Below are 72089 nucleotides of genomic sequence, written 5' to 3' on the forward strand. Positions count from 1 at the left end.
GTTTTGTCACATAATCAAAGAGTTCAATAAGGTTTGTGAGGCATGATCTGCCCGTCAAAAAGTCATGCTGACTATCTCTAATCAAACTATGCTTTTGCAAATAATCATAAATCCTGTCTCTCAGCATCCTCTCCAATAATTTTCCTACCACAAACATAAGCTGGTTCTGTAGTATACTTTATCATAAGATAGATCAGATTTAAAACAACCCTTTCAAACCCATTACTGCATTTTCACACCCTATCAGCCTTCGCCATCAGCAGAATTTAGGCCTAGATACCTCTGAACAGGTATCAATGTTGTAAACTATACAATCCCCATCAAGTCTCCATGAAACATTATAACATTAATCAGCCTTTGTCAACTGTATCTCGGACCTGAAACACTAGTTTCCCCAATTAGTATGTACTTGTTGAATACCTTTTTAACAGGGCCACTATCCCCTTAAGTGACAAAACACCACTTCCATGGAATTGCATGAAACTCACACTGGCAAATAGTAAACAAATCTCACAACCCAGCTGCTGTAATCAGTTTAAACTTTTATTAAATACAGTACAATTTCTAACTTATTTACAGCACACAGACAGTAAAAAAAAAAGTACTCTAACAAGCATTTACTAACTTTAAAGACAAAAGGATTAACATCTCTTAAGTATGCACGCAGACCTGACACTCTTAATCCTATCAGGAGTAGCAGCCAGGACTTAACAATGTTTTAACCCCTCTCCTGTCTCCTCAAATCCTTGCATACTCTAGAGAAAAAAAAAGTAACAGCCATAGTAATGGAATTTTTATGTACATAAGAACTGTATTTTGGGATTCTATTGTCATCTCAAACTTGTGCTACTTGCAGTTTCTGAATAAAGGAGGCTATTTTTACCACTCACTGATTTTTGGTCATTATTTGAACACGATTCCACAGTCATAAGTTATATCATCAGGATTTAAATGAATCTTATTATACCACTGGTTACAATTAAGTCAAACATCACTGATTAGAAAATTTATATCCCAGTATCACCTTAGTGAGCACAAAATGAATCAGAATATATTTGAAGTGCAATTAAGGAGTCAGAACAATGCGATTATGTAAAGCATTCATGATTTGGAGATGTCGGTATTGGGCTGGGGTGTACAAAGTTTAAAAATCACACAACACTAGCTTTCGGAGCACTGCTGCTTTATCAGGTGGTTGTGGACCTGATGAAGGAGCAGTGCTCCAAAAGCTAGTGCTTCCAATTAAACCTGTTGGACTATAACCTGGTGTTGTGTGATTTTTAACTATGTAAAGCAGAGTTTAGTTGGGTGATATATCCATTACTACCTGTCAGTTTCAATCTTGCATTGGTGTTGATATCATTGTGTACTTCACAAGTCAGAAGTTAAAACATAAACGTAATATTTATAATATTAAAATATTTTGGTTAATCTTTGGAATTTCCGGTCTACGACGTGCTTGGTCCATACATCTTTGGGCTCTAAAGTAATCAAAGAATATGGGAATAGAATGTGAAGGTGGAGTAGAAAACCTGCCATGATGTTATTGAATGGCAGAACAGACTAAATGGGCTGAATGCCCTTTTCCTGCTTCTTACGAACTTACAAACAGAGGGGAGGTGATGGACGAGCGGTATTATCGCCAGACTTTTAACCCAGAGACCCAAATAATAATCCATAGTCCTTGCCATGGCAGATAGTGAAGTTTGAATTCACTATAAATCAGGTATTAAGAGTCAAATGATGATTAGGAAACAATTGTCGATTGTTGGGGAAAAAAACCATCTGGTTCGCTAATGCCCTTTAGAGAAGGAAACTGCCAATTTCACCTGGTCTGGCCTACATGTGACTCTAATCCCAGAGCAATATGGTTGACTCGTAACCACCCTCTGAGTCATTGGGGATAGGCAATAAATGCTGGCCCATCTTCATTCTGTGAATGAATGAAAACAAAAATGACCTTTTTTTGTAAAGATGAGATAAGACTGATAAACTGCATTTAAACAGTGCAAGAGGCCTGACAGGAAAGTCAAATGAATTTAGGGCATGATGACTGATGAAGGTCAGTGTGCCAAAAGCCTTCTTCACTGCCTTGTCTACCTATGACTCCACTTTCCGAGAGCTGTGAACCTGAACTCCAAGCTCCCTCTGGTCTATTACACTTCTTAATCATTCACCATCAAACGCTTGATTTGACTTTCCAAAATGCAAGACCTCAGACTTATCTGTATGAAACTCTATCTGCCATTTCTCAGCCTGCTTTCCGAGCTGATCAAAATCCTGCTGCAATTTCTGATAACCTTCCTCCCTGCACACGATACCGTCTATTTTGGTTTCATCAGCACACTTACTAGTTATGCCTTGTACATTCTCATCCAAATCATTGATATAGGTAACAAACTGTAATGGGCCCAGTATTGACCCCTGAGGTGCTCCACTGGTCACATGCCTCCAACAAGCGTCCTTCCATGAAGCATATCCCTCTGCTTCCGACCTTCAAGCCAATTTTGTATCTAATTTGCCAACTTGTCCTGGATGCCATGCGATCGAATCTTCCAGAGCAGCCTACCATGTGAAACCTTATCAAAGGTCTTACTCAAATCCATAGAGACTACATCTACTACCCTGCCCTCTTCAATCTTCTTGGCCCCTTCATCAAAGAACTGTAACAAATTTGTGATGCATGATCTCCCACTCACAAAGCCATTCTGACTACTCCGAATCAAATCCAGTTTTTCCAAATACATGTATATCTTATCCCTCATAATGTTCTCAAGTAACTTCCCCACCACAGATGTTAAGCTTACTGGTCTGCAATTCCCAGTCCTTTCTTTGCAGACCTTCTTGAATATTGGCGCAACATTCGCTACCTTCCATTCTTCCAGGACCTCACCCATGGCAACAATGACGGTGCAAAACTATCATTCAAGCTCTAAGCAATTTTTTCTCTGACCTTTCGCAGTGTTACAAAGAACAAAGAAAATTGACAGCCCAGGAACAGGCCCTTCGGCCCTCCAATCCTGAGCTGATCCAAATCTATTGTCTAAACCTTTTGCCCAATTCCTAAGCATCTGTATCCCTCTGCTCTCCACCTACTTATGCATCTGTCCAGATGCATCTTAAATGAATCTACCGTGCCTGCCTCTTCCGGCAACACATTCCAGACACCCACCAATCTCTGTGTGAAGTACTTGCTGCGTGTATCCTCCTTAAACGTTTCACCTCTCACCTTGAAAATGTGACCTCTCGTTATTGAATCCTTCACCCTGGGAAAAACCTTATCTCTATCCACCCTGTCTATACCCTTCATGATTTTATAAACCTCAATCAGGTCCCCCCTCAATCTCCTTTTTCCTAATGAAAACAAACCTAACCTATGCAACGTCTCTTCATAGCTAGCACCTTCCATACCAGGCAACATCCTCGTAAACCTTCTCTGCACCCTCTCCAAAGCGTCCACATCCTTTTGGTAATGTGGCGACCAGAACTGTACACAGTATTCTAAATGCAGCCGAACCAATGTCTTGTACAATGTTAACATGACTTGCCAGCTCTTATACTCAATACCCCATCCAATGAAGGCAAGCATACCATATGCCTTCTTGATCACCCTATCCACCTGTGCAGCAACCTTCAGGGCACAATGGACTGAACTCCCAGATCTCTCTGCCCATCAACTTTTCCCAAGGCTCTTCCATTCATTGCATAATATGCTCTAGAATTAGACTTGCCTAAATGCATCACCTCACATTTGTCTGGATTGAACTCCATCTACCACTTTTCCGCCCAACTCTCCAGTCTATCTATATCCTCCTGTATTCTTTGACAGTCCCTTATGCTTTCTGTTTCTCCACCAATCTTTGTGTCATATGCAAACCTGCTGATCATTCCAACAGTGCCCTCTTCTAAATCATTTATGTATATCACAAACAACAGTGGCCCCAACACTGACCCCTGTGGAACACCACTGGTCACTTTTCTCCATTTTGATAAACTCCCTCCAACTACTAATCTGTCTCCTGTTGCTCAACCAGTTCTTTTTCCACCCAGCTAGAACACCCTGCACACCATGTGACTTCACTTTCTTAGAGTTGAGTTGAGTCATACTCTATTAGTTTACCATGGGGAACCTTATCAAATACCTTACTAAAGTCTATTTTATGACATCAATACCCCTTCCTTCATCTGTCAACTTGGTCACTTCCTCAAAGAACTCTATTAACTTGGTAAGGCACGATCTTCCCTGCACAAAACCATGTTGCCTATCACTGATAAGCCCATTCTTTTCTAAATATAAATAGATCCTATCCCTCAGTACCTTCTCCAGCAACTTTCCCACCACTGACATCAGGCTCACTGGTCTATAGTTACCCGGAATATCCCTACTACCCTTCTTGTACAGGAGGACGACATGAGCAACCTTCCTGTCCTCCTGCACCTCACCTGTGTTTAAGGATGCCACAAAGATATCTGTCAGGACCCCAGCAATTTCCTCTCTCGCCTCCCTCAGCAACCTGGGATAGATCCCATCCGGTCCTGGGGATTTGTCCACCTGAATAACCTCTAGCCTACCCAATACATCTACCCTACTGATGTCAACGTGATCCAGACTAATCAAACTTCTATCTCTAATATCAACATTCATCATGTTCCTCTCCTCAGTGAACACTGATACAAAGTAATCATTCAGAATTTCACCCATTCTCTCAGATTCAACACACAGCCTTCCTTCATTATCCTTTAGTGGACCAATCCTTTCTCTAGTTACCCACTTGCTACTTATATAAGAATAAAATGTTTTGGGATTCTCCTTAATTCTGCTCGCTAAAGCAATTTCATGACCCCTTTTAGCCCGCCTGATTCTTCATTTAAGACTGGTACTACTCTTCCGATATTCCTCCAGGACCCATTTTTATCTTAGCTGCCTCGACCTTACGTACGCTTCCCTTTTCCTCTTGGCTAGCCACACAATTTCTCCTGCCATCCACGGTTAACGAATCTTGCCTTTCCTATCCTTTGCCTGCAATGGGACATGCCTATCCTACACTACGTTTAACCGATCTATGAGAGCGCAAAGCCGGTCAGGAAGGTAAGTGATTGTTATTTAAGAACTTGCCTCGACGCCAGCGGTCTTTTTGCATCAGAGAGCGGCGGGAGCTGAGCGGAAGTGAAGGCAGAGCGCAAAGCCGGTCGGGAAGGTAAGTGATTGTAATTTGAGTGGGTGTGTTCTAGACCCCAGGTCCTACAAAGTAGGGCCCCCCTCCCTCCCTCCTCCTCTAACCTAAATTAAAAGTCCAAAGACTTGCCCCAAAAAGAGGGTCCAAGGAAGTTCCTTTGGATTGAAGAGTGAGGCTTTAGCTCAGGAGTCTTTGACAAGGAGGTTGAGTAAAGTGATTATGCCACAGTTGAAGAGGGTGAAGACATGACTGCCAAGCTGGTTCAGTGTGCTATGTGCTTGATGTGGGAGGTCAACGACTCTGGTGTGTCTGGCTCCTATAAGTGTGGAAAATGTGTCCACGTTCAGCTACTGACAGAGCATATTGCAGCACTGATGAAAGAACTCGAGGACCTTAGGCTCATCCGAGAGAAAGAGATCTTTCTGGACAAGACCTTCAACGAGGTTATTACACCAATCGTACCAGAAGAGAGCAGACGATGAGGAAGGCAGAGAGGAGACAGGTGCAAGAGACCCTGGGGGAAGTACCTGTCAGGAACAAGTTGAATCTTTTGGAAACAGTAGAGACGGATGACACTGCCAGCCCGCGAGGCGGCCAGGTCTGTCAATCAAAAGTTGGCGTGGAGACAGAGCGGAAGAGTCGGACATCGCACAGAGCCGTGGTAATAGGGGACTTCATAGTGAGACGAACTGACTGGGGTTTTTGTGGCAACAGACGGGACTTAAGGATGGTGTGTTGCCTTCCTGGTGCCAGGGTTAAAGACATCACAGACAGAGTGCAGGAAATCCTCAAGGACGAAGGTGAAGAGCCAGAGGTGGTGGTACATGTCGGCACAAATGATGTCGGGAAGAAGAGGAACATACTACAGTGGGACTTCGGAGAACTAGGGAGAAGGCTGAAAAGCAGGACGTCCAAGGTGGTTATCTCCGGTTTGCTTCCAGTTCCTCGGGCTGGTGAGGCCAGAAACAAGGAGATAATGGACTTGAACGTGTGGCTGGGGAACTGGTGCAGGAAGCAAGGATTTAAATTCTTGGATCACTGGGGTATGTTTTGTGGTAAGCATAAATTCTACAAGAGAGACAGTTTGCACCTTAATAGGTTAGGGACCGGCATTCTGGCAGGCAGGTTTGCTACTGCAACGCAGCTACGTTTAAACTAAGTAGCGGGGGGAGGAGGGGACAAACTGGATGTTTAAGAAGGAAATTGGAGGGAAAGTTAGAACAAGGGAAGTCAAGAGAGACAACTGTATCAATGAGGCAGAAAACTCAGAAAGGGGTCATGCTGTAAGGTTGAGTGAAATAGGAGTTGATGGGAAGGATGAGGGCAGTAACAAATTAAAAATACTATACATGAATGCACGAAGCATTAGAAATAAGATGGGTGAGCTTGAGGCTCTTTTGGAAATTGGCAAATACGATATTGTGGGGATAACTGAGACGTGGCTTCAAGTGGACAGGGCCTGGGAAATGAATATTCAAGGCTGCATGTGCTATAGTAAGGACAGACTGACTGGCAGAAGGGGTGGGGTGGCCATGTTGGTAAGGGATGATATTCAGTCCCTTGCGCGGGGGGACCTAGAATCAGGGGATGGAGAGTCAGTGTGGATAGAGCTGAGAAAGACCCTCTTGGGAGTTATCTGCAGGCCCCCAAACAGTAGTCTGGATGTCGGATGTAAGTTAAATCAGGAGCTGAAATTGGCCTGTCGCAAAGATGTTACTACAGTTGTTATGGGGGATTTCAACATGCAGATGGACTGGGAGAATCAGGATGGTATTGGACCTCAAGAAAGAGACTTTGTGGAGTGCCTCAGAGATGGATTCTTAGAACAGCTGGTGCTGGAGCTGACCAGGGAGAAGGCAATTCTGGATCTGGTATTGTGCAACGAACCAGAATTGGTCAGGGACCTCGAAGTGAAGAAGCCATTGGGAAGTAGTGACCATAATACAATAAGCTTCAATCTGCAATTTGAGAGGGAGAGGTTCCAATAGGAAGTGACAATTTTTCAGTTGAATAAAGGGAACTATGGAGCTATGAGGGAGGAGCTGGCCAAAGTTCAATGGCGCAGTACCTTAGCAGGGATGACAGTGGAGGAACAATGGCGGATATTTCTGTGTATAATGCAGAAGTTGCAGTTCATTCCAAAAAGGAAGAAAGATCCTAGGAGGAGGCATGGGTGGCCGTGGCTGACGAGAGAAGTTAAGAAACATATAAAGTTAAAAGAGAAAAAGTATAACATAGCAAAGATAAGAGGGCAAACGATGGACTGGAAAGCTTTTTAAGAACAACAGAGGATTACTAAGAAGGAAATACGCAGAGAAAAAATGAGATACGAAAGTAAACTGGCCAATAATATAAAGGAGGATAGTACAAGTTTTTTTAGGTATGTGAAAGGCAAAAAAATGGTTAAGACTAAAATTGGGCCCTTGAAGACAGAAACAGGGGAATATATTATGGGGAACAAAGAAATGGCAGAAGAATTGAATTGATACTTCAGATCTGTGTTCACCGGGGAAGACACAAGCATTCTCCCTGAGGTAACAGTGGCTGAAGGACCTGAACTGAAGGGAATTTATATTTGCCAGGAATTGGAGAGACTGTTAGGTCTGAAGGTTGATAAGTCCCCGGGTCCTGATGGTCTACATCCCAGGATACTGAAGGAGGTGGCTCGAGAAATCGCGGATGCGTTGGTGATTATTTTCCAGAGTTCGATAGATTTGGGATCAGTTCCTGCAGTTTGGAGGGTGGCTAATGTTATACCACTTTTTAAGAAAGGTGGGAGAGAGAAAGCAGGAAATTATAGACCAGTTAGTCTGACCTCAGTGGTGGAAAAGATGCTGGAGTCTATTAAAAAGGATGAAATTACGACACATCTGGATAGTAGTAACAGGATAGGTCAGAGTCAGCATGGATTTATGAAGGGGAAATCATGCTTGACTAATCTTCTGGAATTTTTTGAGGATGTAACTCTGAAGATGGACGAGGGAGATCCAGTAGATGTAGTGTACCTGGACTTTCCGAAAGCTTTTGATAAAGTCGCACATAGGAGGTTAGTGAGCAAAATTAGGGTGCATGGTATTGGGGGCAAAGTACTAACTTGGATTGAAAGTTGGTTGGCTGATAGGAAACAAAGAGTAGTGATAAACGGCTCCAGTTCGGAATGGCAGGCAGTGACCAGTGGGGTACCGCAGGGATCAGTACTGGGACCGCAGCTTTTTACAATATATGTTAATGATATAGAAGATGGTATTAGCAATAACATTAGCAAATTTGCTGATGATACTAAGCTGGGTGGCAGGGTGAAATGTGATGAGGATGTTAGGAGATTACAGGGTGACCTGGACAAGTTAGGTGAGTGGTCAGATGCATGGCAGATGCAGTTTAATGTGGATAAATGTATGGTTATCCACTTTGGTGGCAAGAGCAGGAAGGCAGATTACTACCTAAATGGAATCAATTCAGGTAAAGGGGCAGTACAGAGAGATCTGGGTGTTCTTGTACACCAGTCAATGAAGGTAAGCATGCAGGTCCAGCAGGTAGTGAAGAAGGCTAATAGCATACTGGCCTTCAAAACAAGAGGGATTGAGTATAGAAGCTAAGAGGTTCTTCTGCAGCTGTTCAGGGCCCTGGTGAGACCACACCTGGAGTACTGTGTGTCGTTCTGGTCTCCAAATTTGAGGAAAGACATTCTGGCTATTGAGGGAGTGCAGCGGAGGTTCACGAGGTCAATTCCTGGAATGGCAGGATTACCTTACACTGAAAGACTGGAGCGACTGGGCTTGTATACCCTTGAGTTTAGAAGACTGAGAGTGGCTATGATTGAGACATCTAAGATTATTAAAGGATTGGACACTCTGGAGGCAGGAAACATGTTTCCACTGATGGGTGAGTTCCGAACCAGAGGACACAGCTTAAAAATACGGGGTAGACCATTTCGGACTGAGATGAGGAGAAACTTCTTCACCCAGAGAGTGGTGGCTGTGTGGAATGCTCTGCCCCAGAGGGCAGTGGAGGCCCAGTCTCTGGATTCATTTCAGAAAGAGTTGGATAGAGCTCTCAAGGATAGTGGAATCAAGGGTTATGGAGATAAGGCAGGAACAGGATACTGATTAAGGATGTTCAGCCATGATCATATTGAATGGTGGTGCAGGCTCGAAGGGCAGAATGGCCTACTCCTGCACCTATTGTCTATTGAAAGCATCCCACATATCAAATGTGGACTTCCCTTCAAATACCTGTGTCCATTCCACATTTCCCAGATCCGGCCTAATTTTGATATAATTGGCCTGGGCGCAGTTTAGTACTCTTCCCTTAGGGCCACTCTCATCTTTGTCTATGAGTATTCTAAAACTTACAGAATTGTGGTCACTGTTCCCAAAGAAATCCCCCCCCACCACAACTTCTACCACCTGTCCTGGCTCAATCCCCAATACCAGGTCCAATATGGCCCCTTCCCTCATCGGACTATTGACATACTGCTCTATAAAACTTTCCTGGACGCTTCTTATAAATTCTACCCCATCCCGACCTCTGACGCTAAGTGTATCCCAGTCAGTGTTGAGAAAATTAAAATCTCCCATCATCACTACCCTATTGCCTCTACGTCTTTACATAATCTGTTTACCTATTTATTTTTCTCCCTCACACTCAGTGTGGGAGGCCTGTAATACATCCCCAACTATGTTACTGCATCCTTCTTATTTCTCAGCTCCACCCATAATGCCTCAATACCCAAGCCCTCCATAGTGTCCTTCTTTAGTAAAGGGATGTTTGGGAAGTGGGAGACATTTAAGAATGTAATAAGGAAAGTTCAGAGACAGTATGTTCCTGATAGTGTGAAGGGCAAGACTGCCAGGTGTAGGGAATACTGGATGACAAGAGAAACTAAGGGTCTTGTCAAGACAAAGAAGGGGGAATATATCAGTTATAGACAGCTGGAATTGAGAGAATCCCTAGAAAAGTATAAGGACAGCAGGAGTTTACTTAAGAGGGAAATCAGGAGGGCAAAAATGGGATATGACGTAGCTTTGGCAAATAGAGTTGAGAAGAATCCAAAGAGGTTCTGTCAATACATTCAGGGCAGAAGAGTAACTCGGGGGAGAATGGGGTCCTTAAAGATAAATGTGGCTGTCCATGTGTGGAACCACGGGAGATGAGTGACATACGAAACAAATGTTTTATATCTTTATTCATTGAGGGGATGGATATGGAAGCTAGGGAGCTTCTGTTAATAAAGCATGATTCTTGAAAAGAGCTCTTATTACAAAAGTGGAGGTGCTGGAGGTTTTATAATATATAAACGTAGATTAATCCTGATCAGGTGTTTCCCAGAACTTTGTGGGACACTAGGGAAGAGATTGCTGGGCCCCTTGCTGAGAGAGTTGCCTCATCAATAGCCATGGGTGAGGTGCCAGAAGACTGGAGGCTGACTAACGTTGGGGGCGGGGGGGAATGGGTCTTTTTCCCTTGGAATATGGGAGGCTGAGGTTTATAAAATCATTAGTGGCATGGATAGGGTGAATTTTGTTTTTCCTAGGATGGGGGGAGTCCAAAACTTGAGGACCTAAGTTTAAGGTGAGAGAGCAGCGATTTGGGAAAGACTTGAGGGTTAACGTTTTTATCCAGAGGGTGGTGCACGTATGGTATAAGCTGCCAGAGGACATGATGGAAGTGGGCACAATTACAACATTTAAAAGGAATCTGGATGGCTATATGAATAGGAAGGGTTCAGAGGGATATGGACCAAATGTTGGCAAATAAGGACTAGGTTGGATTAAGATGTCTGGTCAAGGCAGATGAGTTGAACCAAAATGTTTGTTTATATGCTGTATGACTCCATGATCTTATAAATAGGTTTGTAAGCAGGCAATTCATAATCAAAAATATAAATTGTTAGCTAAAGTCAGCACATCTGGCAGCATGTGTGGGGTGAAAGCAGACTTAAAGTTTCAAGTCCAGTGACATTTTGTCAAAACTCTTCATCATGAACACCAATTTGATTAACACAGTGGTACTTCGCACTGACTGGAAATTAAACTGGACAAGGTTTATAATTCCTGATGAAGGGTTTACACTCAAAACTACTCCTTGGATGCTGCCTGACCTGCTGTGCTTTTCCAGTGCCACACTTGTCGACTCTGACCTCCAGCATCTGCAGTCCTTACTTTCTCCTCGGTACATAAATAACGTGGCTACAACAGCAGATCAGGAAGCTGGGAATTCTGCATCGACTAACTCAATCCCCAAAGCCTGACCACCAGCTACAAGGCATAGGACAGGAGTGTGATGGAATACTCCCCATTTGTCTGGATGAGTGTAGCTCTAAGAACACTCAAGAAATTCAATAACAGCTCGGGCAAGGCTTGGTTGACCTCTCATCCACCATCTTCAATATTCACTCTTTCTTCACCAGCTATATATATCATGTACAAGAGGCACTGAAGTCTATCACAAATGCTCCTTCAACATCGCCTTCGAAACCCACAACCACTACTGTCTGGAATGATAAGGACATCAGATGCGTGGGATAAGTTCTCCTTCAATGCACAAATCATCCTGACTTGGAAATCTGTCGCCATAACTTCACTGTCACTGGGTCAAAAACTTGGAACTCCGTTCTGAGAGGGAGGATATTAAGGGCAATTAGGAATGGACAATAAAAGCTGGTTTAGCCGGAAAAGCTCATATCCCATAAATTAATTTGAAAAAGTCTTGCAATAGTGCAGAGAAGATTTACCAGGATGTTGTCTGGACTGAGAATTTTAGTGCTGGGGTAAGATTGGACGTGCAAGGGCTGTTTTCCTTGGAACAGAGGAGGCTGAGGAGTGGAGTCCGAGTTTGGACTTTAAAAATATATGATGGGCCTACTTAAAATGGATAGAAAGGACTTGATCCCCATGGTTGAAGGGTTAATAGAGAGGGGGCATGTTTTAAGGTAAGTGGTCAGTGAGTCAGTAATTTCAGAGGGAAATGTTTTGTTGTGGGGTTTGGAATTCACTGCTTAAAAGGGTGGTAGAGGCAGAAATGTTCATAACATTTAACAAGTATAAGAATTGACACATGAAGTCTCCTAATCTGCATGGTTACAGTCCAAGAGCTGGCTTGTGGGATTCGGCTGAATGACTACTTATTGGATGGTCAGTATACCGTGGGCCGAATGGCTTCTTTCCCTGTTGTAAGTTCCTTTGATTCTATGATGCACAGTTCAGGATTCAATAAAAGTCCTAACCCCTAGTTCAGCCATTGTCAGCAGTTGCAATTTTCCTGAATTAAAATGAGAGCGGCATTCTTCCTCATTCGTCATACCATTTAATGGGGTGCACAGATGGCAGTTGCCTGAGAGTGGCTAAGTTGAACGTCTTCAGAAGGTGAAAGACCAGCTCAAAGTGCTGAAGGTCACTGTTCCGCATCCACATCTTGTCCAGCAGCCAGTTGAGCTCTGCGTCCCAGAGACGAAAAATGGGATTGTCTTCTTCTGGGGTCTGCTTCAGCTATAACCAACAAGAAATTTAATATGGAGCATCAGGAAGCGCTTGTATCATGGAATTACAGAGGAGGGAAAGGTGGCGGGTTTTAAGGTGGGAATTCCAGCACTTGGAATCCAAGCAGAATGGCCTTAAATGGGTAAGAAATATTGGAAATGCAGCTGAGGCCAGAGTTGGAGAAAGGCAGAGATCTTGAAGGCTTCTCAGGCTGGGTGAGGTTACAGTGAGAGGGAGACTTGAGGCTATTGGAAAAAAGAATGAGAACGTTAGAATTGGTGTTTCACCAGATTGGTCAGCAGGCGTTTTGAAATAGGTAAACCGAACTTGGTGTGAGAAAGCTGTGAAAATATATCACACTGACCCTCAAGGACCACTGTCACTGAGTGCCTTGGGGATAACAACTGTGTATAACCTGCACTGGTGAACCTTGGGCACAAGGATACACCTTTGACCTTCACCCCTTTTACCCCTCACTCACCTGTACAGGTACATTATCCTTTTCTATTTATTCATTTGTGGGATGTGGGCATCACTGCCTGGCCAGCACTCATTGCCCATCCATTGTTGCACTTGAGAAGGCCATGGTGAGCTGCATTTTTAAAATGCTGTTGTCCACCTGCTGTAGGTTGACCCACAATGACATTAGGGCCGAATTTCAGAATTTTGGCCCAGTGCCAGTGAAGAAACAGTGATATATTTCCAAGTCAAGGATGGTGAGTGGCTTGGAGGGGAACTTGTAGATTTTGGTGTTCCCATGTATCCGCTGCCCTTGTCCTTCTAGATGGACGTGAGTGGGTTTGAAAGGTGCTGACTGAGGATCTTTGCAGTGTATCTCAGAGGTGGTACACATTGCTGCTCCTGCGCATCGGTAATGGAAGGAGTGGATGCTTGGATGCTTGTGGATGCAGTACCAATAAAGTGGACTTTGTCTTGGATGGTGTTGAGCTTTTTGATGTTGGGGTTCCACTCATCCAGGCAAAGTTTTCCACCCAATCCTGACTTGTACCTTGTCGATGGTGGAATGGCTTTGGGCAATCAGGAGGGGAGTTACATGCTGCAGTATTATTAACCTCTGACCTGCTGTTGTAGCCACTGTGTTTATGTGGTGAGTCCAGTTGAGTTTCTGGTCAATGATAACCCCCAGGATGTTGATAGTGCAGGACTCAGTGTTGGTAACACCATCGAATGTCAAGGGGAAGTGGTTAGATAATCTCTTATTGGTGATGGTCATTGCCTGGCATTTGTGTGGCGCAAATGTTACTTGCCACTTGTCAGCCCAAACCTGGATATTGTCCAGATCTTATCACTTTCGAACAAGGAATGCTTCAGTGTCTGAATGGAGGCCTGAATGGTACTGAACAATGTGCAATCATTGGTGAATATCCCTATTTCTGACCTAATGATGGAGGAAAGGTCATTGATGAAGCAGCTGAAGGTGGTTGGGCCAATGACACTTCTCTGAGGAACTCATGCAGAGATGTCCTGGAGTTGAGATAACTATGTGTCAGGTATGACTCCGACCTCTGAAGAGTTTGCTCCATGAAACATTCCCCCATTGATTTCAGTTTTGCTGGCGCTCGTTGATATCACACTTGGTCGAATGTGACCTTGATGCCAAGGGCTGTGACTCTCACCTCACCTCTGGAATTCAGCTTCTTTATTCATGTCTGAACAAAGGCTTAATGAGGTCAGGAGCTAAGTGGTCCTGGCAGAACCCAAACTGGGTGCCACTGAGTAGATTATTGTAAGCAGGTACTGCTTGATCACACTGTTGATCACACCTTCCGTCACTTTACTAATGATCCCTCACTCACTTGTACTTCCCCTCACTTGCCTGTATAGGTGCATTATCCTATACTCCTCACTCACCTGTACAGGTACATTATCCTGTTCTTCCCTTCACACACCTGTACTGGTACATTATCTTGTTCTTCCCTTCACTCACCTGTACAGGTACATTATCTTCCACTCTCCCTCACTCACCTAAACCGATACATTTTCCTGTACTCCCTCTCACTCACCTGTAGATGTACATTATCCTGTTCTTCCCTTCACTCACCTGTACAAGTACATTATCCTACACTCTCCATCACGCACCTGAACACCCTGTACTCCCTCTCACTCACCTGTAGATGTACATTATCCTGTTCTTCCCTTCACTCACCTGTACAGGTACATTATCCTACACTCTCCATCACGCACCTGAACCGGTACATTATCCTGTTCTTCCCGTCACTCACTTGTACACTTACATTACCTTGATCTTCCCTTCACTCACCTGTACAGGTACATTATCCGTTCTTCTCTTCACTCACCTCTATTGTTACATTATCCGACAACCCACTTCGCTCACCTCAACCGGTACATTATCCTGACTCCCCTTCACTCACCTGTACATGTATGTTAACCTGTATTTTCCCTCACTCACATGTATGGGTACATTATCTTGTACTCCAACTGATTTGAATGTCAAGTTTCAAGGGGCAATTAATGAAGAGGAAAATCCTTTGAGGAACTGATATAACTTTAGAAGCAGTTGGTTGATGCATTGGAGTGTCTTCTCTCTGGGGTTTCTGAGGGGCATTGAATTTTTAAAAAATGTCAATTTTCCTTTCTTGAAACTGTCTTGAGGTTAAAGTGATACAATGTCACCCCCTGCTGGTCACCAGTTGCAACTGCATAAGGCAACTGCATTCCAGCGTCTGCAGATTTTTTTGTTACCGCCAAGGGGTTCAGTAAGAGACTGAATTAATTCAATATTAAAGGAGGCATCAGCAGAGCCACAGGGTCAGTATGGGCATGGAGGGGTGAGTAGTCTTTAACAGAGCTCTTTGGAAATCTTGGATCTTCAATAAAGATTGAAACTATTTCCAAAGAAAACTCTGAACATGTTTATCTAAATGTTCCACACTCAAGCAATTCTATGAATTGTGAAAATATGACAAAATGTAAAAAGCTGAGAAAAGGAAAACATATTCTTTTAAAAACATAACATTGATGAGAATAGAGGGAGATCTACACTGTTTCTAACACCGTGCTGTCCCTGTTCTGGGAGTGTGTGGTCTTGATGAGGGACAGCGTAGAGTCGAAAATGTGTTGCTGGAAAAGCACAGCAGGTCAGGCAGCATCCAGGGAACAGGAGAATCGACGTTTCGGGCATAAGCCCTTCTTCAGGAATGAGGAAAGTTTGTCCAGCAGGCTAAGATAAAAGGTAGGGAGGAGGGACTTGGGGGAGGGGCGTCGGAAATGCGATAGGTGGAAAGAGGTCAAGGTGAGGGTGATAGGTCAGACTGGGGTGGGGGCGGAGAGGTCAGGAAGAAGATTGCAGGTTAGGAAGGCGGTGCTGAGTTCGATGGATTTGGCTGAGACAAGGTGGGGGGAGGGGAAATGAGGAAACTGGTGAAATCCGAGTTCATCCCTTGTGGTTGGAGGGTTCCTAGGCGGAAGATGAGGCGCTCTTCCTCCAACCGTCGTGTTGTTGTGGTCTGGCGATGGAGGAGTTCAAAGACCTGCATATCCTTGGTGGAGTGGGAGGGGGAGTTGAAGTGTTGAGCCACAGGGTGGTTGGGTTGGTCAAGTCATAGAGCACAAAAACAGACTCTTCAGTCCAACCAGTCCGGTCAGCCCATGATCCCAAACTAAACTACTCTCACCTGCCTGCTCCTGCCCCATAGCCTTCCAAACATTTCTTATTCATATACTAATCCAAATGTCTTTTAAATGTGGTAATTGTACAGAGAGAGCTTTACTCTGTATCTAACCCTGTGCTGTCCCTGTCCTGAGAGTGTTTGATGGGGACAGTGTAGAGATAGTTTTATTCTGTATCTAACCCTGTGCTGATGTTGTCCTATGACTGTTTGATAGGGACAGTGTAGAAGGATACTTACTCTGTATCTAACTTCATGCTATCACTGTCCTGAGAGTGTTTGCTGGGGACAGTGTAGATGAAGCTTTACTCTGTGTCTGTTCACGTGCTGTCCCTGTCCTGGGAATGTTTGATGGGGGAAGGTATAGAGCAAGCTTTACTTTATATCTAACCCTGTGCTGTCCCTGTCCTGGGGATAGTGTAGCCGGAACATTACTCTATATCTAACCCTATGCTCCTTCTTAACCTCTTCCCTTGCCTGATATTTGGTGACCCTCAGGTTAAACTCACCAATATTCACACCTGAATTCATACTCTAAATAATCAAAGTCTGCATGTTGTCACAACCACAGAGCAAACAGCATCAATGTTCTTAAAGGGAGGTAGGAAAAGGAATTGGGATTTATGCTGCTGGGTTCAGATGAAGACTGAATGTAAGGAGGGTTTGACAGACATAAGCAACAGGACTCAGGCCTGGAGGCCTCTTCCCGTGCTGTAAATGCTAAGTAAGATTCTGTCTGGAACCTCCTAGAGATGTGTAGGATGTTGAGACAAAGAGGATCACATTGTCCTGAAGCTTTGGGACACACCAAGCCACTAATTGCAATGTGATAGTCCCAATATTTTTGGATTTTAAATCCACCAGTGGGTGCCATGTTTGGCCACACCAAAAAATAACCTGAGTCGCTCCCCTCCCCTTTCCTGAGTAAATAATCCGCCCCACCCCCCAACAGGTAGCCATCAAGACCACACATTTGTTCTGGATCCAGACCACTCTGTTCGTTAGATGGTGATGCTGTTCTTGATGTTCAAAGGCTTGGAGGTATTGGTATTCCAGATCCAGGGCCTTGTTACGCTTCTGGATCGTGCGATCAATCACCCTCAGCTCGTCATCAAATTTGTTGATGACGGTCTTCATCGCTTCCTTTGTTCTTTGGGAGATAAGCATGGGAAGTTCTTTGCGCAGGGGGGCGGTGGGTGCCTGGAATGCGTTGCAAGCAGAGGTGGTGCAGGCAGGCATGATAATGTCATTTAAGATGTACCTAGACAGATACATGAATGGGCAGGGCGCAGAGGGATACAGATCCTTAGAAAGTAGGCGACAGATTTAGATAGAGGATCTGGATCAGTGCAGGTTTGGAGGGCCGAAGGACCTGTTCCTATGCTGTAATTTTCTTTGTACTTTGTACCTTAGTAAAGTACTCCTCGTAGTTGCCAAGTTTCCTCTAGATGACAATAAAATGATTTCTGTTCAGTGAGGTGCGCATATGCTGAGTTTGAAATGGGAACTGTGGGAGGTGCTGGGTGTTCACAAAGGGGATATGGGGTGACAGTCCCATTGTACCAGGATACTAGTAGAAAGGCCAAACAGGGCAATCACCACTTTAAAGCGGTTTAGGTGGGTCAAGGCTCAGTCGAGGTTATTAATGTTTCCAGAACAAGCAATAGGACAGACAGTGCAGGAAGGGTCAGGAATCTAACTTCAGGCACAGCAGTTAAGAGGAGAACCATGAGAAGGGAAGCAGTCTATGCAGGACTGAAGGTTATAGTCCAAAATGTTTAATTGGAAGCACTAGCTTTCGGAGTGCTGCTCCTTCATCAGGTGGTTGTGGAGTACACAATTGTAAAACACAGAATTTATAGCAAGGGTTTACAGTGTGATGTAACTGAAATTATACATTCAAAAATACCTTGATTGTTTGGTAAGTATCTCATCTGTTTGAATGACCATGTTAGTTTCAATTCTTTCATATGTAAATCACAAAACCTTTTTTAAAAGTTACATTCTCAGGTGAACTTTAACAATTGGTGTCAGCCCAGATAATGTGTTGAAGGTGTTAGCCCCCTGTGTGCTGCTGTCTGTGCCATGATGTTTAGACTGATTCTAATCTAAAAAATGAATTAACAGAATCTTACATGGATTCATGCAATTTTTGAGCAAAGTACAATGTAACTCTGCAAGTACATATTCACCTCACAAACATATATGTGTATATCCCCAGGAAAGGAATGTCAAGGAGATGGTTTTTATTTTGGTACAACCCACTAGGAAACAGGCAGTTCTGGATTTGGTGATGTGTAATGAGATAGACTCAATTAGTAGGTTTAAAGTGAAGGAACCCCTCAGGGCAGTGACCATAATATGATATAATTCATGCTGCAGTTTGAGAGGCAGAAGCTGAAATCAGATGATATTGCAATTGAGTAAAGAAAACTACAAAGACACGAGGGAGGAGCTGCCCAGAGGTGATTGGAAGGCGAGCCTAGTAGGTTAGACAGTGGAGCAGCAATGGCAGGAGAAATTTATTCCAAGGAAGAAAGGTACTTAGGGAAGGACAAGGCAAGCGCGATGACAAGGGAAGTCAGGAACAACATAAAAAGCAAAAGAAAACGCACCCAAAGTGGTGGAAGTCTTTAAAAACAAGCAGAAAACCAACTAAAACAAGACATAAGGGGAAAGAATGTTGACATGTCACTGCAGCTCAAGAGCCCTCAGTTGATGGTGATATTTGTTTTGGATGAACTATGTGTGAATTCTTTGTATAAAGACCAGGAGCTAGTACATACTGAGCTGTGAGTTTTATGGAATGTGGTTAACAAAGCTGTCCATTAAAAGTGTGGACTGGAATTCTGTTCAAATACATTTAGATTCTTGTGTATAATATCAGCTTCTTGGAGCCCTAAACTCTGGAATTTCTTCCCAAAACCCTCTCCCTCTAATTTTCAAGCTGATCTCTTTGATTAAATGGCTCTGGTCCAATAGCTTCTTATGTGTCTTGGTACCGAAGTTGTTTGCTAGACTCTCCTGGGTTGTTTACATTATAGAAAACATAGAACATAGAACATAGAAGAATACAGCGCAGTACAGGCCCTTCGGCCCTCGATGTTGCGCCGATCCAAGCCCACCTAACCTACACTAGCCCACTATCCTCCATATGCCTATCCAATGCCTGCTTAAATGCCCATAATGAGGGAGAGTCCACCACTGCTACTGGCAGGGCATTCCATGAACTCACGACTCGCTGAGTAAAGAACCTACCCCTAACATCTGTCCTATACCTACCCCCCCTTAATTTAAAGCTATGCCCCCTTGGAAAAAGATTCTCACTGTCGACCCTATCTAAACCCCTAATCATCTTGTACACCTCTATCAAGTCACCCCTAAACCTTCTTTTCTCCAATGAAAACAACCCCAAGTGCCTCAGCCTTTCCTCATATGATCTTTCTACCATACCAGGCAACATCCTGGTAAACCTCCTCTGCACCCGTTCCAGTGCCTCCACATCCTTCCTATAGTATGGCGACCAAAACTGCACACAATACTCCAGATGCGGACGCACCAGAGTCTTATACAACTGCAACATGACCTCAGTACTCCGGAACTCAATTCCTCTACCAATAAAAGCCAGTACGCCATATGCCTTCTTCACCGCACTATTTACCTGGGTGGCAACTTTCAAAGATCTGTGTACATGGACACCAAGATCCCTCTGCTCATCCACACTACCAAGTATCCGTCCATTAGCCCAGTACCCCATCTTTTTATTACTCTTACCAAAGTGAATCACCTCACACTTAGCTACATTGAACGCCATTTGCCACCTTTCTGCCCAGTTCTGCAGCTTATCTATATCCCGCTGTAACCTGCCACATCCTTCCTCACTGTCTACAACTCCTCCGACTTTCGTATCATCCGCAAACTTGCTCACCCAACCTTCTAACCCCTCCTCCAGGTCATTTATAAAAATGACAAACAGCAATGGTCCCAAAACAGATCCTTGCGGAACACCGCTAGTGACGGCACTCCAAGATGAACCTTTGCCATCAACTACTACCCTCTGTCTTCTTCCAGCCAGCCAACTCCTAATCCAAACCTCCAACTCACCCTCAATGCCATACCTCCGTGTTTTTTGCAGTAGTCCACCATGAGGAACCTTATCAAACGCCTTACTAAAATCCATATACACCACATCTACCGCTTTCCCCTCGTTCACCTCCTTAGTCACCTTCTCAAAGAATTCAATAAGGTTTGTGAGGCACGACCTGCCCTTCACAAAACCATGCTGACTATCCTTGATCACATTATTCCTATCCAGATGTTCATAAATCCTATCCCTTAGAATTCTCTCTAAGATTTTGCCCACAACAGAAGTGAGACTCACCAGCCAATAGTTACTAGGGTTATCCCTACTCCCCTTCTTGAACAAGGGAACCACATTTGCTAGCCTCCAATCTTCTGGCACTACTCCTGTAGACAACGAGGACATAAAAATCAAGACCAATGGCTCTGCAATCTCCTCCCTTGCTTCCCGGAGAATCCTAGGATAAATGCCATCAGGCCCAGGGGACTTATCTATTTTCACCCTTTCCAGAATTTCCAACACCTCTTCTCTACATACCTCAAAGCCATCCATTCTACTTAATTGTGACTCAGTACTCACATTGACAACAATGTCCTGTTCCTGATTGAATACTGACGAAAAGTATTCATTCAATGTCTCCCCAATCTCTTCAGCGTCCACACGCAAAAGAAAGCGCTATATAAATGCAGATTGTTTTGTGCTGAGTTGACTGAGTAATTCCTCACTATTCCAGGCTGGGGGCAGCTGAGGATCCATGAAACAGCCAACTGGATGCAGGACTGGCTGATGGCCAGCAGAGATTCCATGATGTATTCCATCGTCACGGTCCCTTTTTTGGAGGTGGGAGGGGGGGCTTCCTCATGGAGACAGGTGCATTGATGACTCAGGCACCCCAAACATATTGTTCGAAAAAGAAAAGGAAAGGAAATCAGACTCAGTCAGACAGAAAGACAGAAAGTGCTTTCCTGCATAGTGGCAGCTCTCGCTGTCCGTAATACCTCCCAGGGTTCTCAATCCATCCAGGATTCTCCCAGAACAGGAGTCTATTCTCCCAGGCACTGCTGCTTACAAGGTTCAGGATGGAGATAATACTTTGCCAAAGCATCTTACCCATTTAAATGGGTTTGAATTTACATTTTGTATCTGCACCCTAGACATTCAAGTGCAGGAGTAAAGCAAGAATATTAAATATTAAATATTGACACATTAACTATGCAATCCTCAATTCCAATCTCCTGTTTCGCTGGTCACTCCAATAATAGACTGATCTGGAAAATGAGTTAGAGTATATTCCATGAGCCAATTCTCCATCTGACTATTGCAAACTTAGATTTGGCCTGTCTATATGACATTTGAAGTTTTCCATGCTTTGAAATATTACTTTCTTTACAAGCACCTCAGCTTTACAGAAAATTAAATCTGTGCTGTTCATTTTGCACACTAGCCACTCTGTGCAACAAAATTGCCCTCATGTCTTCTTCAAATCTTTCTCCTCTCACCTTAAAAAGATACCCCCTAGTCTTTAAATCCCCCACCCTAGGGAAAAGACAGCTGCCATTCACCTTATCTATGCCCCTCATGATTTAATTAACCTCACTAAGGTTTCCTCTCAACTTCCTATGATGCAGTGAAAAAAAAGTCTCAGACTCTTTACATAACTCAAACTCTCCATTCCTGGCAACATCCTGGTAAATCTCTTCTGAACCCTCTCCAACTTAATACTATCCTTCCTGTAATAGGGTGACCAGAATGGACACAGTACTCTAGAAGAGGCCTCACTGATGTCCTGTAGAACTTCAGCATGACATCTCCAACTCCTGTACTCAGAGGTCTGAACAACAAACGCAAGCATACTAACTGCCTTCTTAACCCCCATCTACATGTGCCACAAACTTCCAAAACTTTACACTTGAAACCCTAGGTCTCTCTGTTCTACAACACTACCCAAGGCCTTACTTTTAATTGTGTAAGTCCTGCAGTGACTCATGTCTAAACTATCCTATCCATTTATAGTTTGTTGCGGATGCTTCAGAGGTGGTGCTGTTGGCTGTTAAATTCCTCCTGCCTTTCATTACTTTTCCTTGAGCACTGCCACAATAGGGTTAGGGTTAGCAGCAGGAGCAAGAGCTGCTGGGTTCTGGCCTCATTTGGAACCGGTTGGCATGTTTCATGTGATCAGATACCATGTGACTAAACCACCAAGAATAACTTCAACCCATGTTCGCAAATTCCACTCAGATCCAATCTGCCTTTTTCAGAGGATTGTTACAATTATGATGCATGAGACATAGGGAGTGAAATTTGCTCGGCGACATGGGAGTAGTAGCAAGCTTTTGGATGTCAAGAATATGAAAAGTGCTCTTTCTGAAGAGTATGTGAGAAAAAGAGTAGTAGAGAATAAGCGAATGGAAGATTGGCAGCTATAGTCTAGATAGGATAAGGAATGTATAATCAAGGTACGAAAGAAAAGGAACAAGGTTAGGGTATGCCAGGAGTGGCCGGTATAAACAAAGAAGCAGACTAGGCCGAACTATCAGTGAGATATGGGAAGTCTTGCATGGATGAGGACAATGGCTGTTGTATGTACAGGAGGGAATAAGGAAGTGAAGACTGTTAACCAATGTGTGGGATGGTTAAAATTGAGAAGGCATTGTTTAGCAAGTGATTGTAAGTTGTAGAATTGAATGATGACAAATATACAGGTGGGAGATATAAAGACTGAATACGAATGGCTTTTCAGAATACAGGCTGATGCTGGGTCATTACGACAGCACGGTGATACTGTGGTTGGCACCGCTGCCTCACAGTGCCAGGGACTCGGGTTCACTTCCACCCTCTGATGACTGTCTATGTGGAATTTGCACATTCCCCCCATGTCTGCATGGGTTTCCTCCGGGGACTCCAGTTTCCTTCCACCTCAAAGGTGTGCAGGTTAAGTGGATTGGCCATGCTAAATTGCCTATAGTGTTCAGGGGTCTACTGGATAGATGGACTAGCCATAGGGAGGTGGGATGCTCATTGGAGGCTCAGTGCAGACTCAGTGGGCCAAATGACCTCCATCTGGACTGTAGGTATTCTTAACTATATTCAAGGTTGAGATGGACAGATGTTTAATCAAAGGTTATGGTGAGAGTGGAGTTGAGGATGATCAGATCACCCTTGATCTCATTGAATGATGGAGCAGATTCAATGGGCTGAATAACCTGCTTCTGCTCCTACATCTTATGGTCTTAGACTTCTTCAGATTGGTTTTCCCTGTAGACCCTTGAATAAATGATGGTGATCTGTTGGTTTGTCAAGTCACAGCATGACATTGAGGGATCTACATTGACCAGGCCACCGGGGAGCACCACTTCAGTACTTTCAATCATGCCATTGAATCATCTGGTTTATCCTAAAAGGCAATCTGACCCTGGTTTCACCTGAAAAATAGAACCTCTGACAGAGTAGCACTTCCTCTGTACTGCACTATTCCCTCAGCGTGGGTTATGTATTAGGCACCGATACAGGAAACCGGAGTCCCCGGAGGAAACCCATGCAGACGTGGAGAGAATGTGCAAAATCCATATAGACAGTCATCAGATGGTAGAAGTGAACCTGAGTCCCTGACACTTTTGAACCCAGACCATTGACTCAGTGATGAGGGCATGGCTGTTAAACCACACTGTGGCTACACTTGGGCAAGGCAGTTAGATACAACGAGAAATCTGGCTCAACGTGGGTGCTCAGCTCATTCTCAATCTGTGTTTCTGCTGCATCTTAACAAATGACAGAAGGAAAATCTCATACTTGATGGGTAAAGTCTCTCTCTCCATCTCCACCTCTTTTTTTTTCTGTCTACATTTATCATTCTCTGTCTCCATCTCTCTCTCTCTGTCTCTCCCCATCTCCATCTCAATCTCCAACTGTCATTGTGTCTCCGCTGTTCTCTAACTTTCTCTCTGTCATTCTTTCTCTCTCATTTTTTCTCACTCCCCACCTCCTCTTTCTATCCCTTTGTCTATCTCTGTCTTTTGTTCTCTATTTCTTTCTCTCAGTCTCTCTTTCTTTCTCTCACTTTTTCATTCTGTCTCTGTCCCTCTCTTTCTGCCTGTCTGTCTCATTCTCTGTTTCTTATTTTTTCATTCATTCACAAATGAAGTGTAACAGCGCTGAGAATGTTAATCCCGAATTGTCCCTTGAACTAAGTTACCTGACATTTCACAGGGCAGTTCAGAGTTAACCCCGCAGCTGTGGGTCTGGGTCACATGTTGGCCAGGCAGGTAAGGATGGCAGATTTCTTCCCTTAAAGGACCTTTATGAATGGCTTTTATAACAATCTGGTCTCTGTGAAATTACCATAACAAGGTGAGCTTGTTAGTTCAGATTAGTTTAATTCATGGAGTTTTAGTGTAGCATTTGAGGCTAAGGGGTGAACTTATAGAGGTTTATAAATTCATGAGGGACATGGATAGGCCTCTGGATGGGTACGTGGATAGGAGGGCAATCCCATTGTCTCTTCTTACAAGTGTCTTGTCCCTGGAACCATTCCACCAGAGGTGCTTGGAGCTGAACACAATTACTCCGAATACTGTTTGACTAGAACCTTATCCAGATGGAGAACAGCCTCCATTCCTTTGCATGCCCCTTTGTGACAAACGCACAGGATGCATTACTCTCTCAGTTATATTAGTGAGGTTTGCTCACAAAGAGGGTCTTGAGAGCTTTCAAGCTCTTTTCTCACTGAAAACCCTAATTTCTCACTTTTGTGTGAGGGGTTGGTTAACTCGGTTGGTTAGATGGCTGGGTTTGTAATGTAGAGTGACACCATACAGCATGGACTTAATTTCCACACTGGCTGAGATTAACCTGAAGGAATCTCCTTCTTGCCTGAGGTGTGATGGCCCTCAGGTTAAACCGCCATCACTCACCTCTCTAATAAGAGAGCTGCCCTGTAGTGTGGTGAGACTATGGTAACTTGTGAATTGCAGACCGTATCAACAGGCCAGCATCTTTGTAATAGTAGCCTCTACGGCTACATATTGCTGCATGAGGTCTGGCAGACTCAGTGAGTGGTAGGTCAAGGAATCAAGGTCTTTCCGAGTGAGCGCAAAGAAACCCTCAGTTCTGCTGCCAAACACCTGTGGAGCAAACACAAGAGATCAGGATCAAAGATAGCACACGGGACTGCAGGCAACATCTTCTCCATCTGACTCAGAGACCGGCAGACAGAAAGCCACAATGTGAGCGGAGATCAGTCAAAAGAGTGAAATATTGAAGGGGGCTACATCAAAGTTTTTACTGATCTGAAACAAGGCTCAGGCAAGTATTTGAATTGTTCAAAGCCAACCTTTTATTAATCATGCATAGGGAGAGGTCCTGGAAACATATTGGAAACATCTTCCAAGAGTTATTTGAATTACTGTCATTTTTACCAAAAAAATGGGCAAGTCTACACATAACTTATTCATTTTAGTAACAAGCGCAGTTATAATAAAATGCCAGGCTGATAGGAAATGATTGGAGCTACAGTTTTATAGTTTCACAGTTAGTACAGTATAAGTCACAGCTTGTTCAGGCCACAGAAAATGTGTGTTCTTTCCCAGGGAATGTAGCGAAAAAGGCCAGTACTCGCTAAAATTCATGGATTATGACTTCAAAATGTCTGCTAGACTAACAAGTTGTCTGCTTTAAAATGGTTATTGATTTATGCTTTTAGCTAAATACCTTTATTGTTAGTAATAATACATTTTAATCCTTAAACTATTTTGTCATTTATGTAATCATTAAGCTATTCCATCTTTCATGCTGGCCTAGTAAACAGTTTTATTCTTCCACATTTCATCCTTTTTGGCCTGAAAGGACAATCAAATTCTAAATCTGAATGGAGGTCATTTCTCTCAGGACTGACTGTTCTTCTTCCAAGAGAGGAGCCGAAGGGACAACCTTTTGGATCATCATAAGGGCAGTCATAGTTTGTTTGACCAGGAAAACACTAAGAGTTTTACAACAGGAAATCAGAACAACAATAAAAATGATTTTAAAAATGGAGTCCAATGGCCCATTGTATAATAGATCTTCCCCAGGAACCGAACAGAGAATGAAGCCAGCTGATGGTCCCATTGGTGCATCTGGGGGTCTACATAGTTCCTCCCCTATCTTCCTGACCTTATCTGCTTCCTTCGGCATGTGGGCAGCAGGTCAGTGATGTTTTCAGAGGATTTAGGGATGTTGGTGCGACAGTCTGATCCTATGAGGGCACAAGTGCTACTTTTTTTAAACCAGCATTTAGTGTAGATAAGTCTGAGGTATTGCATTTTGCAAAGTCAAATCAAGATAGGAGTTTCATGGTGAATGGTACGGCCTTAAGGCTTGTAGTAGAACAGAGGGATCTTGGCGTTCAGGTGCACAGTTCTCTGAAAGTGGAGTCATAAATGGACAGGGCAATGAAGAAGGCTTTTAGCACACTGGCCTTCATCAGTCATCATGATCTAAGTTCATCTGCCTTTCTTGTCAGGCTTCTTGAACTGCATTAAATGCAATTTAATTTATCAGTCTTATCTCATCTTTACCAAAAAAAGTCATTTTTGTTTTTATTCATTCACGGGATGAAGATGTTACTGGCTAGGCCAGCATTTATTGCCTATACCCAAATGGTTACGAGTCAACCATATTGTTCTGGGATGAAAGTCACATGTAGGCTAGACCAGGTGAGAATGGCAGTTTCCTCCTCTAAAGGACATTAGCAAACCATTTGGGTTTTTCCAACAATCGACAATTGTTTCCTGGTTATCATTTGACTCTTAATACCAGGTATTCACTGAATTCAAATTCCACCATCTGCTGTGGCAGGGACCGTAGAATATTATCTGGGTTAAAAATCTAGCAATAATACCACCACGTTATTAGCTCCCCTCTGTTTGTAAGCTCATGACAAACAGGAATAGGGCATTCAGCCCCTTTAGTCTGTTCTGCCATTCAATAACGTAATAGCAGATTTTCTACTCCACCTTCCCATTCTATCCCCATATCATCTGATTACCTTGGAGCCCAAAGATCTATGGACCAAGCACCTCACAGTTTGGAAATTCCAAAAATTAACCAAAATATTTTAATATTATAAATATTATGTTTATGTTTTAACTTCTGACTCGTGAAGTACACAATGCACATCAACACCAATGCAAGACTGAAACTGACAGGTAGAATGGATATATCAGCCAAGTAAGTTCTGCTTTACATAAGCTCGCTGTTCTGACTCCTTAATTGCACTTCAAATATATTCAAATTCATTTTGTGCTCACTAAGGTGATGCTGTGATATAGGTATTCTAATCAGTGATGTTTTACTTAAATTTAACTGGTGGTATAATACGATGCATTTAAATCATCATGATATAACTTACGACTGCAATCATGTTCAAATAATGACCAAAATTGGTAGGTGGTAAAAATAACCTCCTTTATTCAGAAACTGCAAGTAGCACAAATTCGAGATGGCAATAGAATCCCAAAGTACAGTTCTTACATATATAAAAATTCCATTACTCTGCTGTTATATCTTTTTTATCTTGAGTACACAAAGGTTTGAGAAGCTTCTGTCCTAAGAGACAGGAGATGGGCTAAAACATGTGCTAAATCCTGGCTGCTACTCCTGATAGGATTAAGAGTGCCTGTCAGGTCTACGTGCATAATTGAGAGCTGTTAGTCCTTTTGTCTTTTAAGTTGGTAGATGTTTGTGAGTAAAAAAAATACTAGGCCTGTATGCTCTAAATAAGTTAGGAATTGTGCCTGTACCTAATAAAAGTACAAACTGATTTCCGCAGCTGGGCTGTGAGATTTGTTTACTCTTTGCCAGTGTATTATTCATTTGAGCAACTTCATGGAAGCACTATTTTGTCAGTTAAGGGAATAGTGGTCCTGTTAAAAGGTACTCAACAAGTACATACTAACTGGAGAAAATGTTTGGTATTTCAGGTCCGAGAGACAGTTGACAAGGGCTGAATAATGTTATAATGTTATACTTGATGGGATTGTTTCGTTTACAATATTGACACCTATTCAAAGATAGCTAGGCCTAAATATTGCTGGTAGCAAAGGCTGATAGGGTGTGAAAATGAAGTAATGGGTTTGAAAGGGTTGTTTTAAATTTGGTCTATCTTATGATAATAAAGTATACTACAGAACCATCTTATGTCAGTGGTGGGCAAATTATTGGAGAGGATGCTGAAAGACAGGATTTATGATTATTTGGAAAAGCATAGTTTGATTAGAGATAGCCAACATGGCTTTGTGAGGGACAGATCATGCCTCACAAACCTTTTTGAATTCTTTGAGGATGAGACAAAACACATTGATGAAGGTGGATGTGGTGTATATGGATTTTAGCAAGGCTTTGATAAGGTTTCCCATAGTAGGCTCATTCAGAAAGTAAGGAGGCATGGGATACAGGAAAATTTGGCTGTCTGAATCCAGAATTGGCTGGCCCATAGAAGACAGAGGGTGGTAGAAGGTGGAAAGTATTCAGCCTGGAGCTCCGTGACCAGTGATGTTCCCGCAAGGATCTGTTCTGGGACTTCTGTGGATAGTGTGCAGGGTTGTTATTGGTTGCAATGGGACATTGACTGGATACAGAGCTGGGCCAAAAAGTGGCAGATGGAGTTCAACCTGGTGTGAAGTGGTTAATTTTGGACGGTCAAATTTGAATGAAGATTACAGGGTTAAAGGCAGGCTTCGTGGCAGCGTGGATCGTGGGATCCAGTCCATAGATCCCTCAAAGTTGCCACCCAAGTTGACAGGGTTATTAGTAATGCATATTGTGTCTTGGCTTTTATTAGCCGGGGTATTGAGTTTAAGAACCGCGAGGTTATTTTCCAGTTCTACAAAGCCCTGATTAGACCACATTTGGAATATTGTGTTGAGTTCTGGTCACCTCATTACAGGAAGGATGTGGAAGCTCTGGACAGGGTGCAGAGGAGTTTTACCCGGATGCTGCCTGAACTGGAGGGCATGTCTTATGAAGAAAGGTTGAGTGAGCTAGGGCTTTTCTCATTGGAGTGAAGAAGACTGGGTGATCAGTAGCATCTGGTATGGTCCTTCCCACTTTGCACCTCAGGGTTCCTTGTGGATCTTTTTCACAAGAACCCACTCACCTAGTACGGTGTCATGACACCCCAGCGATTCTTTCCAGGCCGATACTTGTGAGGAAGCAAAACTTGCAGCATCAGTTAGTACACGACAGTGAAACAATAAGGCATCACGCATAAGGTGACAGTCAGCAGCATAGTGGGAGTCTGTGTAAAAGTTGGCAGGCTGATCCCCTGCTGTTCTGCAGGCTTCAGTCAGACACCGAAATTCTGCTGATGCTCTGGAGGATAGGCTTCCCGACATCATGGCAGCGTAGAATGTCATGACATTCCATCCAGCTTTCCTGTGATCCATAGTTAATATTCACTTCCCACTTGCTTTTCGCATGGGCCACACCAGGCTGTCAGAAATACAATGGGTTTTCATTAAAGTCCCTTTTTCCTGTTTGGTACAAGCTGATACTGTTTTTCTCGAAGTCGCGGGTTTTGTTTTCAGTAACTTGCAGTCATCCCTGTTTTTAGCCCAAATGGGGTGATCTCTTAATTCTTCCCTTTGTAGGGTTCTGGTGGACCTCATTCCTCATCCATCATTGAAATATAAAGAGGAATTCAGCTGGGTGAAGGAGTGGCTGGGCTACAGGTACTACCCATATAATGGTTACTAACTCATGAGGGCCGAATTCAAGGTGTATGGGTTTGGTCCATTTGATTGCAATCCTGTCAGCTTCTGCTCTGTAAGCTGTCCTCACTGCCCTGTCTAATGGGAGTTTGGTCTCATACCTCTGGGATAGGTACAACAATTCTGCTCCTGTGTCCAAAAGGCAGTCAATGTCCAGGTCACCCACTCTCATGTTCACATGCAGTCTGTCTCCCTTCTGCTGGCAAAAAGCAAAGGGTGGGCTCTGTCAGTTTTTTGTCATTTTTAGTAGCTCCTGCTATTCTAGGGGATCGGTCTTACTCCCAGCTTCCAGGTTCTCCCCGTCCTCCTTGTTTATTAGGCAACAGCTCCCTTTTCCCCTTTGCCAACATTTCCTGCCCAGCGGCCTTCCTTTCCACAGATGTAACAGTGTTCTGGGCGTTTGTCTTGGGTCTTCCCAGGTTTACTGAGGCTCTGTCCCATTTGTTCTATCTGTAAGGTTCACAGTTTGGTGCCCATATCTCTGTCAAGCTGAAGAGCTCAGTCCACCAAGTCATAGTGATTACTTCCCAATCTGATTTAGTCACTTTAAACATTTTAGTTCAGCTCAGGTTTAAGTCTGGCCACAAAGCAGATTTCAGTGGACCATAATCGCAACCTTCCTAATCCCTGTCATCGTGCACATTTGAGAGGTCTGCATATTCTTTCCAGGTCATCCTCAACCTTTCCTCATATTCTGTGACCTCTGTGGGTTTTTGACAGCAAGCTGTGACTTTTGTCCAATTGGTCTTATGCGGGTTATACCCCGGTAACCACTGTTTTATTGCTGTTCAGCCAGCTTGCAGCTCCTGTTGTACTCTCTAAGAGCACCTTTGACTGCCTCATGGAGGAGGTGTCCTTCTCTTTCAGTTACAGTAACTTTCAGATTTTGTACCCCAACCCAGGGATGGAGCATATATATTCCCCTTAACTGGTCCAGGCTTTTCCTCATTGGCCTCTTCTTTGGGTGAGGCATTTCTTTAGATCATCTATCCATATTGTCAGGGGTTGCATGTCCATGCACAGTGTGCATTTCAGTCTGTAGTACTGGAACATCCACCTCAGTACCATCCTCTAATCTCTGTCTGACCATTTTTTCTATCTTTACTTTCCTGGTTTTAAGGAGTTGGAAAAATGGTACGGGGAATATACAGTCCTCACCACTTTCACTGCTGGATTCCCTCTGTTTCCCAAGGGCAATCGCTTTGTTTTTCTGAATAAGCTCCTGGATGTTTTGGGTGGTCGCGTACAAATTCTCTGTGGGCTTGGGGAGCGGGAAAGAAACTGACAGGACTGTTATCTCATCCTTCAATTTCTTGTTCTCTTTTTCAAGCCCCTGATTTTTAAGATGAGCTGATCCCTATTTGCATCTTTCTTTCTGCGGTTGTTCACACACTGCTTTTTAATGCTCTTTAAGTTGGATTACTTCACGATCATGGGCTGATGCAGTCAAGACTTGTTTTCTCTGGCGAGCTTGTCCCATTAATGCAAGGGAACATTTAATCCTGTCTTTATCTTTCTGTCGAGTGGCTTTGCCCAGACACATTTCATGTCATCTCGTGTCCATTGTCTTTAGAGGATTCTGCCCAATTTTGGTTAGGGTCTTCCCTAACGAAAACTGTACCTCAAGGTAGTTCTGCAACTGCCACAGCATTTCTTCCTCCGTTATAATTGGGAGAGACTAGCCCACCTGTGAACGTTATAGGAAGGTTCCCAGGTTCACCATGATCATCCTAATTTATGCATCGTGGGCAATTTGCTGCTGTGGGAAATTCCCTGCCATAGACTATGTTAGCCGATCTGAAGTCTAAATGCAGGGGATTTGAAATAAAATAGCAAACTCATGAAAGGCTTGGGATCGTGTTTGTGGACTACTCTAAGAAGGAACGGGGCTGTGTGAGCAAGACCAAAAGGGTCTTGCTAGAACACTTGGATCAAATCATACAGTACAAGACAGGCCCTTCATCCCATCAAGTGTGATGGCACAGTGGCTAGCGCTGCTGCCTCAGCAGCAGGGATCCAGGTTCAATCCCAACCTCCAGGTGATGGCCTGCCTGAGGTTCGCACGCTCTCTTCATGTCTGTATGGGGTGGGGAGTTTCTCCCACAGTCCAAAGACGTGGAGCTTAGGGTAGATTGGCCATGCTAAATCGCCCCATAGCGTCCAGGGATGCGTCTGATATGTGGGTTAACCTTGTGTTATAGTGTAGAGGAATGGGTCACTCTTTGGAGGATCGGTGTGAACTCTATGGGCCGAATGGCCTGCTTCCACACTTTAGGGATTCAATTCTATGAAGTCCATACTTCCAAAATTATTCTGCTACCTACATTTCTCCACAAATTTATCCAAAAGGATGAGGCCATTACTGGTTAGGCCTACCATTTATTAACCATCCCTAATTGCCCAGTGGGCTGTTAAGTGTCAATCTCATTGCTCTGGGTCTGGAGTCACATATAGGCCAGGCCAGGTTGGTAGGGTTGGGAGTTCCCTTCCTGAAAGGAAGGTAGCAAATCTGGTGAGTTTTTATCTGAACAATTGTCATCTTTATTAGACCCTTATATTCCAGGTTTGGCATTGGACTCAGTACCACCACCTGCCATAGCCAGATTTGAACCCAGGTTTACAGAGCATTACCTAGGTCTCTGGATTAAGAGGGCCAGCATTAAGACCAATAGGTCACCCCCTCCCTTCTCTCTTCCTGAAGTACAGTGCCTGGGTAGCTAGATGCAGTCCTCCCATGGACTCCTCACTTTGCAATGGATTTGGGGAGTTGGTTGTGGGAGGGGGGGGGGGGGGGGGGCGGTGTCAAGTGAATGAACTACCAGACAGGGTGGAAAGTCAGGGCTTCATCAGGATGCTTGGACCAGGAGCAGTATCCAGTTCCATCATTTCAGTCCCCGCCCTTGCCAGAAATAGACCCGCCATGATCATATTGAATGGCGAAGCAGGCTGGAATGGCCCAATCCTGCTTGTATCTTCGGAATTCAAACAAGGACAGGACTTATACAGTTACAGGGCCTTGGGTAGTGTTGTAGAACAAGGAGACTGAGGGAATCAGGTACATAAGTCTTTGAGATTTGCATCACGCATTGACAGGGTGGTTAAGAAGGCGTTTAGCATAGCGTTAAACCTATGCCCCCTAGTATTTGACGTGCACACTGGGAAAAAGACTCAGACTATCCACGTCTCTCAAAATAATATCTGCTTCTAACAGGTCACCTCTCAATCTCCGACACTCTCGTAAAATCAATTCAAGTCTATATTCTTATAACTAATAGGCTCCAATTCAGGTAAACCTCTCTTGCACCCTCCAAAGTTTTCACATCCCTTCTGTAGCATAGTCATAGTGTCACAGAGTCGTTGGGTTATATATAGCACGGAAACAGACCCTTCGGTCCAACTTGTCCACACTGATCAGATATCCTAAACTAATCTGGTCCCATTTGCCAGCATTTTGCCCATATCCCTCTAAACCCTTCTTACTTACATACTTACTTACAGAAGCCTTCTACATTTTGTAATTGTACCTACCTCCACCGGAGACAGGAATTGTACGCAGTATTCCAAAACTGGCTGAACCAATGTCTTCAGTATTACTAACAAAAGACACATTTTTGACTTGCAGTTATCAGGACAGTCTGCAAGAATACCAATTCAAGGTGAACACCATATAATAGTGTCACTCTCTTCTCGTACATCAGCATTCTTGCAAAGGTCCTGATGAGTGCAAGGTAAGAAGCTGCTAAAATATTTCTTGACAGTGCTGTGGAACCCAAAGTCACTGACAGCAAAGGGCAAGAGGGATGTGGAAATGGCAGCAAAGAGTGGTCTCATAAGTGGCAGGGTGGAGGTTGATTGAAGACAATTATGAGGTGACCCATTTGTGCAGAGGGGCTCCAGATCAAGCTGAGCTCCTGACTGAACATCATGATGAGGAGCTGGTTGAGGTGGCAGCGGAACAAGGATTGAACTGTTGGTTCCTTATTACACCAGGGTCATTCAGAAATTTCCATCAGCTGAGGCGGCAGCAATCAAGGTACTCTCAGGATCTGAACTCCGATTCAAAGTCCAGAGCGCTCACCAAGGAATCTGTACCTTTCTGGGGCATCCCGTACACACAAAAACACACCACTGAACTTATCCTCATCCCAAATAAAATGCAAAATTCCCAACGCGGAGACCCCACAATTATAGGCAACCCCGAAACATCCACGTAAAGCTCTTGCCGGATTTGGAAGTGAACTTTAATAAAAGTTTATGAGCCTGGACGCAGTTTTATTAATCTGATTACATTTTTTGTTGATTCGGACAGTATTATTATTAAGGTGAGGGTAAAGTACAAAGGTCACTCTCCCGCGCCATGTTTACAAGTGAATTTGCAGAACATTTCGGAAGAATCTTCTATGCCCGGTCACACAGAACAATTACTCAGTGCGCGCCCTGGAGATCATTTGTGGCCTTCCGGTGGGAGATTTGTGTATCGTTACAAACGCGGGGGGGGGGGGGGGGGTTATCAGGGATACAATAGCTCACTTTCAATTGTTAAGGCTGAAGTGCACCACAAGATTCCAGATCTCATTAGAACTAATCAATCGATATTATCAGTGCGTAATACAGTCACTGATTAGCACAGAGGAAATTAGCTACTGATCTTTTATCACAGGCATGTTTCACACCGACTTGCTTTCACAATAGGAGCAAGAAGCAAATTAGGCCATTCGGCCCCTTTGAGGCTGCTCCACTATTCGATAAGATCCATTTTTGCCTTCACCTCTGCTTTCCCCACCAACCACAAACTTTGATTTCATTTTGTCACCTCTCAAAGCACAGAGGGTGGAAATAGGGATCTTGCTCATTTTTTCTTTGATTCACTCACGGGATGAGGACGTCGCTGGCTAGGCCTATCATTTATTGCCAATCCCTAATTGCCCAAAGGAGTCAAGCACATTGCTGTGGGTCTAGAGTCGCATGTAGGCCAGGCCAGACTAGGTAAGGATGACTGTTCTGAGAGTCACCGCACCTGAAACATTAAGTCTGGTTTCTCTTCGCTGGTCGCGGCGAAGTGTTGGAGGGAGAAAGAGCGAGAGAGAGACACGCATTGAATCATGTTGTATCGATCGGTTATATAGAAGCTCCGTCAGAAACAATGATCAGATATTTTTAGCAAAAGGCTATAGAGAGAGAGAGAAAAAAATTCACTCCAGTCCTATCTCACGAGGTTTGGAAGTGGATGCATGTAGGGTGACAGGAGATAGCCATCCCCCACAGAGTAAGGACCCGCCCCATGCCCACGCACCAGAGAGAGTCAAGGCACCAGAGGTAAGAACGCCCTCAAACGTAAGCGTTCTTCCCGTAGTTGCTGGCATTATCCGGCTCCGAGTTCCACTTCTTGGTCACCTCTCCCGGCTGGGGGGATCTGGCCGTCCTGTATGTGTACGTGTAGCTACTGCAAGAAAAAACACATGAGAGTGACGGATCCACCATCTCACTCGTCAACGTGAGATCTCAAGATGTTGAGCCCGTGTCTGGGCATGTAGGGAGGCAGGCTGGAACCAGGGAGGAAGCAGCAGGGAGGGGATGGTGCAGGGGGTGGCAAGGGGGAGCAGCGTGGTAGTGTGGGAGCATTCTCTGTTTCCAAAGAGGAGAATGTTGATTTTTTTTCCAATCTCTGTGAAATAGCATCGGATGCTCATTGTTCGATATTGAGTGGGCAGGGACTGCACGGTGGGTGGGGGGAGATGTTGGGGTTGGCAGGCTGCAGAGAGTCAGTGTGTTTGAGGAGGGAAGACATTCGGTACCCAACGAAGGAGGGCCCAGGGAGTCAGTACCCCAGGCAATGCCCAGGGGGTGGTGTTCAAATGGACAAAGGGGCAGATCCAGGCACCCCATTGAGAAGGGGGAGGGGTTGGAGGAGTGAGGGATGGTGCCAATCCCAGGCCGGAGAGGTCAGCACCCTGGGGATACAGTAGGACCCATGACAAGGTTGGGGTGGGGGCAGCCACAGTGCTGTTAACACGTTCCCACAACAGGAGGGGCTTTGAGACTTACCCTCTGACATCCTTGGCCGTTCGGCACGAGCAGCACAGGCAGATCCCACCAATCAGCTCCAGAGATGCTCCCGCCCAGCCAATGTAAAGGCCCGGTCCCAGTTCGTACCTCGTATTAGACAGGGGGGAGACAACGGTGGGTATTGACAACTGTAGACCTTCCTTAAGCACCCCCTCACTCTCCAAACCTTTGCCAAAGGAACATCCCCCCCCCCCAACCACACTCCTCCAGACTGACTCACTAAACACAGGACTATTGCTAGTGGTTGGTAGGGGGCATCAAAAACTTTCCGCAATTTCTCCTTTTCCAACACTAACCAATGGATTTGTTTTCTGCTCCCTGGGTAGGTCAATAGTATTGCCAACTTGCAACTTTTAGTGCAGGGTTTTGTGACAGGGTGGAAGTGTTTCCACTCATCTTTCTAACAAAGGGGGAGGGCAGGTGGGCAGATAGACAAAGCAAACAGGGAGGTGGACAAATTGGGCAGGGGAGGAGGTAAAGGCAAATAGACAAAGTTGCAAGATGGAAGAGACCTTGGAGTGCAGGTTCATAGCTCCTTGAAAGTGGAGTCGCAGGTAGATAGGTTAGTGAAGAAGGCGTTTGGTATGCTTTCCTTTATTGATCAGATATTGAGTACAGGAGTTGGGAGGTCATGTTGCGACTGTACAGGACATTGGTTCGGCCACTGTTGGAATATTGCATGCAATTCTGGTCTCCTTCCTATCGGAAAGATGTTGTGAAACTTGAAAAGGTTCAGAAAAAATTTACAAGGATGTTGCCAGGGTTGGAGGATTTGAGCTATAGGGAGAGGCTGACCAGGCTGGGGCTGTTTTCCCTGGAGCGTCAGAGGCTGAGGGGTGACCTTATGGAAGTTTACAAAATGATGAGGGGCATGGATAGGATAAATAGACAAAGTCTTTTCCCTGGGATCGGAGAGTCCAGAACTAGAGGGCATAGGTTTCGGGTGAGAGGAGAAAGATATAAAAGAGACTTTAGGGGCAACCTTTTCACACAGAGGGTGGTACGTATATGAAATGAGCTGCCAGAGGATGTGATGGGGGCAGGTACAATTGCAACATTTAAAAGGCATTTGGATGAGTATATGAATAGGAAGGGTTTGGAGGGATATGGGCCGGGTGCTGGCAGGTGGGAATAGATTGGGTTGGGATATCTGGTCGGCATGGACGGGTTAGACCGAAGGGTCTGTTTCCATGTTGTACATCTCTATGACTCTATGAACAGAGTGGGGAAAAGCCAAAGTGGAGGGATGGGCGGAACAGAGAGTTTGGATAAAGCAGGGATGAAAGACCAAGATCATAGAATCCCAACAGTGTGGAAGCAGGCCAATTGGCCCAACAAGTCCACACCGACCCTCCAAGGAGTATCCCACCAGACCCATTCCCCTACCATTTACCACCAACTAATACACTTGACCTACACATCCCTGAACACTATGGGACAATTTAGCATGGCCAATTCACCTCACCTGCACATCTTTGGATTGTGGGAGGAAACTGGAGCACCCGGAGGAAATCCACGCAGACACGAGGAGAATGTGCAAACTCCACACAGATGGCTGCCCAAATCTGGAATCAAACCTGGGTCCCTGGTGCTATGAGGCAGCAGCGCTAACCATTGAGCCACCATGTCACCCATTCTTCTCTTTGTCTAAACTTGAATATTTGATCCATATTCTGAAGTGTCAGGGGTGTCGAGGGCTAAGGGGTGACCTTATAGAGGTTTATAAAATCCTGGGCGGACCATTGATAGGGTAAATATACAAGAACTAGAGGCCATAGGTTTACAGTGAGGGGGATAGATTTAGAAAGGACTGAAGAGGCAACAGAGTGTGGTGAGTGTGTGGAATATACTGCCAGCGGTGGTAGTAGAGTCAGATACATTAGGGACATTTACACAACTCTTGGGTAGGCACACAGAAGATAGTACAATGAAGGGTATGTAGGTTAGTTTGATCTTAGAGTAGGATAAAAGGCCGGCACAACATGGAGGGCCAAGGGCCTGTACTATGCTGTACTGTTCTATGTAACGTTTTCACGCAGAGGGTGGTGCATGGATGGAATGATGTAATGTTGAATCAGGAGCTGAAATTGGCCTGTCACAGAGATGTTGCTACAGTTGTTATGAGGGATTTCAACATGCAGGTAGACTGGGAGAATCAGGATGGTTTTGGACCTCAAGAAAGAGACTTTGTGGGGTGCCTCAGAGATGGATTCTTAGAACAGCTGGTGCTGGAGACGACAAGGGAGAAGGCAATTCTGGATTTGGTATTGTGCAACGAACCAGAATTGGTCAGTGACCTCGAAGTGAAGAAGCCATTGGGAAGTAGTGACCATAATACAATAAGCTTCAATCTGCAATTTGAGAGGGAGCGGGTACAATCGGAAGTGACAATATTCCTGTTGAATAAAGGGAACTATGGAGCTATGAGGGAGGAGCTGGCTAAATTTCAATAGTGCAATACCTTAGCAGGGAGGACAGTGGAGGAACAATGGCGGATATTTCTGTGTACAATGCAGAAGTTGCAGGATCAGTTCATTCCAAAAAGGAAGAAAGATCCTAGGAGGAAGTATGGGTGGCCGTGGCTGACATGGGAAGTTAAGAAACATATAAAGTTAAAAGAGAAAAAGTATAATATAGCAAAGATAAGTGGGAAAACAGAGGACTGGGAAGCTTTTAAAGAACAACAGAGGATTACTAAGAAGGAAATACGCAGAGAAAAAATGAGGTACGAAAGTAAACTGGCCAATAATATAAAGGAGGATAGTAAAAACTTTTTTAGGTATGTGAAAGGCAAAAAAAATGGTTAAGACTAAAATTGGGCCCTTGAAGACAGAAACAGGGGAATATATTACGGGGAACAAAGAAATGGCAGAAGAATTGAATTGGTACTTCAGATCTGTGTTCACTGAGGAAGACACAAGCAATCTCCCCGAGGTAACAGTGGCTGAAGGACCTGAACTTAAGGGAATTTATATTTGCCAGGAATTGGTTCAGAGAGACTGTTAGGTCTGAAGGTTGATAAGTCCCCGGGTCCTGATGGTCTACATCCCAGGGTACTGAAGGAGGTGGCTTGAGAAATCGTAGATGCGTTGGTGATTATTTTCCAGAGTTCGATAGATTCGGGATCAGTTCCTGTGGATTGGAGGGTGGCTAATGTTGTACCACTTTTTAAGAAAGGTGGGAGAGAGAAAACAGGAAATTATAGACCAGTTAGTCTGACCTCAGTGGTGGGAAAGATGCTAGAGTCTATTATAAAGAATGAAATTACGACACATCTGGATAGTAGTAACAGGATAGGTCAGAGTCAGCATGGATTTATGAAGGGGAAATCATGCTTGACTAATCTTCTGGAATTTTTTGAGGATGTAACTCGGAAGATGGACAGGGGAGATCCAGTAGATGTAGTGTACCTGGACTTTCAGAAAGCTTTTGATAAAGTCCCACATAGGAGGTTAGTGAGCAAAATTAGGGTGCATGGTATTGGGGGCAAAGTACTAACTTGGATTGAAAGTTGGTTGGCTGATAGGAAACAAAGAGTAGTGATAAACGGCTCCATTTCCGACTGGCAGGCAGAGATGGCAGGTACCGCAGGGGTCAGTACTGGGACTGCAGCTTTTTACAATATACGTTAATGATATAGAAGATGGTATTAGCAATAACATTAGCAAATTTGCTGATGATACTAAGCTGGGTGGCAGGGTGAAATGTGATGAGGATGTTAGGAAATTACAGGGTGATCTGGACAAGTTAGGTGAGTGGTCAGATGCATGGCAGATGCAGTTTAATGTGGATAAATGTATGGTTATCCACTTTGGTGGCAAGAACAGGAAGGCAGATTACTACCAAAATGGATTCAATTTAGGTAAAGGGGCAGTACAGAGCGATCTGGGTGTTCTTGTACACCAGTCAATGAAGGTAAGCATGCAGGTACAGCAGGCAGTGAAGAAGGCTAATAGCATGCTGGCCTTCATAACAAGAGGGATTGAGTATAGAAGCAAAGAGGTTCTTCTGCAGCTGTACAGGGCCCTGGTGAGACCACACCTGGAGTACTGTGTGTAGTTCTGGTCTCCAAATTTGAGGAAAGACATTCTGGCTGTTGAGGGAGTGCAGCGTAGGTTCACGAGGTCAATTCCTGGGATGGCGGGATTACCTTACACTGAAAGACTGGAGCAACTGGGCTTGTATACCCTTGAGTTTAGAAGACTGAGAGGGGATCTGATTGAGACATATAAGATTATTAAATGATTGGACACTCTGGCAGCAGGAAACATGTTTCCGCTGATGGGTGAGTGCCGAACCAGAGGACACAGCTTAAAAATACGGGGTAGACCATTTAGGACAGATGAGGAGAAACGTCTTCACCCAGAGAGTGGTGGCTGTGTGGAATGCCCTGCCCCAGAGGGCAGTGGAGGCCGTCTCTGGATTCATTTAAGAAAGAGTTGGATAGAGCTCTCAAGGATAGTGGAATCAAGGGTTATGGAGATAAGGCAGGAACAGGATACTGATTAAGGATGATCAGCCATGATCATATTGAATGGTGATGCAGGCTCGAAGGGCAGAATGGCCTACTCCTGCACCTATTGTCTATTGTCTATTGAATTAACTGCCAGAGGAAGTGGTGGAAGCTGGTACAATTACAGCATTTAAAAGGCATCTGGATGGGTATATGAATAGGAAAGGTTTAGAGGGATATGGGCTAAGCGTTGGCAATTGGACAAGGTCAGATTGGGATGTCTGGTTGGCATGGACAAATTGGACCGAAGGGTCTGTCTCCATGCTGTACATCTCTATGACTCTACTTCCGCTCCTGATCCACACGGATTGATGAATCGGGAGGGATGGAAGGCCTAAATCCAGGTCATGTATTCACTCGGTCATCCCGGATGCTGAATCTGCCCAACCTCGACCCTCGGGGGAGTCACATCTCTGGTTGCGGCATCCAAAATATGCATCAATTCGGAGTCGCTGCACTGGGGGTTCACATCTCACTCGGGGACCTTAAACCCAGGGTGAGAGAGCCAGCAGTGAGGGGGTTACCCACTCAGAGACACAACACTGAGGGAATACTGCACTGAGACAGTGCGTCCCAATACTGGCACCCACCCTTTTCTCAAGGATAGTTTTGCTCTCTCCCTTCAATGTGGGCATGTTCCTGTGCAAAGGAGTCAGGTTTGAATGTTGGATGGTGACCCAAACTGTCACCTGCCTGAGGAATGCCAGCTCACCACGTGGCAGTCACTTACTTGGTTCCGAGGTAGGTCAGATCATAAAACTGCACAGTGACATTGAAGGCGTACCAGGAAACTGGGACCATTGCACACAGGGCTGCGGAAGAAAAATATCACCATCAAACATGCTAATGTTTATAACACTAATGCCAAACACACCAATGCCAAATGCACCAACACCAAACACACCAACATCAAATGTGCCAATGCCAAACACACCAATGCCAAATGCATCAGTGCCAAACAGACCAACACCAAATGCACCAATGCCAAATGCACCAATGTCAAACACACCAACGTCAAATGCACCAACATGAAACACACTGTCAAACGTACCAACACCAAATACACCAACATCAAACATACCAATGTCAAATGCCAAATACATCAATGCCAAACACACCAATACCAAATGCACCAATGTCAAACTTACCAATGCAAAACACACTAATGCCAAATGCACCAACACCAAACATACCAATGCCAAATGCACCAATGCCAAACACACCAATTCCAAACATACTGTCAAATACACAACGCCAAACACACCAATGTCAAATGCACCAACCTCAAACGTACTGTCAAACGCACCAATGCCAAATACACCAATGTCAAATGCATCAACATCAAATGCACCAATGTCAAATGCCAAACACACCATTGCCAAACACACCATTGCCAAACACACCACGTCAAATGCACCAATGTCAAACACACCAACACCAAACACACCAATGCCAAATGCACCAACACCAAATGCACCAATGCCAAATACACCATCCTCAGTCTATGCATCCTCAAACCCACCACTGTTATTCACAGCCTCAGAATTACAGTATTATTAAACACTGAGGAAAGCAGAATGAGCAGAGTTCACAGCACTAATCACTAGCAACACCCCCTTCCCTCCCCCATGAAACTCACTCCCAGGACCTACACTCTCATTTCCCATCTCCCCCAATTCACATCCTTCAAAATCAGACCTAATTCCCACCTCCCACTCAGACATTCCCAACTCACACCTTCCCCCACTCACGCCTTCCCAACCCACACCTTCCCAACTCACACCTTCCTCAACTCACACCTTCCCCAACTCACGCCTTCCCAATTTACACCTTCCCCAACTCACGCCTTCCCAATTTACACCTTCCCCACTCACGCCTTCCCAATTTACACCTTCCCCACTCACGCCTTCCCCCACTCACGCCTTCCCCCACTCACACCTTCCCCCACTCACGTCTTCCCAACCCACACCTTCCCAACTCACACCTTCCCAACTCACACCTTCCTCAACTCACACCTTCCCAACTCATATCTTCCTCAACTCACGCCTTCCCAACTCATGCCTTCCCAACTCACACCTTCCCCCACTCACGCCTTCCCAATTCACGCCTTCCCAACTCACACCTTCCTCAACTCACACCTTCCCCCACTCACACCTTCCCCCACTCATGCCTTCCCAACTCACACCTTCCCAACTCACACCTTCCCCACTCACACCTTCCCAACCCACACATTCCCAACTCACACCTTTCTCTACTCACAACTTCCCCCCTCACGCCTTCCCAACTCACGCCTTCCCAACCCACACATTCCCAACTCACACCTTTCTCAACTCACACCTTCCCCCACTTACACCTTCCCAACCCACACCTTCCCAATCTTCATGCTCTTAACACAAATACCTTCAATTCAAGCCTCCCCAACTCACCCTCCCAATTCAAACGCTCCCAACTCACACCCTCCCCAACTTACACCTCCCCAACACAAACCCTTCCAACGTACACGCCCTCAACTCACACACCCCCAACTCACACCCTCCCAATTCCAATCCCCTCAACTCACAGACCATCAACTCATAGCTCACCAGTTCACAGCCTCTGAATTCATACCTGCGCAACTCAACACCCCTCCAATACATTCCACCCCCAACTCGCACACACCCCAAATCACACCCTCTGAAATCCCATTCTCCCTGTGTCACATCCTCCCCTGGTCACAACACCCATCTTACACCCCTCGGATCCACACTCAACTCCCCTACCAACCAGCTCCTACCCCAACTGACCACACACACACAAACTCACACACACTTACAAACACATGTAGACACACATACACAGACACACACATACACACCTTCCCACTCCCCCTTACACAGTGCACTGGGACTCAGCTCCCCACCCACTCACCGGCTATAATAAACAGGACCCCTCCAGCAGTAGCCACCTTTGCCTTCACAGTGGGTTCCGTGTTACCCAGTAGTGTGCATTTCAGTCCAAACAAACTGGTAATTCCAGCAAAAAATCCCAACAAGATGGAAATGATCATCAAGGCCTGGGAAGCACGGATATAATCTAAAAACAGGAGACAGAGGTTGGGTGGTCAATTCATCACACTGCAATAGAATATGGAAACAAGCCAATCCCAACATCCAGTCAACTAGTCAAATCACCACATCGATACCCACCATGCAGTCAAACAGATACCAGTGTCCAATCAGTTATGGGGAGGCAATGGTCTAGTGGCATTATCACTAGATCATAGAATCCCTACAGTGTGGAAAGAGACCATTTGGCCCAACTGGTCCACACTGACCCTCCCATCCAGGCCCCATAACCCTATCCTGCATTTTCACAAGGTTTACCCACCGAGCCTGCACAACCCTATGGGTAATTTAGCATAGCCCGTCCACCCTAACCTGCACATCTATGGATCGTGGGAGGAAACTGGAGCACCTGGAGGAAACCCACAAAGACACAAGGAGAATGTGCAAACTCCACACAGACAGTCATCCGAGGCTGGAATCAAACACGTGTCCCTGGTGCCATGAGGCAGCAGTGCTAACCTATGTCACCCTAGAGACGATTAATCCAGAAATTCATCTAATATTCTGGTGACCCAGGTTCAAATCCCACCATGGCAGATTGTGGAATTTGAATTCAAAAACAAATATTTGGAATTATTAATTCAATAAATTGATTGTCAGGAAAAACACATCCAGTTCACGAATGTCCTTTAGGGAAAGAAACTGCCATCCTTTACCTGGTCTGGCCTACATGTGACTCCAGACCCACAGCCCAATGTGGTTGACAATTAACGGCTCTCTGAAATGGCCTAGCAAGCCACTCAGTTGTATCAATCACCCAAATGTTCAGCAAAGAAATGAAACTGGTCAGACGACCTCGCACTGACCTAGGCGCCGGAAAAAATAACGGCAGAAACAGCCCTGTCGATCCCATAATGTCCTCCTTGCTAACAGGTGGGGGCTAGTGCCAATATTGGGAGAGTGTCTCACAGACTTGTCAAGCAACAGCCTGATATAGTCATATTCACGGAATCATACCTTACAGTCAATGTCCCAGACACCACCACACCACCTCTGGATATATCCTGTCTTGTTGGCAGGACAGACCCAGCAGAGATGGTGGCACAGTGGGATACAGTCAGGAGGGAATTGCTTGGGAATCCTCAACATTGACTCCAGACCCCATGGTCTCATGGCCTCAGGTTGAACATGGGCAAGGAAACCTCCTGTTCGTTACCATGTACCATCTTCCTTTGGCTGATGAATCAGTACTCTTCCATGTCCAACAATACTAGGAGGATGCACTGAGGATGAAAAGGGCACAGAATGTACTCAGGGGATGGAGGATTTCAATGTCCAACACCAAGAGTGGCTCGGCAGCAGTATCACAGACCAAGCTGGTCAGGTCCTAAAGGACATCACTGCGAGACTGGGTCTGTGGCAGGTGGGCAGGGAATAACAAGAGGAAAAAACATACTTGACCTCATCCTTACCAATCTGTCGGTTGCAGAAACATCTGTCCATGACAGTATCGGTCAAAGTGACCACTACACAGTCCTTGTGGAGACCAAGTCCCACCTTCACATTGAGAATACCCTCCATCATGTTGTGTGGCAGTATCACCAAGCTAATTGGGACAGACTTTGAACTGATCTAGCAGCTCAAGACTGGGCATCCCTGTGGGCCATCAACAGCAGCAGAACTGTTCTCCAACACAATTTGCAAACTCATGGCCTGGCATATCCCCCACTCAACCATTACCATCAAGCCAGGGGATCAACCTTGGTTCAATGGAGAGTGCAGGAGGGTGCAGCCAGGAGCAGTACCAGACATATCTGAAGATGAGGTGTCAACCTGGTGAAGCCACCAAACAGGATTACTTGCCAAAACAGCATAAGAAGCAAGTGATAGACAGAGCTAAGGAATCCATAACCAACAGATCAATCTAAGCTCTGCAGTCCTTCCACATCCAATCGTGAATGGTGCTGGACAATTAAACAGCTCACTAGAGGAGGAGGCTCCACAAATATCGACATCCTCAATGATGGAAGAGCCCAGCACATCAGTGCAAAAGGTAAAGCTGAAGCATCGTTCAGTGCCCCCCAGCATTACAGATACCAGTCTTCAGCCATTCAACTCAAGAAAATTTTGGAGGCGCTGGATATTGCAAAGGCTATGGGTCCTGACAACATTCTAGCAATAGTCCCGAAGACTTGGGCTCCAGAACTTGCTGCTTCCTTAGCCAAGCTCTTCCAATACAGTTTAAACAGTGGCATCTGCCCAACAATGTGGAAAATTGCCCAGGTCATATAAATGCAGTGGCTACAAGAGCAGGTCAGAGGCTAGGAACACTGACGAGTAACTCACCTTCTGACTCCTCAAAGCCTGTCCACCATCTACAAGGCACAAGGCAGGTTCAATGCTCACCACTTGCCTGGATGGGGGCAGCTCCAATGCTCAAGAAACGTAACACCATCCAGGGCAAAGCAGGCTCTGCTTGATTGGCACCACATTTATAATTATCCACTCCCTCCACCACTGATGCTCAGTGTGTACCATCTAAAGATTCACTGAAGGAATTCACCAAAGATCCTCAGATAGCAGCTTCCAAACCCACGACCACTTCCATCTAGAAGGACAAGGGCAGCAGATACATGGGAATACCACCCCCTGCAAGCTCCCCTCTGAGCTACTGCCCAACCTGACTTCGAAATATATCACCGTTCCTTCAGTGTCACTGGGTCAAAATCCTTGAATTCCTTCCCTAATGGCACTGTAGGCAGACTGCAGCAGTTCAAGAAAGCAGCTCACCCCCACCTTCTCAAGGAGGACCTAGGGATAGGCAATAAATGCTGGGCCCAGCCAGCAATGCCCACATCCCACCAGTGAATGTAAAAAAAATCACCAGATACCTAGTGCCCCAACCAAAGCATTGCAGATACCCAGTACCCAATCACAGGTATCAAGTCCCTACCAACCTAGTACTTGAATTGCTGACCTAAACAAGCCAGGATCTGAGGGTCACTCAGCATTAGTGGGACATATGGACAAACCAAGCAGACTTACAGAAATGTGGTTCCTGCTGTCTGCGTTTAAAGGACACAATCTTCAGTGTTACTTCCCCACTCTAGGCACTGTGACATGGGGAAGAACACACAGTCACCCGAGGCTGGGATTGAACCCAGGACCTCGGTGCTATGAGGCAGTGTTGCTAACAGCTGAGCCACCGCACTGTCCCTTTGGAGTTTGGAAAAACGCAAGGTGATCTCATTGAGAACTACAAGGTTCTTAAGGAGTTTGACGGGGTTGACACTGAGAGATGTTTGGGAATATACAGAGCGGGTGGGACGTGACATTGAAACCAAAGATCACCATGGTCGTGTGGAATGGGAGGACAGACTCAATGGGCTGAATGACCTATTCCCATTTCTTACGTTTTTTACACTTGAACATTATAGCATGCTGTGATACTCTATACAGAAGTAAAGAGCTTTATTACATGATAGGATCAGATTTTATGACAACGCAGGATAGTTTGATGCTCATATCAGTGATTAGTTGTGTGACAGTCAACTTTAATTTGATATGGAACCTGCTGCACATCACCATAAGGAGTAGGAGTAGGAGTAAGCCATCTGGCCCAATTCAATGTTCAACATTCAATCTCAGTCCCTGCCACCATGTTACAAGCTCTCAGTTTAACAGTGTGGCTTAAACTGTGTCATTATTGAATTAGCCAGAAGATGTACGCTCACAGTGAGTGCATGGATGTGGAAAAGCCAGGAGGTACATTAGTATAGTATTGTATTATATAGTGAGTAATTACAGAGGAAATTAGCAATTTAAATACTAGTTTATAGAGTCATAGAGTCATACAGCACAGAAACAATCCCTTCAGTCCACGCCGACCATAATCCCAAACTAAATTAGTCCCACCTGCCTGCACTTGGCCCATATCCCTCCAAACGTTTCTTATACATGTACTTAACCAAATGTCTTTTTTACCTTGTAACTGTACCTGCATCCCCCACTTCCTCTGGAAGTTCATTCCACACGCAAACCACTTTCTGTGTAAAAAAGTTGCCCCTCATGTTCTTTTTAAATCTTTTTCCTCTCACCTTAAAAATATGCCCCCTAGTTTTGAAATCCCCCATCGTAGGGAAAAAACAGCTACCATTCACCTTACCTACACCCCTCATGATGTTATAAATCTCGAGAATGTCACCCATCAATCTCCTACGCTCCAGTGAGAAAAAGACCCAGCCTCTCCTTATAACTCAAACCGTCCATTCAAGGCAACACCCTGGTAAATCTTTTCTAAACCCTCTTGATGATATCGTTCTTATAACAGGGAGACCAGAACTTGACACTGTACTCCGGGAGTGGCCTCATTAGCGTCCTGTACAACCTCAATATGATGTCCCAACTCCTATACCCAAAGGTCTGAGCAATGAAAGCAAGCATGCTAAACGCCTTCTTAACCACCCTGTCGACACAAAGTTCAAAAATTATGTAGCTGAGCCCCTAGGTCCCTCTGTTCTATAACACCACTCAAGACTTTGCTTTTAATTGTAGAAGTCCTGCCATTGTTTATTTTACCAAAATGCAATATCTTGCATTTATCCAAATCAAACTCCATCTCCTATTTAGAATATTGGGAATGCTGGACAATACATGCATGCATGAAAAGCAGACTTGGAGTAATGAAGGACTGGTGTGACGAAGCAGAGAAGTTCTGTAGGGGTGAATTGTTAATCCAGATTGGAATCGTTGCTGTCTCATATTGGGTTATAACCAGCTCAGGAACATTTAAATTCCCTCACAGCAACAGAGTTCACTCTGCGATGGAGGGCTTTTCATGCTGTGTAAAGAGGTGAGTTGTTGAGCGGATGTAAAAAAGATAGTAAATGCCGAAACACAGAACACACTCAACCTGGACATTGGGTTCGTATCGGAAAGTTGTCTCAAGGTTCTGTAATCTAATCTCGCTGTTATCTCAACCCAGCTTCAAAGTTCACGCATTAAGCCTTATTACAGTTCGCAGTAGGGCTGATAAAACACGGACTGTGATCTGAGTGGTGATCCATCCCATAGTCGATCATCGAGAAGAACACATTGTTCGACTCAAATCTTCCGATCTGAGCGCCCTATTGCTGAATTCTAATAAGACACATGCCTTCTTGACCTGCTGCAGTCCGTTCAGTATAGTGCTGGTGGGGAGGGAATTCCAGGGGTTTTCACCTGGCCACACTGAAGGAATGGCAAATATATTCTACGTCAGGATGGCGAGTGGCTCAGAGGGGAACTTATAGGAAGTGATGTCCCCATATATCCTTGTCCATCTGGATATAGAGGTTATGGGTGCAGTTGAAGGAGGTTTGAAACATTGTTGTCTTCTATCTTGCATACAGCAACAGCAAAACAGCTCTCTCTCTCAGTTTGTCACATTCCCCTGAATTGACATCTAAGGACTTGAGCCAGATTTAGGAGAGCTGTCCCGCAGACTGTCCGACCATACTCACCGAATCACACCTTACAGACAATGTCCCCATCATATCCGTCCCTGGATTGAATGAGATCCTTGACAATGCGATCAAACAACACCCAAGCAATAAGAACCAAATCACTCATGGGCTCAGATGAGGTTCTGCCAGGGCTTTACTGCCCTGATCCCAGCTGATGGTAAAGCTGGGCAAGTTAAACCCCAGATCGAAACTTGGTTTGATGGACCAAAAGTTGAAGTTTTGTTTTAAATTGTTCATAGTCACTGATCATATTTCAAGGAGACTGTCAGTGTGCGTTTAACAAAAGAACGTCATTATTTATTTTATTAAAATTTTATTTATTAACAAAAGAATGCAAAAAAGAAAAAACTCTTTTGCAAAAGCCATCTGAAACGGTCTCGTTACAAATAAGAGAGAAAAAGATACAACCTTTTTTACCCTCAACAACCAACTTAGAGACACTCAAACCTCAAGTGAACGGTCACCTCCCTCCACCTTAAACGACCATACAGGACGTTCTGCTATAACGTGGGTTTTGTCAGCACGGATTGGCTATAACGCGATTGACGAACTGTGGACGTTGTTTGGATAACACAAACTTTTTGCTGAACGGACAGAGCGATTTTCGGTTAGCGATCGTCTACAGCACAAGGAACACAATTGTCACGTTATAGCAGAACGGACTGTCCCAATGGGTGTGGCCATGCTGAGCTCTTTTTGTCTCTTGTGCAAACACTCCATGTTACCTTCTATCACCTTCTGCTGACGGAACCTTTCTGTCACTAACATATAAAGCATTCGGGACTTTTCTTCTGCCCCGACTGTTAGGGAGACTGCCAAACTATGCTGCTGATGTTACAGGTCTTTGATTGTACCCAGTTCACCTGCACCCCTCTCTGAACGAAACTTGCCGTACTCAATGAGCTACTGAGAAGTTCTCTCTTTCTAACAGGCCAATTGTCTCTCCCTGTTTCATGGAGTAGTGCCACAGGTCAGTCCTCATCTCGTTGAATGGACAGAACAGGCTTGAGGGGTTGAATGGGGTTGAGGGCCTCACCCTTCGTTCTCATGTTGCTCGGCAGCAGGACAATGTTTCTCATCTGTCTTCTATCCTTGTTTCAAAAGCCATTCACGTCAAAGGTCTTTAAAGGCTTCATCTGAATGCATATTAACAACTCTCCAGATAACCCAACACTTGATCCAAAAAGAGTAGATTCTGTACCTTTGTAGTCCTCAGTGTTTCTTTAATACGGTTTTCAACATGGGTGCCCGGGGTATTGGGGGCGGAATAAGGTAGCAATCAACATCAGGTGTCCTGTTGAACTGAGCCCCCTGATATCTAAGATCAATGCAGAGCACTCTCAGGACAACACTGTCCTGACTCCATTGAAATATTGGGTTTGGCCTGTTCACTAGACAAGTCATAGGGGTAATGTCAAGACACTGTCTCCCAGGCTATGGTGACAGGAAGGAGAGTGAAACAGGAAGGGGTGAGATCAGAGATTTTAGGGAGGCGTACAATAGGGTATCCATCAATTGTCCCACAAAGCATTCCCAGGTAAGGGAAAGCAAGGGGCTAGGTACAGAGTAAAGTTCCCTCCACGTGTCCCCCATCAAACACTCCCAGGACAGGGTCAGCATGGGGTTAGATACAAAGTAAAGCTCTCTCTGCACTGTCCCCTATCAAACACTTCCAGGTCGGGGACAGGACGGAGTTAGATACAGAGTAAAGCTCTCTCTACACTATTCCCCCATCGAACACTCCCAGGACAGGTACAGCACGGGGTTAGATACAGAGTAAAGCTCTTTCTACACTGTCCCCCATCAAACACTCCCAGGGCCGGACTTGTGTCCTTTCTTACCTTCATATCATTTGGGGACACACCTTTGTACTGACAGCGCTTTGCCTCAGAGGATAATAGTCCCAGAGATACCAAAGGACTGCCGGCTGCATTGAGTGGTCCCACTTCCCCAGGGTCCCTCACAATGCCCAAAACAGCCTCTGGAATTCGGGGGCCGATTGGTGCTGGCAGCAGTGAGCAGATGTGGGTGACAGAGTATACGAAAGGTTTACAGGGAATGGAGAGGACTATGCAGGAAGGTAGCACAATCGGGTCAGCTGCTGAATGGCGCAGCACTGTTTAAGGGTCAAATGGATTCCTCCTTTTCTGAATTTGTCTGAACATTGAAATGGGCCATTCAGCCCCTCTTGTCTGTTCCCCCATTCAATGAGATCCTGGCCAATCTGTGGCCTTTATGCCTTTGGCCCATATCCCTTCACTCCTTTGCTTAATAAAAAAAAGTCTATTTCAGGTTTAAGATTAACAACTAACGCAGTATCCACTGTCATTTGAGGGAGAAGATTTCAAACTTCTTGCAGCCTTTGTGTGTCAGAGCGCTTCCTAATATCTCACCTGAATGACCTGGCCCCAATGCTTAGACAATGCCCCAGTTCTAAACTCTCCAACCAATGGAAATAGTTTATCTATTCTGTCTTTTCCTGTTATTATCTTGAAGATTTGACCAGATTACTTCCTAACAGTCTAAATTCTAGAGAAAACAGGCCTAATGTGCATAATCTTTGCTCATAACTTAACCCCTGAAGTCCAGGTATTATTCTTGTAAACTGACACTGTGCCTGTTCTAAAGCCAATATACCCTTCCTAAGGTGTGGAGTTCAGATCTGCTCACGGTACTCCAAAGTGAGGTCTGACCAGGGTTTTGTATAGTTGCAGTATAACTTCTGAATTCCTACACTGCAGTCCTCTTAGATGGAAAGGCCAGCATTCTGTTATTTTTCTTGAGTACGAGTATGTGCTGATTGATAACACTGCATTTGTAAAGCGCCTACTGAAAGGGGCTTCAAGGTAGCACAAGTGTGACACTGAGTCACAGCAGCAGATGTTGGAGCAGGCTGTCAGAGTCCCGGTGATGGAGATGGGCTTGAAGGAGGTAGGATGGAGTTGTGGGTGGGTGGGAGGGTAGTTTTAATGATGTCAGGTGAGGATTCCAAAGCTCGGGATTTGGGGGAATTTAGGTAACTGAAGCCAAAGGTGGAACAATTAAAACTGGGGATACACAAGAGACCGGAATTAGAGGAACATGAAAGAAAACAGGAGTAGGAGAGGCCATGTAGCCCTTGAGTCTGCTCCACCATTCAATATGGCAGATCAATAACCTGTTCCTGCTTTCCTCCTCTATCCTTTGATGCCTTTCACCCTAAATGCAATATGGAACGTCTTCCTGATATCACACAATGTTTTGGTCTCAACTGCTTTCTGTGGCAAAGAATTCCACAGGCTCCCCATTCTCTGGTTAAAGACATTTCTCTTCATCCCAACCCATATCATCATCTGTGATCCCTGGTTTTAGATTCCATGGTTATCAGCAGCATCATTCCAGTATTTGCCATGTCTAGTCCTTTGGCAGAGACTGGGGCAGTGGGATCAGTTTGCGGATTGATACAGGGCTATGGGGAGAGAGCAGAGCAGTAGGATTAGTTTTTAGATTGATATAGAACTATGGGGGGGGGGGGGGGCAGTGGGATTAGTTTGCGAATTGATACAGTGTTATGGGGAGAGAGCAGGGCAAGGGATTTGTTTGCTGATTGATACAGGGTTATGAGAAGAGAGCAGGGCAGGTGGATTAGTTTGCGGATTGATATAGGGTTATGGGGAGAGAGCAGGGCAGTGGGATTAGTTTGCAGATTGATACAGGTCTATGGGGAGACCATAGGACAGTGGGATTAGTTTGGAATTGATAGAGGGCTATAGGGACAGAATGGGGCAGTGGGATTCATTTGGGGTTGATACAGGGCTATGAGGAATAAGCAGGACAGTGGGATTAGTTTAAGGATTTATACAGTGCTATGGGAAGAGAGGGGGAAGTGGGAATCATTTTAGGATTGATACAGGGCTATGGGAAGAGAATGGGACATTGGCATTAGTTTGGGTTTCATACTGGACAATGGGAGAGCACAGGGCAGTGGGATTAGTTTGGGGATTGATACAGGGTATGGGGAGAGAGCGGGGCAGTATGATTAGTTTGGGATTGATACAGGACGGTGGAGAGAAAGTGAGGCAATGGGACTTTTAGTTAGTTGGCCCCTCAAGCCTGCTCCACCATTTTATAAGATCATTGTTTAATTGTCAGTATTCTGCATTCCCATTTACCACCAAAAACCACTGCGTCTCCTTCCCAACCAGAACCCACCCTTCAAAATATTCAATGACTCCACCATCCCTGCATGTTAGGAATTCCAAAGTCACACAACCATTGGAGAGAGAATGTTTCCCTTCACTCTGTGTCCGAAATGGGTGACCCTTCATTTCAAAGCAATGCCTCCTTATGTTGGACATACCTAAAAGGAGAGACAGCCCTTTGCTCATTCACCTTGTCAAGGTCATTCAGCATTTTGTACACTTCGATCAAGTTACCCCTCGCTCTTTCAAATGTCAGTGGGTACAGGCCCAGTCAGGGCAGCCTTTCCTCATTACACAACCCACTCATCCCAGGTATAAATCTAATAAACCTCCTCTGAACCGTCTCCAGCACACTTACATCCTTAATTAAATAAGGAGACCATAACGGCACATAGTATTTGAGATGTTTTCTCATCAATCCGCTGTAGGACTGACTATTGGGAGGTGCATACGTAGGGAGAGTGATGAATGAAGTGTGATTGATGTGGGATTGTTACAGGGCTACTGGGGGAGAGTGAGGTACTGAAATTAGTTTGGGTTTGATACTGGACTATGGGGAGAGAGCCGGGCAGTGAACTTAGTTTGGGTTTGATACAGGACTATGGGGAGGAAGCAGGGCAGTGAGATTAGTTTGGGATTGATACAGAGCTCCAATGCATGGCTATGCAGAGAGTGGGGCAGTGGTATTAGATTGGGGATTGATACTAGACTGTGGGGAGAGTGCACAGCCATGGGATTAGTTTGGGATAGAACAGGCCTGCGGGGAGAAACTGGGGCAGTGAGATTAGCTTGAGGATTTGATACAGGGCTATGGAAAGAGCTGGACAGTTGGATTTGTTTGGGTATTGATAGAGGGCCATGGGGACAGCACGGGGCAGTGGGATTAGTTTGGGATTTAAATATGGCATTGGGGAGAGAGTCTGGCAGTGGAATTAGTTTGAGGATTGATACAGGTAAGTGGAGACACAGTGGCACAGTGGGATTAGTATTTAGATCGATACAGGACCATGAGGAGAATGCGAGGCAGCGGGATTAGTTTGGGATTGGTATAGGCATATGGGGAGAAGGTAGGGCAGTGAGATGAGTTTGGGGATTGATATAGGACTCTGGGGAGACAGTGGGGCAGAGGTATTAGTTTGGCATTGATAAAAGGCTATGAGTAGAGGACAGTACAGTGGGGTTCATTTGGAATTGATGGAGGGCTATGGGGAGAGAATGGGGCAGTGAGATTAATTTGAGGATTTGATACAGGACTGTGGAAAAAGCTGGGCAGTGGAATGATACAGGGGAAAATGCAAGGCAGTGGGATTGGTTTGCAATTGAAATATGGCAATGGGAAAGAGCCTGGCAGTAGAAACAGTTTGGTATTGATATTGGGCTATGGAGAGAGTGTGGGGCAGTGGGATTAAATTGGGATTGGTACTGGGCTATGGAGAGAGTGTGGGACAGTGGGATTAGTTTGGGGATTGATACAGGATTACAGGGAGGTGCGGGCACTGGTAATAGTTTAGGTTTGGTACAGGGCTATGGGGAGAGAGTGGGTTAGTGGGAATAGTTTGGGATTGATAGATGACCATGGGGAGAGCGCGGGACAGTGGGAATAGTTTGGGATTGATAGATGACCATGGGGAGAGAGCAGGACAGTAGGAATAGATTAGATTAGATTAGATTCCCTACAGTGCAGAAACAGGACCTTCGACCCAACAAGTCCACACTGACCCTCCGAAGAGTAACCCACCCAAACCCATTCACCTACTCCCTACTAATGCACCTATCACTATGGGCAATTTAGCATGACCAATTCACCTAACCCATACGTCTTCGGACTAGTTTGGGATTGATACAGAACAATGGGGAGTGAATGGGACAGTGAGATTAGTTTACAGATTGACACAGGGCTATAGGGAAAGCGCTGGGGAGTGAGATTAGTTGAGGGATTGATACAGGACTATGGAGAGAATGTGAGCAGTGGGATTAATTTGGAATTGCTACAGGATTATGGGAGGGGCTGAAACAGGGAGAATGGGGTACCCAGTGTCAGTATGAAGGCTGTAGCCACCCTGCTTTGTCCCTCTTCCCTGCTCTCACACGCACACACCCCTCCACTCTCCTCGGGGCGCTGCTAGAATGTACCTGAGAGGCCGAACAGGCTGAGGAAGTCCCTGCAGTTGTAAACTCCGGTCGAGTCGCTAGCACAGCTTTTCCACAGGTTCTCGTAGATGGTAGAGGTGGTGATGACACTGCCGTCCAGACTGGAGACTCTCCACTGGTCTACCCCCAGGCACACTCCGATCAGCACCCAGCCCAGCATGGCCAGCACGAAGCCGGCAGCGTCTAGCGCCGACATCCCGGGAAAGCAGAGTCCGGCTCAGAGAGCGAGGGAGGCGGGGAATTGCAGCCAGGAGTCGGCCTGAACACTGTCCCAGTGTACAGCCGGGTTAGATACTGTCCCAATGCAGACCCCGGCTAGACACTGTCCCAGTGCACAGCCGGGTTAGATACTGTCCCAGTGCAGACCCCGGCTAGACAGTATCCCAGTGCACAGCTGGGTTAGATACTGTCCCAGTGCAGAGCTGGGTTATAAACCGTCCCAGTGCAGATCGAGACTATACATTGTCCCAGAGCTGTTTTGAATTATAGACTGTGCCAGTGCTAATTCAGATGATAGACTGTCCCAGTGCTGACCCGGATTATAAACTGTCTTAATGCTGTTCTAGATTATAGACGGTCCCAATGCTGTTCCAGATGATAGACTCTCCCAGTGTTGTTCCTGATTACAGACTGTCCCAGTGCTGTTCCAGATTATAGACTGTCCAAGTGCTGACCCAGATTATAGACTATCCCACGCTGATCCAGATTAGAGATTGCCCCAGTGCTGATTTGGAATAGAGACTGTACCAGTGCTGATCCAGATTATAGACCAGCCATGTGATGATCCGGATTATAGACTATTCCAGTGCTGATCCAGATTACAGGATGTGCCAGTGCTGATCCAGACTATAGACTATCCATGTGTTGATCCGGATTACAGACTGTCCCAGTGGTGATCTAATGGAGCTGACTCCTGAAGCGAGTTTTTTGATTCAGATTAGCAGATTACTGGCCCAGGTTAGTTGACCCCCAGCTCGTGAACCCAGGTTAGTTGACTCTGTGGTTAACTGACTCCTGGCCAGTTAACTGGTCACAGTGTTGGTTCCAAGTGCTGACCCAGGTAAGGTGACTGAAGTGATTGATTCAAATTAGTTGGTAGACTCAGGTTAATTGACTGGTCTCTGTGTTGCTGGCTCAGGGTTTGCTGACTCAGATGAAGTAAATCTACTCTTTCCTGTGCGTGAACTTTCCTGGCAAAGTATTATAAATATTGACGTCAGGTTAGTTCCAACCCAAATCCATAAATAAATTAGACTGAAGAAAACTGGGAAAATTTCCAGCAAGGACACTAAGCCACATACCCAGGTGTTTATAGTTATATTGCAACATCTCCAGGGGCTTCTAGCTCCCATACCCACCCCTCAAAGAACAAACTTCCACATTCCATGATATCAGTGTATTCAACAGTCGAAAGCCCCTGTGCACAAACGGGGCTGTGTCTGCAGCTGCTACTACAGTAGTGATACTAAAAACTGAACATGCTGGAGATAACCGAGTGGACAGAGAAGCAGCATTAAACATTTCAACTCCATGACCTTTTGCCATGAACCTTTTCAGACCCCATCAGTCACCCTTCTCCAACCAATGGGCAATCAGAGAGGACATGGACCAATCCCCACTTAAAACACTGGAATCCAAAGGAAATGCGACCAGTGTTGGGAATATTCATGAGAGATGGAGATTCAGCTCTGTCAGCTTTCATAAGAAACATTAAACCTTTTTCTCTCTCCACATATCATGTCAGACCTGTTGAGTATTTACAGCATTTTCTGTTTTCTTCGAGTTTAGATTTCCCTTTTGATGTATGTCTGTATTCATCATTTAAACTCCCTCTCTGCCTTACTGCATCTCTCCTTCTGTCTCTATTCCTCTATCTGTTTTTCTCTGTCCCCCGCTCTCTATGTTTTGCTTTGTGTCTCCCTCTCTCTGTCTCTATTGATCTGCTTTTTTTCTCTGTCTCTCCATCCTTCTGTCTCTCTCTTTCTTTCTTCTCTGTCTTTCTCTTTCTATCTTTTTTCTGTCCCCCCACTATTTCTCTCTGTGTGCTTTACTCCCTGTCTCCTCCCTTTGAGTGTCTGTCTTTCTGTCTTTCTCTCTTCTGTCTAATTCCATGTGTGATTCTCTCTCATTATCCTCCATTCTCTCTCTCTGTCCTTCTCTCTGTATCTATCTTTCCCTTTGTCTTTCTTTCTCTAACTCCCCCTCTGTTATCTGTCTGTGTGTATCCTTTTTCCCTCTATGCTTCTATCTATCTCTGTTCTTCTGTTATTCCCTTGGTCTGTGTCTTTCTGTCTCCATCTCTCTGTTTCTGTATGCCTCTCTCTCGTGTCCATTTCTACCTGTCTGTCTTTCTCCCTCCCTTCTTTTTGTTGTTTGTTTGTGTTTTTCTGTCTATCTTTGTCTTTCTATCTCCATCTCATTCTCTCTCACTATCCCTTTATCTCTCTGTTCTATTTCTGTTTCTGTGTGCATCTCTCTCTGTCTCTCTCCTTCCTTTCCTGCATCTATCTCTGTCTCTTTCTCTCTGCCTGTCTCCCTATCCCTGCATCTCACTGCCCTATCTCTGTTACTGGGTGGCTCTCTGTCTTTCTCTCACCTTTTCTGTTTTTTTTTGTTTTCCTCTCTGTGTTTCTTGCAATGTCTCTAATCCTCTGTTTCCTTCTCCCTCTGTCTGCCTGTTTATTTTTGTTTCTGTCTGTCACTCACAAATTCTCAGTCGCCCTCACTGTCTGTCTCTAAAAGGACAAAGTGGCGCCAATACCAGGAGACTCCTTGTGAATTCCCTACAGTAGATCTAACTGTAACATTTCTTATAACCATCCTACACGTATAAACTTAAATTCAAATAATGCTGATCCTGTTAATGCTGATCTCATCCTTCGCAATGTAACCTGTATTCCTCACTCTGTGCAAGTGTTTTTTCACTCTGTGATCAATGCCCTTGCTTACTATGATCTGCCATTGGAAAGGAAAAATTCATAAATTCATAACCTCCACTTATACATTACACATGCAGGTATTTTTCTTTTCATTGTGACAATTTTTCACTGAAGTTGCCAAGCTATGAGCTGGTAGACTGGCAGGAGCCTGGAAGAACACAGCAAGCCAGGCAGCATCAGGAGGTGGAGAAGTCAATGTTTTGGGTGTAACCCTTCTTCAGGACTGGGGGTGGGGGTAAGGGGAGCTGCAAATAAAGTGGGGGGAGGGTGATGAAATGGAGATAGGTGAAGACATGTAGAGGGTATGACCTAGTTGGTCGATGGGAGGGATGAATACGATAGGTGACTGGGAGGAGTGGAAGGGAGGGTGAGGAGCTGGGAAGAGAGTCGGGGGATAGGAAGGGAGGTTATTTGAAATTGGAGAACTCAATGTTGAGTCCTCCAGGCTGTAGGCTGCCCAGGCAGAAGATGAGGTGTTGTTCCACCAATTTGCAGTTTGATTATTTATGGCAATGGAGGACACCAAGGATGGTCATGCTTGAAGCGGAATGGGAGGACTCGTTAAAATGAATGGTGACTGGGAGGTCCGGTTGATCCCTGTGGGCCTGGCTGAGATGCTCGTTGAGCCATTCCCTAAGTTTACATTTGGTCTCCCTCATGTAGAGAAGGCCACACTGGGAGCACCTGATGCAGTAAACTAGGTCTCAACAGGAAGGACTGTTTTGGGACTGGATTGTAGAGAAGACCATATCAGGAAATGTGGTGAGCTATGAGCTGGTAGTGGGCTATGAGCTGGTGGTGGGCTATGAGCTGGTGGTGGGCTATGAGCTGGTGGTGGGCTATGAGCTGGTGGTGGGCTGTGAGCTGGTGGTGGGCTGTGAGCTGGTGGTGGGCTATGAGCTGGTGTTGGGCTATGAACTGGTGGTGAGCTACAAACTGGTGATGGGCTATGAGCTGGTGCTGGGCTATGAGCTGGTGGTGGGCTGTGAGCTGGTGGTGGGCTATGAGCTGGTGGTGGGTTGTGAGCTGGTGCTGGGCTATGAGTTGATGGTGGGCTAGGAGCTGGTGGTGGGCTGTGAGCTGATGATGGGCTGTGAGCTGGTGTGGCCTATGAGCTGGTGGTGGGCTATGTGCTGGTAGTGGGCTGTGAGCTGGTGGTGGGCTGTGAGCTGGTGGCGGACTATGAGCTGGTGGTGGTCTGTGAGCTGGTGGTGGGCTATGAGCTGGTGGTGGGCTATGAGCTGGTGGTGGTCTGTGAGCTGGTGTTGGGCTATGAGCTGGTGGTGGGCTATGAGCTGGTGGTGAGCTGTGAGCTGGTGGTGGGCTATGAGCTGGTGATGAGCTATGAGCTGGCAGTGGGCTGTGAGCTGGTGGTGGGCTATGAGCTGGCGGTGGGCTGTGAGCTGGTGTTGGGCTATGAGCTGGTGGTGGGCTATGAGCTGGTGGTGGGCTATGAGCTGGTGGTGAGCTGTGAGCTGGTGGTGGGCTATGAGCTGGTGATGAGCTATGAGCTGGCAGTGGGCTGTGAGCTGGTGGTGGGCTATGAGCTGGCGGTGGGCTATGAGCTGGCGGTGGGCTATGAGCTGGTGGTGAGCCTTGAGCTGGTGGTGAGCTATGAGCTGGTGGTGAACTTTGAGCTGGTGGTGGGCTATGAGCTGGTGGTGAGCAATGAGCTGGTGGTGAGCTTTGAGCTGGTGGTGGGCTATGAGCTGGTGGTGGGCTATGAGCTGGTGGTGAGCCTTGAGCTGGTGGTGAGCCATGAGCTGGTGGTGAGCCTTGAGCTGGTGGTGGGCTATGAGCTGGTAGCCACCTTTAAGCCTCCAAGAAAATCATAAAGAACCGATTTTAGACAAGCATTCCCCCACTGCTGCCTAAGAAAACTCTTTATTACCGAATGTTACCTTATTGCTCGCAAACACAGCTTTTCGCTGTACTTTGGCATGACTCGTTTTCAGCGGGTTTCTGTCTTTCCCTTCACTGCGGAGTCTCCTGGTGCTGCATCACTCAATGACTGTGTTTGAGATGCAGCAACAGCCTTAGGAAGCTGCTCCCTGCTTGCAGGAAAACTGGGAGAGCAACAAGCTGGATATTAGCTGGCTGGGTAGCTTCAATCTCTGAGCTATAACCTCGACCCCATGTTCAGTTACATGATCCTCAGCGGTGGGATCAGATGCACACTTTGCAATTTCTTCCGAGTTTGGGTCACTCTGTGAGGATCTGATTGATTCTCAAATCAGAGGTCGCTTATATGATCTCAGATGTAATTGTCTCAGAGTTCACAAAAATAAGATTACCAGAACCATAAATTGGAGTTTCATAGGTGCTGGGAAACAAGGAGAGGGCTGGGAGTTTAATTGTGGTTTAAGATCAGTGAGTGAACAGGCATCAGAAGGTAAAGAGGGACTGCGACAAGAATCAAAGCCTCAAAGGAAACTCACAGTTTAAATTCTTCTGTCATTCCTGGAGAAAATCATCTATGTTAGCCCCTGTGGTGCCCATTGGTCGCAAAACAGTGGATTTATGGAGGTCAGTCTTATTTAAGACAGAGATGGATAGGTTTTTGATTATCAAGGAGAGGAAGCAGGAGAACAGGGTTTGAGAAATGTATCGGCCATGATTGAATGGCTGGGCAGACTCGATAGGCTGAATGGCCTAATTTCTGCTCCGATGTCTTATGGTCTCTTATAGTCTGAACACTAAAGGTGTGCCAAGGTATGCCACATGCCCACACCCCCAGGCACTGAATTAACCACACAACGAGAGGCATGCAGCCAGGGCAGAAAACCCCTCCACAGCTTGCAGTTGGAGCTGGTCTGGTCTACATGTGACTCCAGGCACAAAGCAATGTGTTTGAATCTTAACTACTCTCTGAAGTGGTCCCAATGAGTCAGGCTGGTCAGAACCGACCACCCTGACTACCCCTGACTGTGGTGACCCCAAGATGTGGCAAAAGACTATGGGGCAAAAGCAGGTACAGGGCAACTGAGTTGGTTGATCAGCTGCAATCATACTGAAGGGCTAAATGGCCGAGTCAAGTTCTTATTTTTTCTGTTTCGAGTGTTTTGCAACCAACAAGTACCTGCAGTGGTATTTTCATCGAGTGAGCTTTGTGATGTGACACACAAGGGGGCCATTCAACCCATCGTTCCTGAGTCAGCTCTTTCACAAAGCTATCCAGATCATTCTAGTCTCTTGCTCCAGAGGATTTTTTTCTCTTCGATGATCAGACGCGGGATAGGGGTATCATTCCCTAAATCATCATTTGCTACCCATCGCTCGTTGACCTGGAGAAGTTGGTGGTGAGCTGCCTTCTTGAACAGCTGCAAGTCCATGAAGTGCAGGGACAGCCACACTGCACTGCCAGGGAGGCAATTCCAGGATTTTGAGGCAGCCATAATGATGTATTTCCAAGTCAGGCTGGTGAGTGGCTGAGACAGGAGCTTCCAGCTGGCAGTGTTCCCATGTCTTTCCAGGTGGTAGAGATGGTGGGTTTGAAAAGTGCTGTCAGAGGATTTCCCCTCAGTCAGAGATTTGGCTTGAATGAAAAGAATCATATCATCTGAGAGGGTACATCAAACTCTGCTTCACAGATTATTGCTCAATGAGAGTGCTTTAACTTTCCCTTTTTAAGTAGCAGGGTTTGTTGGCTGTTTGTGTCACAGTTTTTCTTGGTCTGGGATTAAGGAGAAATAGTTTTAATTCTGGCTTCATTGTTAACTAGTTTTGACAATTGTTGGAGGAACAAGTTTATTGTAACAACCAGATTATGTTTGAAGGAAAGTGTTTTCTATTCTCTTTGGTCATTTTAGTGATGACATTCAAGCATTTGCATCCACAGTGTGACTTGATTATCAGTACATTATTCCCATAACAGTTTTAACTAGGGAATTTAAACCAACTTAATAGAATCCCTACAGTGTGAAACAGGCCATTTGGCCCATCTAGTGCCACCAAAGAATGCCCCACTGCTACCCACCCCCATCCCTGTATTTCCAATAACTAACCTGCATATTCCTGGACACTGTGGGGCAATTTGGCATGACCAATCCACCCTGACCTGCGCATCTTTGGACTGTGGGAGGAACCCAGAGCATCCACAGGAAACCCATGCAGAAACAGGAGAACGTGCAAACTCCACACAGATAGTCGCCCAAGGCTGGAATCAAACGCGGATTCCCAGTGCTGTGAGGCAGCAGTGCTAACCACTGAGCCACCATGCCATCTCAAAGTAGAATGTTATTAAAATAATGATAACATAAATGCAGGCAGGACTAGAGACATGAATTAGGAGAAAGTGAGGACTGCAGATGCTGAGATCAGAGCTGAAAATGTGTTGCCGGAAAAGCGCAGTAGGTCAGGCAGCATCCAAGGAGCAGGAGAATTGACGTTTCGGGCATGAACCCTTCTTCAGGAATGAGGAGAGTGTACCAAGCAGGCTAAGATAAAAAGTGGGGAGGAGGGACTTGGGGGAAGGGCGTTGGAAATGCGATAGGTTGGAAGGAGGTTAAGGTGAGAGTGATAGGCCGGAGTGGGGGTGGGCGCGGAGAGGTCAGGAAGAAGATTGTAGGTTAGGAAGGTGGTGCTGAGTTCGAGGGTTGGGACTGAGACAAGGTGGGGGGAGGGGAAATGAGGAAACTGGAGAAATCTGAGTTCATCCCTTGTGGTTGGAGGGTTCCTAGGTGGAAGATGAGGCGCTCTTCCTCCAGCCGTTGTGTTGATATGGTCTGGCGGTGGAGGAGTCCAAGGACCTGCATGTCCTTGGTGGAGTGGGAGGAGGAGTTGAAGTGTTGAGCCACGGGGTGGTTGGGTTAGTTGGTCTGGGTGTCCCAGAGGTGTTCTCTGAAACATTCCGCAAGTAGGCGGCCTGTCTCCCCAATATAGAGGAGGCCACATCGGATGCAGCGGATGCAATAAATGATGTGTGTGGAGGTGCAGGTGAATTTGTGGCGGATTTGGAAGGAGGTTAATTAAACAACCACCTGATAAAGGAGCAACGCTCCAAAAGCTAGTGCTTCCAAATAAACTTGTTGGACTATAACCTGGTGTGTGATTTTTAACTTTGAATTAAATAATAACCAGTAAAATACTTACTTAAACACCATAAAGGTAACAGAATAGGTATTGTGCTTTGGTTGCAGACCCATAGAGTCACTCTGCACGGAAACAGATCCTTCAGTCCAATCGGTCCATGCCAACCATAATCCCAAACTAAACTAGTCCCACCAGCCTGTGCTTGGCCCATATCCCTCCAAACATTTCTTATCCAAATGTCTTTGAAATGTTTTAACTATCCTTCTATCGAGGAATTGGTTTAGCTCAGTTGGCTGGATTGCTGGTATATAGAGTAGTATGATGCTAACAGTGTGGGTTCAATTCTCATGACCAGTTTGAGGTTACCATAAAGGGCTCTCCTTCTCAACCCCTTGCTTGAGGTGTGGTGCTCCTCAGGTTAAATCACCACCAGTTGCTTCTCTCTTTTTCTTTACCTTCCTTTTCTTGGCAGCAGTTGGAGTGGGAGGAGCAACAGCGAGGACTAGAGGCCCGATGGGAAGGTAAATTTTAAAAGATATTAAAGCTTACATTGTGTATAGGTGGACGGTAACTGAGCAGGAGCAGACACGGGACTGCTGGGCAAATGAGGTTTTATATTTGGGTGGTTGTTTTACCCCATACACTACTCAAATAGTGTCTCCTACCCATCCTCCTCAAAACACAAAAAAAAGGATTTCTGTGCACCAGATTGGTAGGGTGACTAGTTTCTTTTAGTTTTTCTGTCATCTCATTGGGAATTTAGAACAGTGGGAATGGAGGTTAGGGCAGTTGAATGTTCCTCCTGCAGAATGTGGGAGGTAAGGGTCACCACTAGTGTCCCTGCGAACTGCATCTGTGGGAAGTGCACCCAACTCCAGCTCCTCAAAAACCACGTTAGGGAACTGGAGCTGGAACTGGATGAACTTCGGATCATTCGGGAGATGGAGGGGGTTATTGAGAGGAGTTACAGGGAGATAGTCACACCTCAGGTAAAAGAAGAAGATAGATGGGTTACAGTCAGGGGATGGAAAGGGAACCAGCAGGCAGTGCAGGGATCCCCTGTGGCTGTTCCCCTCAACAACAAGTATACCGATTTGGATACTGTTGAGTGGGACGACTTACCAGGGGTAAGCAATGGGGCACAGGTCTCTGGCACACAGTCTGTCCCTGTTGCTCAGAAGGGAAGAGGGGAGATGAGCGGAGCATTAGTCATTGAGGACTCCATAATTAAGGGGGACAGAATGGAGATTCTGTGGGAATGAGAGAGAGACTCATAGTTGGTGTGTTGCCTCCCAGGTACCAGGCTTCGTGATGTCCCTGATCGCGTTTTCGGGATCCTTGAGGGGGAGAGGGACCAGCCCCAAGTCGTGGTTCACATAGGCATCAACCACATTTGTAGGAAGAGAGATGGAGATTTAAGGGAGAAATTCAGGGAGCTAGGGTGGAAGGTTATTGCTCGAATGAACAGAATTGTTATCTCTGGTTTGTTGCCTGTGCCATGTGCTAGTGAGTCGAGGAATAGGGAGAGGAAGAAGTTGAACTCATGGCTGCAGGGATGGTGCAGAAGGGAGGGTTTTGGATTCCTGGATATTTGGGGCTCCTTCTGGGGTTGTTGAGACCTCTACAAACAGGATGGTCTTCACCTGAACCAGAGGGTTACCAATATCCTGGGGGGAAATTTGTTAATGCTCTTTGGGTGGGTTTAAACGAATTCAGCAAGGGGATGGGAATCAAAATTGTAGTTCGAATATACAGGAGGTTGAAAGTAGTGAAGTCAGAACTAAGATTTCAAGATCGCAAGAAGGCACTGGCAAGCAAGAAGTTGATTTGAAGTGTGTCTACTCCAACACCAGGAACATCCGGAATAAGGTGGGTGAGCTTGCAGCATGGGTTAGTACCTGGGATTTTGATGTTGTGGCCATTTCAAAAACATGGGTAGAGCAGGGACAGGAATGGTTATTGCAGGTTCCAGGGTTTAGATGTTTCAGTAAGAACAGAGAAAATGGTAAAAGGGGGATGATGTGGCACTGTTAGTCAAGGACAGTATTACAGTTGCAGAAAGGACGTTTGAGGTCTCCTCTACTGAGGTAGTATGGGCTGAGATTCGAAACAGGAAAGGAGAGGTCTCCTGTTGGGATTTTTCTATCGGCCTCCGAATAGTTCCAGAGATAGAGAGGAAAGGATAGCAAAGATGATCCTCGATAGGAGCGAGAGTGACAGGATCATAGTTATGGGGGTCTTTAACTTTCCAAATATTAACTGGGAATATGATAATTCAAGTACTTCAAATGGATCAGTTTTTGTCCAATGTGTGCAGGACATCCTGACACAGTATGTAGACAGGCCAACAAGGAGCAAGACCACATTGGCCACATAGTGAACCTGGCCAGGTGTTAGATTTGGAGGCAGGTGAGCACTTTGGTGATGGTGATCACAATTCGGTTATGTTTACTTCAGTGATGGAAAGGGATAGGTATATACTGCAGGGCAAAAGTTATAGCTGGGGAAAAGGCAATTATGATGTGATTAGGCAAGATTTAGGATGCATTGGTTGGGGAAGGAAATGGCAGGGAATGGGCACACTTGAAATGTGGAGCTTATTCAAGGACCACTTACTGCATGTCCTTGATAAGTATGTAACGCTCAGGCAGGGAGGAAGTTGTTGAGCGTGGGAGCAGTGGTTTACTAAGGAAGTTGAATCTCTTGTCAAGAGGAAGAGGAAGGCTTATATTAGGATGAGATGTGATGGCTCAGTTAGGGCACTTGAGAGTTACAAGTTAGCCAGGAAAGATCTAATGAGAGAGCTAAGAAGAGCCAGGAGGGGACATGAGAAGTCATTGGCAGATAGGATCAGGGAAAACCCTACAGCTTTCTATCAGTACGTCAGGAATAAAAGAATGACTAGAGTAAGGTTAGGGCCAAAGCATAGTCATGGGAAGTTGTGCGTGGAGTCGGAGGAGATGGGAAAGTGCTAAATGAATACTTTTCATCAGTATTCACACGAGAAAAAGACAATGTCGTTGAGGAGAATACTGAGATACAGGCTATTAGACTAGATGGGATTGAGGTGCATAAGGAGGAGGTGTTACCAATTCTAGAAAGTGTATAAATAGATAAGTCCCCGGGGCTGGATGGGATTTATCCTAGGATTATCTGGGAAGCCAGGAGGAGATTGCCGAGCCTTTGGCTTTGATCTTTAAGTTGCCATTGTCTACAGGAATAGTACCAGAAGACTAGAGAATAGCAAATGTCATTCCCTTCTTCAAGAAGGGGAGTAGAGACAACCCTGGAAATTATAGACCTGTGAGCCTTACTTCAGCTGTGGGTAAAGTGTTGAAAAGGGTTATAAAAGATAGGATTTATAATCATCTTGAAAGGAATAATTTGATTAGGGATAATCAACATGGTTTTATGAAGGGTAGATCGTGCCTCACAAACCTTATTGAGATCTTTGAGAAGGTGACCAAACAGGTAAATGAGGATAAAGTGGTTGATGTGGTGTATATGGATTTCAGTAAGGCTTTTGATAAGGTTCCCTACGGTACGCTATTGCACAAAATACGGAGGCATGGGATTGAGGGTGATTCAGCGGTTTGGCTCTGAAATTGGCTAGCTGAAAGAAGATAGACAGTGGTAGTTGATGGGAAATATTCATCCTGGAGTTCAGTTACTAGTGGGGTACCTCAAGGATCTGTTTTGGGTCCACTGCTGTTTGTCATTTTTGCAAATGATCTGGATGAGGGCATAGAAGGATGGGTTAGTAAATTTGCAGATGACACTAAGGTTGGTAGAGTTGTGGATAGTGATGAAGGATGTTGCAGGTTACAGAGAGACATAGATAAGCTGCAGAGCTGGCAATTGGAGTTTAATGTGTAAAAGTGTGAAATGATTGACTTTGGAAGGTGTAACAGAATACTGGGCTAATAGTAAGATTCTTGGTAGTGTAGATGAGCAGGGAGATCTCGGTGTCCAGGTACAAGCATCCTTGAAAGTTGCCACCCAGGTTGATAGGGTTGTTAAGAAGACATAGAACAATACACCGCAGAACAGGCCCTTCGGCCCTCAATGTTGCGCCGACCTGTGAACTATTCTCAGCTCATCCCCCTACACTATCCCAAAGTCATCCATATGCATATCTAAGGATTGTTTAAATCTCCCTAATGTGACTGAGTTGACTACATTAGCAGGTAGTGCATTCCACACCCTTACCACTCTGCGTAAAGAACCTGCCTTTGACATCTCTCTTAAATTTATCACCCCTCAGTTTGTAGTTATGCCCTCTCGTACACGCTGAAGTAATCATCCTAGGAAAAAGACACTCACTGTCTACCCTAGCGAATCCTCTGATCATCATATTGTTTAAGTAAGCAATTTAAAACAACAGTCGCAGTCATAGACTCATAGAGATCTACAGCACGGAAACAGACCCTTCAGTCCAACCCGTCCATGCCGACCAGATATCCCAACCCAATTTACTCCCACCTGCCAGCACCTGGCCTATATCCCTCCAAACCCTTCCCACTCATATACCCAGTCAAATGCCTTTTTTAATGTTGCAATTGTACTAGCCTCTACCACTTCCTCTGGCAGCTCATTCCATACACGTACCACCCTCTGTGTGAAAAGGTTGCCCCTTAGGTCTCTTTTATATCTTTCCCCTCTCACCCTAAACCCATACCCTCTAGTTCTGGATTCCCCCACCACAGGGAAAAGACTTTGTCTATCTATCCTATCCATGCCCCTCATAATTTTATAAATCTCCATAAGGTCACCCCTCAGCCTCCGACGCTCCAGGGAAAACAGCCCCAGCCTATTCAACCTCTCCCTATAGCTCAAATCCTCCAACCGTGGCAACATCCTTGTAAACCTTTTCTGAGCCCTTTCAAGTTTCACAATATCTTTCCGATAGGAAGGAGATTGGAATTGCAACATAACCTCCCAACTCCTCTACTCAATGCTCTGACCAATAAAGGAAAGCATACCAAATGCCTTCTTCACTATTCTACCTACCTGTGAGTCCACTTTCAAAGAGCTATGAACCTGCACTCCAAGGTCTCTTTGTTCAGCAACACTCCCTAGGACCTTACTATTAAGTGTATAAGTCCTGCTAAGATTTGCTTTCCCAAAATGCAGCACCTCGCATTTATCTAAATTAAACTCCATCTGCCACTTCTCAGCCCATTGGCCCATCTGATCAAGATCCATTGTAACCTGAGGTAACTCTCTTCGCTGTCCACTACACCTCCAATTTTGATGTCATCTGCAAACTTATTAACTATACCTGTAATGCTCACATCTAAATCATTTATACAAATGATGAAAAGTAGTGGACCCAGCACTGATCCTTGTGGCACACCACTGGTCACAGGCCTCCAGTCTGAAAACCAACCCTCCACTACCACGCTCTGTCTTCCACCTTCGAGCCAGCCCTTTAATCTCAAGTGCTACAACCAAGTTCAATATATTGTATCAGTTGCATGACACTATGATCTTGTGCTATAAATTCTGTGTCTTATGATCCTGCCTCACGAGCTACCTGGCGAAGGAGCAGCGCTCTGAAAGCTAGTACTTCCAAATAAACCTGATGGACTACAATCTTGGTGTTGTGTGATTTTTAACCAACTTCATGGAGTCAGAGGGAGGAAATTACAGCAGACAGAATTTGCCTGCCACGAAACAATGCCTTGGAAATGTGGTCAGTGAGACTCAGGGGCATTCCACTTTGGGGGTGCTGCTAGGAGGAGGAGGGGAAAGCCATCATTCCACAGTTGCTGTGATGCATACCTCATTGCTTCTGGATAAGAGGTGCATCAGTACAGAACTGGGAAATAAGGTCTGTTAGGCCGCAAGTAAGTTTTGGTCCAACAATACTAAAAATAAAAGCAATAGTAAAATACTGCAGATGCTAGGAACAAGAAATAAAAATGGAATGATTTGCAGGTCTAGCAGCATCTCATTAAACCTTTTCTCTCTCCACAGCCAGCCCCCTTGATTATCATCAGTATTTTCTGTTCTCAGTAAGAAATCTGGAATTTCTACCTTTGATGTCTAAAAAAGGTTTAAACAAACATGATTTCAATTGTAAATGAATAAAATTGAGGTTAAGAAGACATTTGAACCCAGAATTAAAATGCAATATGTTAGCTTTTATTGGTAGAGGTATTGAGTTTTGGAGCCATGAGATCATGCTGCAGCTGTACAAAACTCTGATGTGGCCACGTTTGGAGTATTGCGTACAGTTCTGGTCACTGCATTATAGGAAGGATGTGGAAGCTTTGGAAAGGGTTCAAAGGAGATTTACTAGGATGTTGCCTGGTATGGAGGGAAGGTTTTATGAGGAAAGGCTGAGGGACTTGAGGCTGTTTTTGTTAGAAAGTAGAAGATTCAGAGGTGAGTTAATTGAGACTTACAAGATAATCAGAGGGTTAGATAGGGTGGACAGAGAGAGCCTTTTTCCTCAGATGACGATGGCTAGCACAAGGGGGCATAGCTTTAAATTGAGGGGTGATAGATATAGGACAGATGTCAGAGGTAATTTCTTTACTCAGAGAGTAATAGGGGTGTGGAATGCACTGCCTGCAACAGTAGTAGACTTGCCAACTTTAAGGGCATTTAAATGGTAATTGGATATACATATGGATGTGAATGGATTAGTATTGGTTAGATGGGCTTCAGATTAGTTCCACAGGTCAGCACAACATCGAGGGTCGAAGAGTCTGTACTGCGCTATAATGTTCTATGTTCTAATGAGAGAGCAGCCGCTATGGTCTGGCAAGACTATAGTGACACACACTACCTGCATCCACCATTTCCTGTGGAAGTTCATTCCACACCCTCTGTGGAAAAAATTGCCCTCATATCTTTTTTAAATCTTTCGCCCCTTGCCTTAAAAGTATGTTCCCTTAAAATACACCACCCTAGGGAAAAGACACCTGTCATTCACCTTATCTATACTCCTCATGATTTTATAAACCTCTATAAGGTCATCTCTCAACCTCCAAAACTCCAGTGAATGAAGTCCCAACCTATCCAGCCTCTCCATATAACTTAAACCCTCCAATCCCACCAACATCATGATTAATCACTTCTGAACCCTCTCCAGCTTAATAATATCCCCCCCCCCCCTTAACATGGCAACCAAAACTAGACACAATACTCTGGAAGAGGACTCACCAATGTACTGTACAATCTTAACATAACGTCCCAGCTCCTATACTCAAAGGTCTGAGCAATGACAGCAAGCGTGCTAAATGTCTTCTTAATCATTCTAACTATATGTGATACAAACTTCAACAAACTATATACCTGCACCCCTAAGTCTCTTTGTTCGAAAACACTGTCCAAGGCCTTACTTTTCATTGTATAACTCTTGCCTTTGTTCACTTTAGCAAAATGCAATACTTCGCATTTATCCAAATTAAACTCCATCTGCCACTCTTCAGCCCATTGATTCAGTTGATCAAGATCTCTTTGTAATCTTCAATAACCTTCTTCATGGTCCACTATACCACCAATCTGCAAACCTACTGACCACACTTTCTATATTCTCATCTGAATCATTTATGTAAATGACAAACCAAAGTGGACCCAGCACTGATCCCTGTGGAACATGGCTGGTCACAGGCCTCCAGTCCAAAAAACAACCCTCCACCACCACACTCTGTCTCTTACCATACAGCCAATGTTGTATCCAATTGGCAAGCTCACCCTGAATCCCATGTGATTCAACTTTACTCACTGGTCTACCATGCAGAACCTTGTCAAAGGCTTTACTAAAGTCCAAGTAAACAATGTCTCCTGTTCTGCCCTCATCAATCTTCTTGGTTACTTCATCAAAAAACTCAATCAAGTTTGTGAGACACGATTTCCCTCACACAAACCCATGCTGACTATTCCAGATCATTCCTTGTCTCTCCAATTGTATATAAATGAATCACTTCCAACAGCTTACCCACTGCCAAAGTCAGACGCACAGTCTGTAGTTCTCAGGGTTGTCCTTGCATCCCTTCTTAAACAAAGACATAATATTACCCACTCTTCAGTACCTGGCCTGTATTTATAGATGATGCAAATATTTATGCAAGGGGAGAGTTCAAGAATTATTTTTTATTAATTCATGGGTTGTGGGCACTGCTGGCTAGGCCAGCATTTATTGCCCAGAGGGCAGTTAAGAGTCAACCACATAGCTGTGGGTCAGCAGTCACATATAGGCCAGTCAATTATGGCAGTTACCTTCCCTAAAGGGGATTAATGAAACAGATAGGTTTTTTCCAACAATGGATTCATAGTCATCATTAGACTTTTTGTTCCAGATTTTTTTATTATATTCAATCTGCCATAGTGAGATTTGAACCAGGTCTCCACAAAATTTACAGGGGGTCTCTGGAGTAACAATCCAGTGATAATACTACTATGCCATTTGCCTCCAAGCAATGACTGGATACTTCTACAATCCAGGGCAAACAAGTCAACAGGGCAGGCACTTGCAGTGGGAGGTAGGTGATCCAGTGGTCAAGACTTACATGGCTGCC

At 45.1% G+C, this 72089-nt stretch overlaps 1 protein-coding gene across 2 annotated transcripts; it reads right to left on the reverse strand.

Annotated features, from left to right (window-relative positions):
- Positions 1–27805: 27805 nt before the first annotated feature.
- Positions 27806–56727, reverse strand: LOC122544364 (claudin-15-like). 2 transcript variants are annotated; one of them, XM_087983070.1, is made up of 6 exons: positions 55571–56727; positions 43616–43780; positions 41439–41520; positions 36175–36282; positions 35423–35572; positions 27806–29851 (listed from the first exon to the last, which is right to left on the reverse strand). In XM_087983070.1, the coding sequence occupies exons 1-5, from the start codon at positions 55782–55784 to the stop codon at positions 35458–35460; spliced, it is 684 nt and encodes a 227-aa protein (XP_087839196.1). In that variant the 5' UTR covers positions 55785–56727; the 3' UTR covers positions 27806–29851; positions 35423–35457. The 2 variants fall into 2 exon arrangements, with proteins under 2 accessions (XP_087839196.1, XP_043539532.1); XM_043683597.2 differs by lacking the exon at positions 27806–29851 and having other exon boundaries at positions 34353–35572.
- Positions 56728–72089: the final 15362 nt, after the last annotated feature.

This window comes from Chiloscyllium plagiosum, unplaced genomic scaffold (genome assembly GCF_037043375.1).
Source record: "Chiloscyllium plagiosum isolate Xiang-an unplaced genomic scaffold, Cpla_swu_hap1 HiC_scaffold_44, whole genome shotgun sequence".
Taxonomy (NCBI): domain Eukaryota; kingdom Metazoa; phylum Chordata; class Chondrichthyes; order Orectolobiformes; family Hemiscylliidae; genus Chiloscyllium; species Chiloscyllium plagiosum.

Excerpts from the sequence above, each read along its gene's own strand:
- LOC122544364 (XM_087983070.1), bottom strand. The coding sequence starts at position 55,784 with ATGTCGGCGCTAGACGCTGCCGGCTTCGTGCTGGCCATGCTGGGCTGG. Across the intron at positions 43,781-55,570 it reads CAGCCTGTTCGGCCTCTCAG|ATTATATCCGTGCTTCCCAG; the intron begins GTACATTCTAGC and ends TCCTGTTTTTAG. Across the intron at positions 41,521-43,615 it reads GGTCCTGTTTATTATAGCCG|CCCTGTGTGCAATGGTCCCA; the intron begins GTGAGTGGGTGG and ends TTTCTTCCGCAG.